This window comes from Camelus bactrianus, chromosome 18 (assembly GCF_048773025.1).
Source record: "Camelus bactrianus isolate YW-2024 breed Bactrian camel chromosome 18, ASM4877302v1, whole genome shotgun sequence".
Lineage (NCBI taxonomy): Eukaryota > Metazoa > Chordata > Mammalia > Artiodactyla > Camelidae > Camelus > Camelus bactrianus.
In genome coordinates, this window is record NC_133556.1 from 5,830,495 (window position 1) to 5,886,503 (window position 56,009).

General features: G+C 46.5%; 2 protein-coding genes across 7 annotated transcripts; one reads left to right on the forward strand and one right to left on the reverse strand.

The window, feature by feature from the left end:
- Positions 1–2,753: 2,753 nt before the first annotated feature.
- Positions 2,754–35,703, forward strand: ZKSCAN1 (zinc finger with KRAB and SCAN domains 1). Of its 6 annotated transcripts, XM_074345734.1 has the most exons (7): positions 2,754–2,912; positions 9,995–10,512; positions 10,754–10,907; positions 13,029–13,120; positions 13,391–13,517; positions 15,629–16,447; positions 34,696–35,703. In XM_074345734.1, the coding sequence occupies exons 2-7, from the start codon at positions 10,087–10,089 to the stop codon at positions 35,301–35,303; spliced, it is 2,226 nt and encodes a 741-aa protein (XP_074201835.1). In that variant the 5' UTR covers positions 2,754–2,912; positions 9,995–10,086; the 3' UTR covers positions 35,304–35,703. The 6 variants fall into 6 exon arrangements, with proteins under 6 accessions (XP_074201835.1, XP_074201832.1, XP_074201833.1 ...); XM_074345731.1 differs by lacking the exon at positions 34,696–35,703 and having other exon boundaries at positions 15,629–22,704; XM_074345733.1 differs by lacking the exons at positions 9,995–10,512; positions 34,696–35,703 and having other exon boundaries at positions 2,781–2,912; positions 15,629–22,704.
- Positions 35,704–45,577: 9,874 nt separating this feature from the next.
- Positions 45,578–54,528, reverse strand: ZNF3 (zinc finger protein 3). Its single transcript, XM_074345742.1, is given in 7 exon segments — positions 45,578–46,770; positions 46,773–47,768; positions 49,437–49,563; positions 49,843–49,934; positions 51,024–51,160; positions 53,148–53,276; positions 54,392–54,528. Coding segments are annotated over 5 exon segments (1,554 nt in total). The 5' UTR covers positions 51,079–51,160; positions 53,148–53,276; positions 54,392–54,528; the 3' UTR covers positions 45,578–46,486.
- Between the last annotated feature and the right edge of the window lie 1,481 nt (positions 54,529–56,009).

Sequence of the window (56,009 nt, forward strand, 5' to 3'; positions counted from 1 at the left end):
CTTGAAAGAAAATGAAAATAAATGTATGTGTGTATATGCATGACTGGGGCATTTTGCTGTACACCAGAGATTGACACATTGTGAGTGACTATACTTCGATTTTAAAATTTTTTAATAAATAAATAAATTGCTTGAAGACCAGTGCTTTATCACTTTTGTATCCTCCAAAATTAATCCTTGATACATAATAGATGATAAATGGCTATGAGTAAATAAGTAAGTTCTGCCATAACTCCGATGTGACCCAAGAGGTTAAGTAAGGTTAATGGAAGGACATTTGCTACCCTTCTGGTGTAATTAACTTTGCTGCAAGATAAAGATAAGAACTGAACCTCTTTGGCGAAGAAATATGGCTATATTTTTTTTATTGAAGTATTGTTGATGTACAATATTATATAATTTACAAGTGTACAGTAGAGTGATTCACAATTTTTGAAGGTTATACTCCATGTATAGTTAATATAAAATATTGGTTCTAGTCCCTCTGCTGTACAGTATATCCTTGAGGCTTATTTTATTTATAGTAGTTTGTACCTCTTAACCTCCACACCTAACATTGTCCCTCCCCCTTCCTTCTCACCGTTGGTAAGTTTTCTGTATCTATAAAGTCCCCACTAGTTTATTCTCTTTATCTGTGAGTCTGTGTCTTTTTTGTTATATTCACTAGTTAACTTGTTGTATTTTTTAGATTTCACATGTAAGTGATATCATATGGTATTTGTCTTTCTCTGTCCGACTTATTTCACTAAGCATAATACCCTCCAAGTCCATCCATGATGTTGCAAATGGCAAAATTTAATTCTTTTTTATGGCTGAGTGGTATTCCATTGTATGTATGTATGTGTGTGTGTGTGTATACATACATATATATATGTTATCACATCTTCTTAATGCATTCATCTGTTAATGGACACTTAGATTGCTTCCATATCTTGGCAATTTGTAAATAATGGTAGTATATATGTTTTTAAAGCTCATACTATTAAATTAGTAAACCCACTTGTCAGAATCTGTCCTAATTAAATAATCCAAAAGACATTTGCACAAAAATCTTCATTTAAATATTTCTTAACGTCGCAGAACTTTGGAAATATTCGACGTGTCTGGAAACAGAGGAAGTGTAGGAAAATTTTGAATGTCAATGGCCTGATATTAAGCATTTTGAAGTAGTACACGTGATTTCACATCAGTCACATCGGGCTTTCCCAGGTGGCAAGGAACAAAGTGAGACTTTTGCTGGTGAAGGATTTATTGTAAGGACACACGCGGAAGTCAGGAGACAGGGTAAAATGGCAGCTGCAGCCAAGTCAAGTGATGCAGAGAATAAAACCTTGTTTGGGGCCTGGAGGTTATTCAGGCTGTCATCTCATTAGGCTGTGGGCCGTCAGTTCAAGGTGGCTGGGCTCCCTTCTGTGACCTCTGCCATGGGATGCGCCAGCCTCTTTGTTTCTCTAGCTCGGTTGGTTTTTCTCTCTACTCAAACCTCAGCTTACTCATGACCTCCGTGGCTTCTATCACCTAATGACTTCTGCTTACTGATTTCTGCTTCACCCCAGTTTTCTGTGTGTCTCACATTTAAATGTCCCAAGAAAAGAGATCTGATTGCTTAAGTTCCCTACTGTTCCATTAGTCAGAGCTCTCAGACCAGACCATGTCCATTATCCACTGGCCAGCATATGTATATTTTATAAGCTGTGCTCCCATCAGGTGCCCAAACCTGAGCCCATTGGCCTGGGTCCAAATAGTGGTCACACAACATGAATGTGGCAGGTTCTTCAAGCATACAACCATAGTTTTGAACCATGTCTAAAATAATAAATAAAAACATATACATACGAAAACAGGAAAGGGATAAATTGAAGCCATCATAGTCGAGTTAGGGTGGAGGGATTACAGGGGATTCTTTTTCTCCATTTTGCAATTGTCATTTAATGATACTGTAATTGCCTTTCAGTTTTCAAGATTATTTTTTTTTAAGTAATCTCTTCCAAGCAATAGGAGTCCTGCAACCAAGCTACTAAGTTCAGTCCCTGCCATGAATGTGCCTTGGAACACAGAGCAAAGTCACAACCATAAAGCCCGTGGTGACCCTGGCACAGAAGGTGGAGTGTTGGTTCCGCTGTATCAGGCCAGTTAAAAGGGAAGGCCATAATTGTAGGTAAGGCAAAAGCGTCTGCTGTTACTCTGAAAACTTTTAAACTGCTATAATAGCATATGTCACATGAGCAAAACACAGAACCTTAGAACTAGCTTGGTTGTGGAAAGACGTCCTTTGTCCACAGGCCAAGTATTTGAAAATACCACCCACTCAATTGGCAGACATCGCCAGGGCCCGAGAGAAACTACACGGCAGGGTTATGAAACCAGCCACCCCTGGCTTCACTCTGATCTTCCTCTGTCTACACCCTTCTTTCAGCTCCTCTCCCACAGACATATAATTACTAAGTATTATTATTGCTGGATAATAACTGTAATTACTACAAGGGCTGCCCGAGGTGGAAGAGACAGGAGAAATCGAATTATTAGATGGACTGGTGCCTGTGCTGGACAGTCTGTCTGTATCCCGGAAAGTCTGAATCCCCTCCTCCTTCCTTCCCAGCCTTAATTCGGGGCGCACAGGCTGAGGGAGGGAACCCCAAAGGGGGAGGCTTGACCACTGCAGGGGATGGGCCGGGGCCGGCGTTCTGCAACCGAGACGCCGAATCCTCCCGCGCTCCTAGAGAGGACGCGGAAGTGTGGCGCAGTCCCGGAAGGCGAGGTGTTGACACACTTCCGGCCTTTGTGACTCATTGTGTCTGTGTCGAGGCGTCGGGAGGGCCCAGGTCCGTGTGCGGCGCCCTTCGGCCGGCCTGAGCCCCAGAGTCAGCTCCCCTTGCTCGCCCAGCGCCCCCAGGCCGCTCCCGGGGCTCACGGTGAGACTTGGGGCCGGCCTCTGGGGGGACGGGTGGGGCCGCAGGGGCGTGTGCGTGGGGTGGGCTCTGCAGCTGCGGCCCCGGGGTCCCCTCCGGGCGGCCCGGGCACAGCGTGAAGCGAGTCCGTGCCCCCGACCCCTTCGCAGTCCCGGCCGTAGGCAGCGCCGTTCCCCGGGGAGACGTTCCTACTCCTCCCCGGGTCCAGGTCGGGAGGTGGCGACGGTCCTTGGCTGGGGGTCCTGGGAGACCTGGGGAGAGGCCGTCTGCGGGCCCCTGGCCTGCGGTGTCGTCATCGTCGCTGGACGTTTCTGAGAACCCGGTCGCTAGCGAACCAAACCCCTGTCTGATTTTTCTGCCCTGCCTTCGTCGCCATTTGCTTTGATTCCAGTGAAAGAGTTTTTTCGGGGTCCTTGTAGGACCTCGAGGTGAAAAATGCGGAAGGCCGAGATATGGACACGTTTCGAGGTGTCGCATACGTGTTTCCTGATCACCTGCTTCCCCCGCACCCCACCCTCAAGCGGTGGTTAAAGAGTGAAGCCTAGTCAGAGTGGATAAAGAAGTCACTGGGATCTAGTAGAGATAACGTATGTCCCACTCTTTAAGCTTTATGGAATATTTCGAAGGCGTTTGAGAACGAGCTGTCCGGAAGATCAGGTGGATTTTTCATTTCTGGGAAGTAGTTACTGTGCTTGACTTGGAATGGGTGAAGAGTGAAGGGAATTTGTGGAAATTGCCGGGCGGTTAGGAGACTGATTAACTGAGTGACCTTGGATAATTAGACAAGACACTTCCGCCAAGTCTGTTTTGTCAAAAATAAAGTTTAACTGGGTTTTCTCAAAAAGCCCTTCCAATTTTGAGATGATTCGATTTGGTCCATGTAACTGAAGAATTCGGCTACAGTTCAGCCTGACACTGCCCCCCTCCCCTCCCTTTGCTGCAGTGCCACCAGTACACAATAAGATACTTTCATTCTAGAGAGTGGCTGTTACATGGCCTGGGACCAAAGAAAGCATTTATTGTACAGACCAATGCTAGGCGGATTGGAGGTGGTCAATTAATACTTGTTGAATTGAATTGTGGCGATTTCATCGTAACCAGTCAACAAAGCACTGTTGCTGTATTTGCTAACCAAATGTGAAGAAATAACTTTATTACATAGTGAACCAAAATGATGATTTGCCCCAGAATGTTTCTCCAAGTTTGTGTTGTCTCTGAATTACTAAGATTCTTGTTCATTATTTTAGGCAGTTTTCACCAATCTTAAAAAATAAACAGGGAAGCTGGCTACTTAATACGATATAGTCTTTTGCTCATTCTCTTCTTGATCTAAGCATTTACATCTCTGACTTTATATTGTATCTAAAGGCAGATGACCGTTATGTTAAATCTCACCTTTGCATTCTGAGATAGTATCAGTATTTCTTTGGGTAGCCAGCTGTCTTTTAAAGGTAGCTCTTTCATGTTTTAAAACGTTTTGGAGCTCTATTCAAAAATGAGAGGGAGGCAGTTTGTTTCAGCTTTTCAAGGCTACACCCTGGAAAAGAGACCAGCCTGTTTGGAAAATAGCCTTTGGAATAAACTGCACTTGTAACTCCAAGCCTTTTTTGTAAGAAAATCTTTCGTATTTGCCTTTGGTGAGAACCAGTTTCTGGGGTTAATCTTATCTAAATCAGATAGTGTGTTGAATGGTTTTTCAGCCCAGAGGGACCCTGGAAGTAGTTTTCTCCCCCTCTGTGCCCACCTCCCCATATGACAGGTAGAGATACTGGGTGTCAGAGAGATTAAATAACTCACCCAGGGATGTGTACCTTATTCGTGGGAGACAAGAATTCAGGTGTTCCAACGTGTGCTGCTTTCACTATTACAGGATTTCTCCCATCACTTAAATTTTTAAGCAGGCTGAAAATTGGAAAGTACAGTTACATTTCTTAAGTTCATTGAGAAAAATTAAAACACTTCTCTAGTGCCTACTAGATGCCAGACACTGTTTTAAGTGCTTTATATATGTTGACTCAGTAATTCTCACAGCTACTCTATGAGATAAATACTGTTTTTAACCCCATCGTACAGATAAGGAAACATCTGTACATAGATTAACCTAAGATCAGCTGGGAAGTGGTTTTGCAGTTTAATAAAACTCTTCTAAATTGCCTGTAATTTGAGGGCAACATTGAAAGTTGTATGCATGGGCAAAAAAGAGTAACACTATTAAAATTCAGTCAAGTCTTTTTAAAAAATTAATACTCGCAAGGGGTCATACTAAGTGGTCTAAGAGGTACAGAGAAGCGTACCCTTAACAATAATCCAGTTGAAGAGGATGGCATGAAAAATTAAATTACAGAGAAAGAACCAGTGTAAGAACTTCATAGCAAATGCTTGGTGGAGACCATTAGGGCTGGGAGTTTAGAGAGAAGAGAGTGTGTGCTCAGGTGATCTGAAACCTGAAATAAAACCCCACCCTTCCACTGCTGTTGTGGCTTTTCTCTTGCCCAGAGTAGGAGCAGAGAAGTGTTGGGGGATGAGGGGAGGACCTGTCACAATTGGGGGAGGAGAGGATGTCCCCGTGCCCTCTTCTCTGTCCCTTTGGGGCTCACTTTCTCCTCAGGATCTCTTCCTGTTGAATCCCACTGACCCAAGGGGTTTCCTGCTCTTTAAAGCTCTGGCCGAGGTGTGGGCACAAAATCAAGATTCCTTTCCTGTATTCTCCTTAATATACCTGAGACAGAGCAGTATCTTCATGGAGACTCCTGGTGCTAGACTGGCTCCCTGGCACTGGTCAGGTGTCCCGTTTGAAGGTCCCACCTGGTTAGAGTTTAGATGATACCCACTTGCGTCTCCTGCTCTGTCTCTTAACTCGCCCAGCTCTGCAGTGAAAGCAGTGGTTGGCAGATGAGGCCCTTTGCTGAGGGGTCATCCTTCATAGGCCTTCCTCTTAGAAAGAATCTGTGTGTTCACAGAAGCCCTCTCTTACCCACGTGTTTGGTATGGTGGTTGGAGCGTAAACTGAAGGGTCCCACAGACCTAATTCCAAATCCTGGCTCTGTCATTTAATTGCTCTGTGACCTTGGGTATGTTATTTAACATCTGTAAACCTTGGTTTTTCATAAAGTGAGATGATAGTCGTACCTAATGACAAGTACATAGAAAACACTCAGTAAACATTGGTTTGTGCTGTTATGCCTACTAGAGACTTCTTGAATTGAACCAATGAGGGGCAAATGGAATTTTAGCTTAACTCTGAAGAATAAGTAGGATTTGAAAAGGCAGAGAAGACTGGGAAGAAAATCCCAGGCATTGAGTGTGATGTGAGAAAAGGACTGATCAAAATAGAAGGCCTGTTTTGTAAATGCTGAGTAGACTCATCCAACCCAGGATGGAGAGGGTTCATGCAGGGGAGGGGGAGAAATTGATGGGAACTGAAGCTTGAGGGGACACTGGGACCAGGTGCTGGGAGTAGGTGACTGCAGGGCGATAGAGTTTTAGGAAGAATCTGAGAGTAAGGTGGGAGACGAATTGTGAGGGGGAGGGGAGGGAGAAAGTGAAGGCAGGGAACCAAAGAGAAGCAGCTGGACTTCAAGGACTAGATAGAAAAATAAGTGTGAACAAAGCATTACTTCTCTCTGGTGCTTGGAGTCAATGCGTGTGAGGAGAGAGGAGTCAGGGAAGGTGAGATTCTGAGCCTGAGTGATGGAGATGTTAGTAGACTATCTGACCACTAATTGCCACTAAATAAGAAGATGGTAGGGGGGCTGTAATAGTTTGAATAATTCTTATTCTTCTGTTCAGTGTAACACAATTAAAGTCTGTTCAGTTCTCTAGGAAATAAGTACAAAGAAGACCAGAGTCCTTGTCCTTGAGAGGCTTAAGATTTACTTGGGAGGCAGCGGTAGGAACTGCAGCTCAAGTAAAGATAACACGAGGAGAGTGTAAGTTCCCTAAGATAGGAACAGAGAAAAGACTGAGGGTGTTCAAAGGAGGAAGGTATCTTATTTAACTTGTAATGTCAGGAGACGTACATCTTGAAGGGCGAGTAGAAATTTGACCAATAGAGTTGTTAGAGGTGCGAGATTGTTCACAGCGAACGGGTGAAGATGGAAAGTCACACCCTACGCTTGGGGAACATTAATGGGCCAGACAGGCTGAAACATAGGGGCTCACGCATGAGAAAAGTAACAGGAGGTAAAAGTGGAAGAGCAGAGTCGGGTGTGGTGTTTGAAGGCTCAACTGGTGGATACCAAGGGCCCATTGAGAGTAACCGAGGGGAAGGAGGGAAGGACCAGAAGCGTACTTTGGCAGTACTGGGTTGACCTTGGCATGTTGTTCATTTTGAACAGGGAGAAATTGGAGCTAGAGAAACCATATGGGGCTATGCACTAGTCTAGGCAGGAGATGTGGAGCCTGAGTTAGGGCGGTGGGAAATAATCGTGGGCCGCGTAGCAGGGCAAGATAGTCTTTCTTTTCACTTCTCAGAATGAAATGAGGGAAACTAAGGCTCATAGGAACCATTTAGCCTCCCTTTGGGAAAACGCTAGCCGAAGGAGGGGTCTCTTGGGCTCCCTACTTGTGGCCTTTTCCTCTCGAGGTCCTTTCTGACTGTGGCTGTTCTGAGGGGGGCGAAGGGGGGTCCCAGAAGCTGCCGTTTTAGCTGTCAGTTACTTCTCAGGGCCCCTCCAGCACTCTGTGGAGGTGTTGAAACCTCCTTAGAACCGTTGGCACATCTGCTTTGTACTATAATTATTTGTGTAAAAATAGGAATCGTGCTCCTCGTCTTTCTATTCGTCAGTCGAGCGGGACCCCTTGCATGTTGTAGATCTGCAGAAGTGCTTAGGAAATTGCATAATTGTAGCTGTAAGGACTTTACAGATAAAGCTGCTCTGAAGTTGAAAAACAAAATCTATTACCCGCAGCAAGGAGGGAGAGGTGCAAAGTAAATCTGAAGGAGTCAGCAGGAAGGGCTAGAAGATAGTTTGCAACAGGACTTTTACCAGTTTAAAGTAACTGGAGAAGTGACTTAATTCCTACATTCTTTTTACATTTACGCAGAAAGCCTTTTTGAATATAATGTCCTTTATTGTTATTATAGACTGCTATATAAGGATTTTTGTTCTTTATTAAGGACCAAAAAAAGAGAAAGAAAGTATTCCTGTGATAAATCTCAGATTAAAATCATGTTCTTTGTGATTAAAACAGCCATCACCAAAGTTTTCTGGTTACACGTTCCTATCAATAAAATCTATTTACAAAAATTACAGACATGTACTGTTATACCAGTGTTTTGTACAATGAAAAATGCATTCAGCTGTGCTATTTGAAAATAATTTTTGTGCTTTAAATGTACATGATCCCTTTTCCACCAAAATTACTAACAATTTTTTAGTGAGAGCCATGTAATTAAAAATGCTTTGCTCGCTTAAAACTCTTGGCTTATCTCATTGTGCTACAACAGTTGGATGCACTGCCTCTGAAACATGAACTTGATGCTTAATTTTGATGGCGGTAGAGGTGAAAAAGATGCTTCACAAGGGTTTGTCAATTCAGACGGAAGAAACACATTGTTGACTCTGCTTAGTAACTCATGGCTGATCCTTCCACCAAGTATGCTAGTACATTTCCACTTTCCATGCCCTTAAATCAGCTGTTCTTACAAACTAATCAAAAGATGTTTTATCATTTTAACAGATAGGTTTAAGACCCACTAAAATTCTTCATTTGAAAGATTTTAAAACATACTAGGAAATGTTTCCAAGTTTTTTAAATGTGTAGGTAATTAGGATTTTCCAGGATACTTAATATCATTTTGGGCAGTTAAAATTATGTAATAACACACATCTGTTCTCATAATAGTTCTTTCCTCAAATTTTTTTTTTTTTTTTTAGCTGCTACTTTCTCACTGATCGGTTGACTTCTTGGTTGATATAGATCAGCATTAGTTTTTACCTGCTAATCTGGCTGAGTAAAAAATTTCTCTGGATAGAAGCGTCAGCTGTGCCATTTTCTTGTTTGTGTGTTTCCATCATTAGTATTTCCCCTAAACCTAGTTTCTCCGCAAGAATCTTTAAAACTACTTGTCTCTCTTTTTCTTTTTTTTTTTTTTAAGATAGAATTGACAGAACATTATATTAGTTTCAGGTGTACAACATAATGATTCAATATTTGTATATATTGTAAAGAGATCATCACAAATCTAGTTAACATCTGTAACCAGAGTTATGAAACTTTTTTTCCTTCAATGAGAATTTTTAAGAACTATTCTCTTAGCAACTTTCAAATAAGCAATACAGAATTATTCACTGTAGTCACCATGCTGTACGTTACATCCTCAGGACTTATTTTATAGCTAGAAGTTTGTATCACTTGACCCATTTTGCTAGTTCCCCTCCATTGCTTGTCTCCTGTGTGATGTGCGACAGTTGAGCATTTGAACCAAATGAGCTCATTAGTGTCACTTTGCACATTAAATATGGTTTATTTTCTCTCAATTTTAAAATACAAATAGACATTCTGACTCTTTCTTTCTGTATCCAAAGTGGATCATTTTGTACTGACCAAGGCACCCATAAAGATAATAAAAATAGCTAGATGGTTGACAAGCAAGCCCGGGGCTTCAAATTTGCCTCCACTGTTGACTCCGCTAGGTGGGTAGCCCCCTGCTCCTGAGCACGTCGCTGTCCGTTGTCTAAGCCTCGGCTGTGTCCTCTGTGAGAAGGTGCTGGCCTGGATTGTGGTAGTCCTGGGAGGACAGGAGATGGGTGCCGGTGCTGCGTGAAACCTAGTCCCTGGCAGCCTGCTGACCTTCAGCTCACTGGGCTAAGCTTGTAAACACATGATGTCATCACCTGCCCCCCACCTGGAGGGAAGGCGCTTCAACTCAGGCAGACACCCTGAGGGTGGAACCCACCAGTTGGAGGTTTGTTTGCAAACCTTAGTGTGTGAAGTGACAGTGAAAAGAGTGCGGCTTGGAGGCTTTTTTCCTTTCCTTTCCTCTTCAGAAGCATTCTTAGTGCCTTGATGCCTCTCGTATGAAGTGTTAACAGCGCGGGTCACTTCATAAAGGCACTCATAACTGTTTCTTACTACTTCAGGAAGAGCGTGGAAACAGGTATCAGAAGACATCTCCTGGGACAGAAAGGAGAGCGCACGTCCTGTTCAGATCAGGTCAGGTCCCTGAGCCTGAATGATGACAGCTGAGTCGAGGGAAGCCACTGGTCTGTCCCCCCAGGCTGCCCAGGAGAAGGACGGGATCGTGATAGTGAAGGTAGAGGAGGAGGATGAGGAAGAGCACATGTGGGGGCAGGACGCCAGCCTGCAGGAGTCTCCTCCTCCCGACCCAGAGATATTCCGCCAGCGTTTTAGGCACTTCTGTTACCAGAACACTTTTGGGCCTCGAGAGGCTCTGAGTCGACTGAAGGAACTTTGTCACCAGTGGCTCCGACCAGAGATAAACACCAAGGAGCAGATCCTGGAGCTGCTGGTGCTGGAGCAGTTCCTTTCCATTCTGCCCAAGGAGCTCCAAGTCTGGCTGCAGGAGTACCGTCCTGATAGTGGGGAGGAGGCTGTGACCCTTCTGGAAGATTTGGAGCTTGATCTGTCAGGGCAGCAGGTAAGGAGGGGTGAAACCTGTTATGTGTGAGCATCGCGTGGACTTTGAGACCGGAGCAAAGAGGTTACTGATTTAAAGCAGGTTCTGATGGTTTCTGTGGTGCTTTTATCCTGCTCTGCTTCGATATTGAAAAGTGTTCCGCCCTCTCCCTTCGGCACCCACTGGTACACTTATCCCTTCATTTGCTTAAATTCCTGTTTAAAAAGTAATTTACCCACAAGCCTAACCTGTTTGTCCTCAGGTCCCAGGTCAAGTTCATGGACCTGAGATGCTCGCGAGGGGGATGGTGCCTCTGGATCCAGTACAGGAGTCCTCCAGCTTTGACCTTCATCATGAGGCTACCCAGTCCCATTTCAGACATTCGTCTCGGAAACCCCGCCTCCTACAACCACGGGGTAAGAAGCAAGGTTTCACACGGGGCAGAGGGGCGGGCGGAGCAGACTATATGGGATGGGGGTGACCTCTCTGTGTTGCGAAGTGCCTGTAATAAAGAAGCATGTTGGTTTCTATTGTCATTATTACTAAATATCAGAGGAAATATAACTTACAGACCAATTTCAGGAGTTAAGTAATGTTACTGAGGAAGTAGATGAAATGTGCATAATGAACTTGGGTGAACATTGTATTATTTATTGAATTATTAGCATTCTGGATGTCTAGCAGATTTTTTTCCACAGGAAAGTGCTGGGAAGAGATGATATATATATACAATACTCTAGTGTGTCATAAATTATCTCTAAAAGGGTCATTTTATTTTTTTTATACATTCTTCATTTGTTTGTTGTTTTGTTTTGTTGCAGGGGGACATAATTAGGTTTGTTTATTTGATAGGGGTACTGGGGATTGAACCTACGACCTCATGCATGCAAGGCATGCACTCTACCACTGAGCTATACCCTCCCCTCCTAAAAGGGTCATTTTAAAATTCATTTTATGTAAAACGTATAAAATACTGTATAACATCACTCTTTGCCTAGATTACTTTCAGAAATTCCAGGAGTGGGGAAAGGATGGGGGGGAAAAAAACTGTTTTTGGTTGAAGAACATGAGACCAAAACAATCATTTCAGGATCATATAAATAAAAATCAGTTTAACTTTTTTTTCCTTTGAGTGAGATACTCACAATATCTTTACCCAATTTTTAAAAGTAGGTACATGGAGTATGAGTTTAAAAAAATAACATGCTAAAAGTATGGTTGTTCAACAAGAGTTGGTAAAGGCACATTCCTCAGCCAATGTGTATTTGTGATATGATGATATTTAGGGTAGGAATATTAGAGCTTAAGGAAGCATTCTCTTCCGTGAATTCTGGGAGGATAACCAGCATTCATATGCTGGAGAAATCTGTGTAAACCAGTGTGCTATGATGTTTAATCCACTGCTGTCAGCCCAGTCCCGTTATGTCCTCCGAGGGCTTGTGAGCTCTCTGCACCCTCCGCAGGGTGAAATCAGGAAATCTAAAAGGTTTTAAATTGCCAGGATTAGGGCTTCAGGTTCCCGGAGTAACAGTTTTGGAGGCCGGGACACATACAGTTGTCACTTGGTAAATAGTTCTCGGGGAATTGAGGCGTGTGCACTTACTCTCAGTGTCCCCTTTGTGCTGCTCATCTTCCAGAGTACTTCCTAACCCTCAGAAGGTTAAAGAGCTGCGTACTGATCTTTTTGCACATTGTGCTTTAGCTTACATTATCACTGTGGTCTGAAATAGCTACAAGATTTAGTGATTCCACTTCAAATTCATTTTTCTGGTATCTTTGCAGCACAGTAACATCATCACCAGTAACGTTTCCAAATCTAGCATTACTTGGCAAGGGAGGATTTTAATTTTGCAGTTTAAAAATTTTCCCGTTTTTCTTACACGTTGCAGCTAGCGTGACCCTGTAATGTAGATGTCTTTTATTAGGTGAGTGTCAGCCCATGCCTTTCCACACTTGTAAATGTCTCATCGGCACGTGAACCATGTACACATTTTATCAAAAAAACTGTGGCTAAGTGAAGGAGAAAAGTAGAGGGACAAAAAAGGGCAAAAACTTAACCCAGAAGTACTAAGACCCACTTCCTACCCTGTGTTTCAAGACAGTACTACTAAAGATTTTTAACACTTGCATTTTTCACAACTAAGCGGGATTCTGAAGTCCTGGTACACTGTTCCTTCTGCAGCTGCGGACAGGAGCGTGGGTTCCAGTTCTAACTCTGCCGTTCTTAACAGTATGACACTAGGCAAGTCATTTACCTCCTCGGGGCCTTCGTTTTCCCTTCTTTAAAATAGAGTTTCGACCAGGTGATTTTAAGGACCCTTTTATGACTCCTTATTACTCCTGCTTAAGAACAGAGGTCTCGGGAAGTCAGAGGTTTTGCTTTTTTTTTTTCTTATATTCTCTGTAGTTGTCTATTCTGTAATTAAATATTGAGCATCAAACATCCAGATGCAAGAAGGAGAGTGCCCCTGGGCCCTTCGTTGAGGGGATCCCAGGGCAGAGCTGGCTTCACTTACAGCTCCTTTCTCCTCCCCCAGCTCTCCCTGCCACCCACGTTCCTGCCCCTCATCACGAGGGGAGTCCCAGAGACCAGGCGATGGCATCTGCACTATTCACGGCAGATTCCCAGGTGAGCTGTGGGCCCCTCTGCCCTCCGGAGTCCCTGTCTGCCTCTCTTCCCAGAGCTCTTCAGCAGTCTTCACCCAGGGCACTCGCTCTTAACCCCTCTGCCCAGAGAGTAGCCCCACTCCCCGCCTGTCTGCCGGAGCCCAGCCTGGTCACCTTTTCTTCCCCAGCATCCTGTAGGTTTGCAGTCCCTCCATCCCTGACTCCAGGTTCGGGCAGTGGGATTGTCCCTGAGCTTTGGGGAACTGAGTGTGGGGGTCTCATGTTATTCCAGGCAATGGTGAAGATCGAGGACATGGCCGTGTCCCTCATCCTGGAGGAGTGGGGCTGTCAGAACCTGGCTCGGAGGAATCCCAGTAGGGACAACAGGCAGGAGAATTATGGGAACGTGATTTCCCAGGGTAAGACGGATGCAGGATTACTGTCTGATGAGATTGTGTTGCCCTTTTGTTTTGGTTAGTTGTGGGACCTCTGATGTGTTCAGTTGGGTGTTGACAAGCTTTTAGAGACAACTGAGCCCCTTTCTTCAGACCAGAGAGAGAATGAGAACATCTGTTCGTGTTTAATCCCAAAAGCCTGGTACTGGGACTGCTGGTTTCAGGTGGATTTTTTCACCTCTAGGTAGTTTTTGCTGTTTGAAAGCAGAAATACTATTGTGTTCTGAATCTCCACCTCTTCAACCACTCTGTCACCAGTGAGGATCTGCTCCTTCCCTGTGGATTACAGTTTGAGTGCTTTTGTAAGGGGTGAGGTGTCTGTATTTCCTAGTATAGAGGGCCAGGTGAGAACGGATCATTGGTCCAATACTACCCTGGGACGTGTTCCTGCAGCTACCAAGCATCCTTCCGTGGGCTTTCGGTCTTCTTGCATCCTGGGAACGCTGCTCTGAGACAGCTTTGTGTGATTCCATGAACTTGTGCCTGTACCTCCCTTCTGCTCAGGTTTCCCAGATTCTAAACCTAATGGCGATCTTCTGTGAAGAGCTCTGGCTCCTGAGTGTGTAGTATGAACAGTGACATTCTAAGAGGCTCAGCCAGACAAGACAAGGTGACACAGCTGACAAGCAGTGCACGTGTCTCCGTAAGATCTCAGCCCCCAGGAGACTAGTGGAGGAAGCTCTTAAATAAGTCCTGTCCTGGGCAAGGCCACTTCCTAAGACTTCTGCCCAGGGAGGAAGGGAAACTGTGAGGAAAGGATGTTACTACAGAAACTCTGAGTTTTGTTTTGAACCATAGATATAACTGGTGTTTGTGGTTGGTTTCCTAGTACTTGCTTTTTGGACCAGATGAAGATTAAGCCAAAAATTTGATCTGTGTTTATGAGCCAGGTAGTACTCACCCTGTACTAACTTAAAAGCAAAACAAAACATTGGGAACAGCCAGGGAACTATCCAGATCATCAAGGACTTAGGCTTGGAATTCAGAAGAAGGAGACCAGTTTCCTCTTCCTTGTGATCGGGTCAGTGTTTATGGCGATGCCATCACTGAAGTCAGGGGCTGGATGTTACTCAGCTCCTTCAGTGGCTGCCTTCAGGGACCTGTTTGGGATAACACACCCACTTGGAATGGTTTCTTAAGGCCAAGTAAATCAAGAATAGATTTGGGATAGTTGGTTTTTTCCTAGACAAACGTAAACATATATAAAATATGTTTACTGAACAGTTTTCAGTCTCTGCTGAAAAACAAAATGGTACACAGAATCCAGCAGTCCACAATAAAAATATTCCGGTGTTTTAATATGCAGGTTGCTAAAATCAGAGGATCAGCCCTGCATTTGTAAAATCCTTCATGGTCTGTCCCCGAAATTGTCTTCAGTTTATTTTCTGTTCTTAGCAATTCTCAGTTGTCCATCAGTGAAGGTTTTAATTACAATTACTAATGCCCCAGCCAGCGTCTTCGCCCTCATCCCTGTCACTTGAGCACCGTCAGCTCTGCGCTGCTCTCCCTAGTGGAGAGACGCTCTTTCCTGTGTCTCCAGGTCCCAGTAACCTGCCAGGTCCAGCGTTCCTTGTCTTACCGGTTAACTGTCGCCTTGTCAGTTAAAGTCTCACAGAATTGGCAGTGTTCGATTTTTCTTTATTAACTATATTCCTTCCTTTCTCCTAATACCATTTAACATTTTCTAGGAAAGACCCATCCATTCTCTTTTTAACTCATAAATACTTATGTTAGAACTGGAACATGATTTTTTAATGTGTATTTATTCTTTCAAATTAATCATCGGGTGACCAAATTACAGAATAGTGAATTGCGACCTCTTGTGTTCCGTAGTCCGTCATCCCTCCCTTCCCTCCGGGATGCTGTTCCCTCTGCTCAGTCCCCGGGGTGTCTGCTCATTCCCGCCCTCTGCACACTCCCTCAGTTAGCCCTGTTTTTCTACTATTTTATCTCCAGTTCATATTGTGAGACCATTTTGCAGGCATGTAGAAGCTTCTGGGAAAACAGTGTCACCTGAGTAACCCATATCTCCGAAAGAAAAAGGTGCTATTTGTGTTTTCTGTTTATTGTGTCAGGTTGTGAAAACAGGAATGAAAATGAGGAGTCCACCTCAAAGGCTGAAATTGCAGATGACCCAGCGTCACAGGGGGAGACAGCAGGAAAGTTCCAGAAAGATTTCGGAGAAAAACGTGACCAGCAGGGCAGAGGAGTAGAAAGGCCGCAAAGAAACCCTGAGGAGAAAACCGGGAAAGAAAAGAGAGACCCGGGGCCAGCTGCAGTCAAGGAGAAAAAACCCAGCCCGGAAGGTCGAGGCCCTCGGGAGAAGGGGAAGGCGCTGGGGAGGAGCTTCAGCCTGAGCTCCAACTTCAACGCGCCTGAGGAAGTTCCGACGGGAACGAAGTCCCACAGGTGTGATGAATGTGGTAAATGCTTCACAAGGAGCTCCAGCCTTATTCGCCATAAAATAATCCACACCGGAGAAAAGCCCTACGAATGTAGCGAGTGTGGGAAAGCCTTCAGTCTTAACTCCAACCTCGTCCTGCACCAGCGCATCCACACAGGGGAGAAGCCTCACGAATGTAACGAGTGTGGCAAAGCCTTCAGTCACAGCTCAAACCTCATCCTGCACCAGCGCATCCACTCTGGGGAGAAGCCTTACGAATGTAACGAGTGCGGGAAGGCCTTCAGCCAGAGCTCAGACCTGACCAAGCACCAGAGGATCCACACGGGGGAGAAACCGTACGAATGTAGCGAATGCGGAAAAGCTTTCAACCGAAACTCATACCTTATTTTGCATCGGCGAATTCACACCCGAGAGAAGCCCTACAAGTGCACGAAGTGCGGCAAGGCCTTCACCCGCAGCTCCACCCTCACCCTGCACCACAGGATCCACACCAGAGAGCGAGCCTCCGAGTACAGCCCCGCCTCCCTGGATGCCTTCGGAGCGTTCCTGAAAAGCTGTGTCTAGTGCGAGAATTTGTCAACAAGCCATTTCACCCTTTTGTTTCTAAAATTATTGCAGAGATGTGTGCCCACGGAGGGGAAAAAAACAGCCTCAACAGATTTAAAAGGACAAAAAAATCACACTTGGGATCCTTCCAGTGACATCAGCAGTGTTCTTCCTTTGTCTGGCCTGCGGGTGTGTGATTGCTCCAAGCTGACCACATGGATAACCCACATGCTGTTTCCACACCAGATAAAAGCACACAGACAGGCCAACGTCAGGCTTTTCAGAAATGAGGATACCTTTCAGGCACTCTCAGACTCTCCACAACCACACATGGGATTGAAAGGTGAAGATCGGCTCTGTGAAGATGACACCGAGGTTAAAAACCTATTTGCCGCAAACAAGCCCTACTTGGCCAACATCTTGCTGAACCTTATTTCTCAAAAAAGAGGGACAGTCCACACAAAAACCACATTGGGACATGCTGCTCGAACTAGTTCCATATACGGTAAGGTATGTACACGGGCACTGGGGGCCTACCAAAGCTATCGGGATCTAGGACCGTGCTGATCAGTGTCAAACCAAAGATTTCTGTCTCTTCCCGAAAGAGAGGCATGTGCGCCAGTCTGCGGTTCCAGAGGATGGCCACAAACGTAGACGGGTGTGTCCTCATCACTGAGATCAGCTCTACGGAAACGGCAGCAGTGACTCAGAACACTTCCCTCCCTTCATGAAATCCCCGAGCCCCTAAGCACTGTCGCTCTCCTCGGTGCGTTTCTCCACAAGTTAGCACTTGATTGTGTGCTGTCTTTGAACCCTTCATTGTTCCGTGTGTGAAAGTTTCCATCACTCCCCAGAAGAGATGCTTCTGTCATCAGGGGATGTGTTCATACCCCTGACAGCCCTGGACACAGGGCCGAGCACAGAAGCGCTCATCCTGCCTGACTTTGAGCCGGACTTGCACACTTACGGTAAAGCCCTGTGAGTCACAGGCACCTGAAATCTGCCAGCCTGGCCCGGCTGGCAGTCGGGGCGTTCAGGGCTCCAGGCCTGCCGAGGCTCAAGAGTCCGATGCTGTTCTCGTCCTAAACACAAAAGAGAGGCGCTGGTTAGCTGCCTGCACAGACTGCACCTACACATGGATCAGCGAGTAAACACTGGACTGTCAGAAATGACTTCACTGTCATCACCTTAAAGAAGAAAAATGTGAACACTTACTAAGGACATTTTTTGGTACCTGTCAATGGCAAAGATCTTAACCAGAACCTCTTCAGCCCCCTGCAGAAACAACATGACCTGGGCACTTTCTGAATCATTTGTAACTTTCAGTAATACGGTTCAGAAGATGTGATTGTTGTTGCCTTTCAGAAAGAGGAACGTTTGTAGGGAGCATTTTTTTCCCTGCACTTTACAGAAACATTTAAAAAAATTGACATCATTAGCTGGCAATTACCTAAACGTGTTTGTTGCTTTGAGAAAGTCACAAACATGTGAAGCTGTGGTTGGTTGTATCACAGTCATACTCAACGGTGTCTTTTCTGTTTCTCGTCACTAAAGACTGAGGCGAGGTTATGTAACGTTGACCTTTCCCGTCACCTGTGCAGGAGGTTGCATTGGCTTCTGTGTGGAAGCTAGTGACAGGCCGTTTTCAGGTCCACATACAGCACCGTGGGCTCCGTCAGAAAGCGTCAGGGCCTTAGGCAGAGATGAACCTGCTCACGAGAGTGTGCGGCTGATCCTGCACAGCCCTGCGGGGACTTGGAGTCTAAGAACACAACCTGAAGACCATGCCCATGACGGGAGACACCCCACCCCCTTCAGAGTTTGAGATTTTCTGTCAAGAACTGAAACTGTCATTTGTCAGCTATTCGCTAAGCAGCAACCCACACCTGTGAGACAGCGTCGCTTCACGAGGACCCAAGGAGGTGGGGGCAGCTGTGGCCTTGGCTCCAGGCTAAACTGAACTTCTGCACGACACTTGTCCTCTGGCCTCTCCTTGCGGCCTGGACCGGCTACAGCTGCCCTGTGGCTTCCTGGTGATTGCGTCGGTGCTGCCGGGGGAAGGCGGCTGGTGGCCGGAGTGCCCTCCAGTCTGAGGAGAGCAGGAGAGATGCTCCAGAGGAGCGAACCTAAGTAACTTTTTATAGTAACACGAAGGTGGAAGAAATGCTTTCAGGAATCTTCTTCAGAGAGTGAAGCATAGAAAGCTGCCGGTGCTCTTGAGCAAAGACTTTGCCGGGAAGCAGCCGCCAGCCGTGAGGTGCCTGGCTCCTCAACCCTGAGCGGAGCGCCGGCCGCACTGAGGAGGGGAGGGTCGTTGGCTACACCTTTTGAGCCACAGCTACACGCTGACATCATTCATCCCTCTTTTTTTTCTTTAATGGAAATTAAAGAAAATCTGTGCCCCCACATTTAATTCCTGTTTTACTGGGACATCGTACTGACCATGGGGGATGGCCCCTCGGGGTTGCTTCAGGTCTTCAGCAACACACTCCTTGAAGCAGCTATTTGAAGTTGTGTTTTCTGAAGAAAACAGGCTCCTGCTGTTTATTAAAACCATGTACAGTGCATTCATTTATCAACTGCTCAGTGCAGAGTGCAACTGGGCCATAGTCCTAAAGGCTTATAGCATCTAATCAGTGCTCAGGATAGTCATTCGGAAGTTCCTGACTGGCTGAAGTCTGTCAGCAGTTGAAGTGCTCTCTAGCTAACCATTAGCATGCTGGCTGACCCAGTGGAAGTTTGTGGGAGGTTTTTTAAAACTACACCTTAATCTTGCCAGGAAGAGACGTGAAATCCTTCAGGTTGTGGGGGGGTTGCGTCTTCTTCATCCTGGAAGGCAAGGCTGAAGCCTGAGACGGTCGAGGTTTGAGGCATCTTGATATGTAAGGCACTTAGGATTTTATTAAGGGCATACAAGGGAAACTGTGCTAAGTATGCACAGAGAGGTGGACACGTTTGATGTGAGACAAGTCACATCTCCCATCATAGAGTTCATTCCGAGAAGGAAACTCTTGAATGTGATGAGTGTGGCAAAGCCTTGAACCGCATCTCAGCCCTTAGCATCAGAAAGCTTACACTGTAAATAAACTGCTAATATTATGTGTGAGGAAAACTTTATTGTATAGCACTCATTGCTTTGGACAGAAAATGAATTCCGTCAGTCTGTTCCAATCATGTAATGAATTTCAGAAACACTGCAGAGGAAGCTCAATCTTAACTCCAAAGGATCCACGGAAGAAAAAAAAAATGTGGGGAAATGCTAGAGAAATAGCAAAATGTACGACTTCTGACAAGAACTGTTAATGTCAGGTACTTCTATATGTTTTGTACAACCGTGGTGTCAGTGTCTGTGTTTTGTACCTCCAGCCCCGTTGTTATTCTGTACAGCCCCTGTAAACAGATAATGTATTTTATTTTAATCTATTTGACAGAACACATCACTCCAGAAAAGCAACGTCTGGGAGTGAGTAGTGAAGAAGATTGTGATTATAGACAAAAAAGTCAGTTCCAAGAACTGAGGAGGGGGGAAAAGAGAAAACAAAAAAACAAAAAACCTTCAGAGTTTGGAGTTTATCAAGTCAAGAGAGATGAGCAGATTGGTTAGGAGAGGCAGGTTCACAAGGCTCTAAAATGGAGCAGTTCCTCCAAACATCTGCAGCTTCCTGGGACTTCCCTCGTCACAGCCAGGAGTTTGACCTCTTAGCTGCCAGATCAGCGTTTCAAGCAAAGAGAAGGGGGTCCTCTGAGCTTGTCAGGGGGAGTGAGAAGGTCTTCGTTTTGCATTGAGGTGGGGGGTGTTTAGGAAGACCAGTGGGACCCCTTAACCTTAACTGGATGCTGTTAACCATAGGCCTGCCTCTCCCACTAACTCGTAAATCCTTGCTTAGAAAATCAGAGCCAGGAAGACACCAAGACGGAGAAAACAGGCACAGATGTGTCTAGTTCCTGGCGTGGCAGGAAGGTTCTAGAAGCATTTTGCAGTGTTCCCTCTGGCTGTCTCCTGTGTAGCTTCCCTTCCCCCGACGGACTTGCCCTGGTTTCTGCTTGTTAGGAAGGAGGCCTTGTGAAGATTCATAGCCGTGAAAGAACTGTTTCTTACTTTTCATCCTGGAGTTGATCACCTTTTACTCTGGGTCTGGTCCTCCTGACGTCCTCCCCTGAAGACCAGGTTCATCCTCCCATCCTCCTGGAAGGCTCACTGTGCAAACTGGAGTAACGGTATTGAAACAGGAGTCAAGCAGGGACAGCGATTCTTGTCAGAGGGGCCCTATTTCTGTGTCCCGCTCTGTGCGACTTCTCAGAAACATTTATGAGGGGGCTGTGGTTCCCCAGTGGGAAGCCCAGTGCAGGTCTGCAGATTGCAAAGTGAAAACGTGGAGAAAAGGATACTCAATGGTATAAATAGATCTTTTCGTAGAAGTTAGAGTAGATTTTTTATTTCAGCTACTACTGGAGAATATAATAAAAAGCATTATTTGAGAAGTTTCCCTAACATTTAGGTTTCGTTTTTAGAATGGACATGCTACTGTACATTTTAAAGTAGTTACTTATTTTGCTATTCAAATTAATTTTTTATTATATCTGAGAAGGATATTATCTGTTTTACTTTTCAAAGTTTTGTAAAGCAAACTTGAAGTTCTAGGGGAGGTAAGCCATCTCCAATTCTGCAGGTCAAAGAAAAGTTTGGGAAATACTTTGGACATCTCATAATACAGAATGTCTTAACACGAGAACTTAGCTTCACAGTGTCTGGTTCTGTTTAATAGCAGATACCACAAACCTCATGTTTTTCTCTTATCCTAAAACAGTGGAAGGTATAGAAGGGGCATTCGGTTGACTTCTGGACAATGGTCTGCTGTTGTTTTAACCTTTTTTTTTTTTTCTCCCTTTTAATCTTTGAGATTCTCACCTACACTTACTAAAGAATCATGACTCACCTCACATTACACTGTAATTAGCAAAGTTAATTGGTCTTAAAGTTAAATTTTCTCCCTTCAGCAGGCATTCATTCAGCAGTCAGGCTGAGGGGTTTTAGATGCAAAGAATAAGTTCTGTGAGTGTTTGAAAGGTGGTATTGAAACTGGGATCTCTTTCCAGCTTCAGATTTGGGTTTCAGGCTTCTCGGGTCCAGGGAAGGGTCTGGGCAGCTGCAGTCGCCCCATGTCACCATCAGTTGGTCTTCTGATAAGGTCAGGTGTGTTAGCAAGGAGATGGGAGGCAGAGTGGGAAGGGCCGGGACTCCCAACTGGGCAGGGTAATGAGGCAACCTGGGGAAGGAGGGGAGAGAGACTGTTGGGTGTGATGGGCGGAGCAGTGCTCACCCGCCTTCCCCCCCACTTCAGCTGCTTCACAGTGTGAATAAGGTTTTAGTCCATCCAAGCAAGGACAACGCATGTTAGACAGAGGTGCTTCCGCCGGCCGCAGAGGTTCTAGCATGAATATGTGAGGAGGTGGGTGGGAGGAAGTAGGTTGTGATGACACAGGAGAATTTGGTCTAAAAAGATACCGGTTGGGGGGAAAGGGTGGGATATGCAAACAAAAGCAGCAGTTATTTTAAAACAAACGTATTTTTATTAACTTTTAGTTAAATATAGATTATTACAACCAGGTCAACATAAGCCTAAATCTATATATAGCGCTAACTCAGGCATCGTCTTGTTTATCTGTAGACTGGCTGAAACAAACCTTTCCTGTCTTGTCAGTTCCTGGTTTTCTTAGTTTAGAATAAATTAGACCAAAAGAAACTTACTTGTCTTTGTATCCCCGCAGAGTTAAGTTATTGCTGTTAAAACCTGGCCTTTTCATTTCTCTAGTCTTCATAGAGTCCAGATGCTTGGTAGATGTTCAATAAATGATTTTTAATTGAATTTGTTTATTTTTAATCCTCATTAACATTTCTAGAAAGGCTTTCAATAAATAATGAAATCTTAGAGAAAAATGTTTTTTTTTTAAGCTGGGAAACTCCTCCATTGAAAATAATTTGAAAACTTGATCAAGGACTAAAGTTCCAATCGTGAGAAATGGCAGCAAAATAAAATTTATATGCATTTATAGTCAGTGGTCCATTTTAGGAGGCCAGTGGTGTCTGACAAATTAGAGTAGTGAGGTCGGGGAAGGAAGTTGTGGGGATTTGTAATATTCTCTATGTTGTTTCTCTTCTGGGTCATGGTAAAACAATAAATTAATCATCTCTAGGTGGCAGTGTTTGTGGCATTTGTTTTTTGTCGTTGGTTGTGTAAAACGCGTGTTTTGGGTAAAGAGAAAAGTATAATTTCAAAGTCAAAAACTAGAACTGTGACCCAAAACAATCCTCACCAAATGTCACGTTCTAAGTAATTTCACAAGAGCTGAGAGCTCTAGGAAGCTTTTTGGAAAGACGGCCACAGAATGAAAAGCCGTGGAATAAAAGTTGCTTTTTAACGATCCCCCCAAAACATAATTTTCTCATAAGATAGAACCATTAAAATAACCTTTGACCAATTTATGAAACTTAGAAAGCTGGACGTCCTAATGGCAGGAGCAGCATGTAAAGCTGATAGTTTAGACCTTCAAACTCTGACCTCTAACCTAAAAACCTTTGTTATTTCATAACTCATAGAAACACTCCATTTGGGTTTTCTTCCCCACTTTGTCTCATATAAGTTTTTTTCACCCTATTAAGAAACCAGAGGGAGGTGCAGAGTGTTCTGTTTTCCTCTGTGCTTCAGTTTCTGGATCCTTAAGGAATACTAACCCCCTGCCCTGCTTGCTTTCCAGGCCTATGGTGGGATAAACATTTTTTAAAGTAAATAAAGGTGCACATGTGAAAAAACAGTGTATTTTTACTACAGTAACTTCATGGCCAAACCTTAGTTCCGGGGCACTTTACCCTCTCCTGTCCAACTGTCATCCTGTCCTGGACTCCAAGATAGAACTTGAGGTGAAGGCTTGTGTGAAGATGGTTTATTTTAGGAAATAATTCCAGAGAACAGAAGTTATTTATTTAATGGAGGTACTGGGGCTTGAACCCAGGACTTTGTGCATGCTTAGCACATGGTCTACCACTGAGCTAGACCCTCCCCCAAAATCTCCCTTTTGTAAGTGAAACATCCTGGCAGTGTCCCCCATCCCGTGAGTCCCTAAAAAATACAACCTTGAAATCAAGCCTTTGTGAACACAGGGGCCCCATTACAATCTCATGTGATGGACAGAATTTCACATGGCCTCTGTGATTCTCCCAAATTGCCCCAATCTCTACTCAGTCCATTCCCCTGCCCCAGTCCTCGACCTTTTGCAAATCCAGATCCTCTTGAGGAGGAACGGTATTTCCTCTGGAATGCTGGAAAGTGCCACACAGGTTTAAGAGGCCTTTCTCTTCCCAGACTACTCATGTCCCTTTGCCAGTGGTCACCGCCACTGCCTCCAGTTCTGAGATGTCTTCAGTATGACCACTGCAGATCCTTGAACCTGGAAGGTGCTAGTCTGACTCTACCCTGCCTGGGTTATCTGTCATCGTGCGCCCTGCATTTGGTTCTGGACTCCACATTTTAAAAGAGAGACAGACCAACTGCAGGATGGTAAAAACAAAACCACCTCATGTCTGCAATAAAGGGTTTTGTTTGTTGAGAAAACTCATCAGAACTTGGTCCCTGCCCTCCAGTTATCTAAAGATCTGTCATGTTAGAAGAGGGATTCAATTTAGTCTGCATGACTCCAAGAAATAGACCTGAATCCCTTTCAACAAATGTTATCAAGCCATGTGCTGGGTGTCAGGAATAATAAAAAAGAGAGACCACATGAGTAAGGCAGGTAAGTGAAACCAGCTCTGCCCAGCCGCTACCAGGACTTTGGGCAAACTGGAAAAAAAGCACCCCTTCCTCAAGGCACCTGACTGCCCTCTGCTGGCCAGTTGTGACAACTGTACAACTCCCTGTCCTTTTTGGTATAGGAAATTACAAAGCCAGTGTGAACAGAGTGATCTCATGTGATCCAAATGCTTTAACGTTGTCAGAGCAGATTATTATGATGCCCATTTTCCAGACAATTAAGTTCCATATCCAAGGTCCCCAAGGCTCATTAGCAAGAGAGCTCCAGCTCTAATCTATGGGGGTTGTCTAACGACATCACCTTTATTCTCTTCCTTTCATTGTGTTTACCCTAATGAATGTCTTTGCAGTTTCTCAACATGTTGTACAGGTGGACTTCCTCTGGGAAGAAGAAAAGGGACGTTTTCGAAGCTGTAACAGGCGAGGAGCTTGGCAAATTCGCAGAGAAATCAAGGTTTGATTGCCCTCTGCTGGCCAAACGTAGGGATGGCAGCAAAAATAAGTGATGGTGAGACTGAGAGAGGAAAATCCAGAAAGCAACCATTTTAGAGAGAACCGTGACACCTAGCTGGAAGGAGAGGGAGGGAACCAGGACCTAAGTAACCAGTGATAGCTTTTCCCCGTTTGGATTTCTGCTACAAAGGGGAGGGGGTCCCTTTCTTTTTCAAACTGAATAATCCTTCAAGACAAAAGAGAACTGAATAATGTAGAGACAGTAAAGCGGGAGAGTAGGGATGTTATTTAAATGAGGAGCCATGGACTCTCAGGGTCGTTTTACGTTTTACATTCCAAGACCCAGAAGCAACTTTCAGACAAGATCATGGAACCCCCTTGTTGGTGATCTTTGGGACAATCATACGTGAGAGTTTTCAAATATTTTCAAGGGCTGACAAGAACAACTACATGCCATTTTGTGAGAGAAAAGAAGTAATCAGGACTACAATCAAGTCAGTGAGTTGAAATTACAGGAAAGCAGGTTTTTGCTTTAATTTAAGGGACTTTTAGCAATCAGAACTCTCCAAAAGGAGGGAACTGTTCTAAAGTAGTCAGCTCCCAGCCACAGAAGCAGTTAGAAGCAGAGGGCTGTCACAGAAAGGATGTTTGCATGTCAGGAGATGTTAGGCTGTGCATCCCCAAGATGACACGTTCGCTCAGTCACCATTTAATGGTCTCCTCTCTATTACCATTGACCATGTCCATAATTATTTGTTTACATATTTGCCAAGAACTGCGTGTATTTTTCATTTTTCATTTTCTTCTTGTGCCTTCACACAGTGCCTGATAGAGTGTAGCTTCTTTAAGTTTGTTGAATGAATTCATTGGAAGAGTAGGAGGTTCTTGGAAATCAAAACCATTCTGAAGAGGAAATGCACATTACAGTGAGCCACCAGTCACACCGGCTAAATTTTCCTTTGCTCTCTTGTGGTTTTGTCATCTGGTCATGGTAATATTAATGCGAGACGATAATGGACCACCTAAGTTAACCTGTTTTACTTTACATACTTCTGTATGTCTTTGAAAAAAATTTTTTTAATTTAAATGATCCTAGAAAACATAGGGGAAAATGCTGTCTCATCTCTACAAATCTATAATGCATTTAGACGGAATTCAGTGCGCAGGCACGCTGCTGTCCCTTAACACGTGTGCCTTTTGAGGGACCAGGCAAAAGCAAACTCAGTGGGGGCCATAAGGGGTGGGGCTGAGATCGAAAACACTGAGAATGTACAGTCTGGAAACCCGCAGCTGAGCCGAGGGGTGGGGGTGGAGGTAGGCAAAGACCTTTCTACAAAGTCCTGCAGCATCAGGAGCACTTAGACGGCAGCCTCAGACATTTCTGTCCAGGAAGTTTAGAACCCGCAAAGCCCCCAAGATCACAGCTACTTCAGGTTGATGCCGCTGTGACCTGGTTCTGAGGATGGTACTTGAATCTCTGGCTTCGTGGGATAAGCGTGGGGCTCTATGTCTGTAAACGGGGACCGGGTTCATCACGTGACCGACCTGAGGGTCACAGATGAACGGGCCTCTGAAGTCCACGAAGGGGACCAAGGTCGCTGCGCCGAGCTCACGCCTCTCCTTGGCCCTGGGCGTCGGGGGCGGGCTGCGAGAACCCCCAAGCCTTCATCTGGTCGTCTCCTCCTTGGTTTAAAAAAAATGGAGAGGGGACGTGGTCCCCGCCCGTTCACATTGCGGGGGCGCCTAACTCTAGTTGCTGCTGAGCCTCAACCTCCCAGGTACCCGAGACACCGAGATGACCGAAGACCTCCCAGATTCCTAGAGGGGCCGCTGCGGACCCCTACCCTACAGCTCTCCGTGGGCGGGGCTATTACGCACTTCCGGCTGCGCCGGCCGCGGTGAGCGTCGAGGTGTTCCAGCGCGCTGAACGGCTGTGACTCGCGGTGAGCCTCCGGGTCCCCGGTTCTCGTGGCAGGCGGAAGAGGGAGTTTCCGTCGAAAGGATGCGGAGAAGGAGGGGTGTGTTAGGCAGCTGTGTCCCCTGGGGACCCCCCAGACCGGTCCTGAGAGGGCGGTGGGAGGAGCCCTCTGTCCCTGCCCAGCCCCAGACGGCGGAGGCATTTGTGCCTTGAAAGACTTTTCCACCTCCAGGGGTTTAAGAGTTGAAAGTTGGTCTCTTTCGCGTTCTAGAGCAGTTTTTCTCTCCACTCCCTGAGCCGAGGCGTCCGTCAGTCTGAACAGGGCTGCCTTCTTTTCCCTGCCTCTCAACTGGCGGCCCGAACTCGAGGCTAATAGATAAGAATGCGCCCGAGGAGATTAGGGACCGCCTGCGAGAAATAGCCTCAGAAGTTTGGGGCAGTGTCTGATCTAAGGAAGAAACAGTCCTTTGGGCTTTGTTCAGGTTCGAAAGCACATAACAGGTTTTCCTCAAGTTTGGAAACACTTATTTAAAGGGCCATTTATTTATAGTTTGTCAAGAGAAAGGTGATCTGGTGAGTGGGGTACTTGGAAATCTCCTGTTACATAAGGAACAGTTGAAAAAAACTGAAGAAAAGAGTTAAAAGGCAAGAAAATTGTTTTCAGGTATTGAAAGGCAACTATGGAAAAAAGTCAGTTTTGGTTTAAGATGGAACTAGGATCAGTAAAGAAAGAAGATGAAAAGTGACGCAGAATTTGATGCGGGTTAAAGAAAACTTTGTAACAATCAGAACTGTCCAGCAGTAGAAATCTGTGCCTCAAGAATGATCAAATTTGTGGGGAGGGTATAGCTCAGTGGTAGAGCACATGCTTAGCATGCACGACGTCCTGGGTTCAATCCCCAGTACCCCCATTAAAATAACAAACAAAACTAATTACCTCTCTCCCCCTCCAAAAAAATTTTTAATGGTCAAATTTGCCTGCATAGGAGTTTTCAGGTACAGAACGAGTATGTTAAAAGCAGTCTGGTATTAATTGTTAAGTCCCATTAAGTTGTTAGAATTTATGATAATTTGGTTTATTTATGCCTCATCTTGTTCCAGAATGGTTTTGGGGCACTTTCATAAGGGCATATAAGCTTTGGGAAATTAGCATAAAAGAGGTGGAGGGGAACTGGGAACAGAATAAAGACTGCTGCTTGTACTAGACCATGAACTTTTGCTTGATGGGCCTCTTGTGCTAAATACTCTAGATATCTTAAAGAAAGTAGTTCATTGTGGTTGAGGACAATATGAGTAATGAAGCCTCTGTTTTCTGTTCATATACTTTTTTTTAATTTTATAAATGCTTTATTAAGAAAAACTTAGAATCCAAGACTGGAAGTCATTCCTAAAGGAATCTTTAGACAACTCAGCATAACCTCATACTGGCTTTACTCGGGTTGGGGTGAGGGTGTGGGGCACAGTGGATAGAACATTATCAAAAAAAAAAAACAAAAACAAAACTTTGCCAGTCTGTTAGGTGGAAGAGAGGGACAAGATGAGGTCAGAGAGGCAACAGGGTCTGAGATCTTTGAGGCCTTGTTGGCCTTGTGATTTTGGGTATTACCCTGTTTGAGAGACGAAGCCTTGAAAGGTGTGAGCAGAGGAATGTTGTTATCTGATTTGTGTGTAACAGGCAAGATATGATGGGCTGGGACAACAGTGTTGGAGGTAGTGAGAAGTAGCTGAACTCTGAATCTCTCAGATGCAGAGCTAATAGGATTTGCTCATGAATTTTGTGTAGATGTGAAGAAGTCAGATGACTGGGTTTCTTTTGGTCCAAAAAAACAAAACAATGGAGTTGCCATTAACGGAGTTGAGCAGCTTTGGTGGAAAGATGGGAAGTGCAGTTTCAGGCATGTTAAGCTTGAAATACGTAAGACATACTGGTTGTATGAATCTGGAGTTCAGAAGAGAGGTCCAGGCTGGAGATAAATTGGCTGTTGTGAATATATAGATGGTAATTAAAGCCAGGTGACTGGATGAAACCTCCAAGGAGCGTGAGTGCAGTAAGGGTCCAAGCACCCAGTCTTCCACTTGTCTGTGGCCTCTCTGGGGTGTGAATTTGCACTGTTGGGCACTACGAAACTGGTACGTAGAATAAATCACTGAGCTGGTGAGCCAGCCCAGCTGGTTGCCAAGCAGCAGCATCTAGGGAAACTTTGTATTCTTTAATTGTGACTGTGTATGTGTTTTTGTAAAGGCCGTCATGTGGTACAGTGGCAGCTCTGAGTTGGGACTTACTAAGTTTTGGGAACAGATCCCGCATGAAGGTGATAATAGGAGACTCCCTGTTTAATGCTGCCTGCCTGCATTATAACTCCTAGTGTCTTGCTGAGTTTCCCAGGCTGGATCCCAGAAGCTGAGCTGCCCAAACAAGTTCCAAGTCTTTTTTGTTCTTGGGGTGCCCTCCTCTGGATAGAGTGGGAAAATTTGTAACCAGTTATGTAAAGTTATTCCAACACTTAGGAAGTCCCCTTGGAAGCATTTCTAAGGAATGCTCCCAGCACTACTACCTTTATATTTAGGTTATTTTAGCATTTGGTGCTAGTGCCTTTATTTTAAGAGGCTAAATGGCTGTGCCTCTCCCCTGGGTCAGTTTTCAAGTAATCCTGAACTTGGGAGCTTCAGCAGTGTATTGGACGCAGAGGACAGCATAAGGGAGTGTTTCATGCTGATTCTGGTCCACTGTGTCAGAATACCTATTGGCACATCATAGGGTGCTTCAGAATTGGTGGAGGGAAGTCCCAGCTAGCATCCCTAGAATTCTGAACTAATTAGCTGATAATTACTTTCTTGTAAAAGCAAGGCTGCATATTAAGGGTTTTTTTTTTTAATTCTTATTTTTTATTGAAGTGTAGTCAATTTACAATGTTAGTTTCACGTGGACAGCAAAGTGATTCAGTTATACATGTACATTTGTGTATTAAGCTTTTATTCCTAGAATCCCATTTTGTATGTTTTTAATTACCAAAATTGGTCACAAAAGTAAACAAAGGGGAATAGTCATAGAAAATACACATTTTTAATACAGCTGTAACATAAATGTACCTTTTTGGGGAGGTTCTGCATGGGCTGGAATTGCTGCTTTTTTGTTTTCTTGGGCTTTTCTTTGAAGGCCATGAAGTTGGGGCATTAGAAATAAAATCTGTTTTGTTTGCTAAAAATTGTTTTATGATCCCTTTAAAGATTTTATGATTTTCTGGTTACAAAAGTAATAATACCCATTATAGGAAAATTGGGAAGTCAAAAAAAAGAGTTAAAAAAATTGAAATCATCCATTATTCTGTAACCCAGAAATTTCACTTTTAGTGATTTTTCCTGTTCCTTTCAGTGTGATTGTGTAAATATTATGAGTGTGTGAGACTTGATATTTCAAGTGCTATCAAGCCAGATCCATGGAGATTGACATGCATGTTAGAAATGAGCAAGTTTTTAAACGCCTTAAATTTAGATTGTCTGCAACTCCTATTCCCTCATCTTCAGCTTTTATAAACTATTTATACATCCTTTTTATGGTCTCTACCATTGTTATCTATGTAATGTCATGTAACGAGCACCCACGTAGATTTTTATGTGTTTGGCTCTTTATTGAGACTACTGGGGCTTTCCTGATCTAGATTATTCAAATCCAGTGTGGGAACACCTATGTGGTGGGAAAGATGCTGCTTAGAGTTTGAAAACATGCTCACCAGGAAGGCCAGTCACAAGCCTGTAAGATTAACTAACTTAAGTAGTTTTCTTTCAAAATGTATGGTTAGTGAATGCCAGTAGTGACAGACTGAGTCTGTTGTCTGTCTACTCACTTTTCCCTCCCCGCTTCCCCCCAGCGCCTGACTCCAGCCTGAAAGCTCTGTGAGGGTAGGGATGTGTCTTTCTCGTGCATCCCTGCCGTCCTGGCATCCGGCCCATTGCAGCTATTCAGCAAGTGTTGAGTGGATAGATCTCACTTTTTTGGCAAATGAAGAAACAGGAAGTAATTATATTTACTACAGATGTTTTCAGTATTCTAATGTGTCAACTGACTGAAATACCTAGAATATTTAAAATTTAAAAGAAATAATACTTTTGAACATTTTTTGGTTTGTATCGTCAATTGTGATTTAATTTTTCCCTTCAGTTTCTTCTCAGCAGTATCTCATCAAAAGAAATACCTCTGACAGAACACAGGTTACTTTTAGTCTAATCTGTCATTCCACTTGCCCTTCTGTGAAAGCTAAACGTAAAGGGCATTTAAAAACATGAGTGTGCTCCTCTTAAAATGGGTCAAGTGCAGCTCAAGTTACATCCCTGATTATGCTCAATTGTTTACAAATACGCTAGTTAGTCTAGCCTTCTAACATGACTTCTGGTTATGCTGACTAGTCCAGTCACTTGACTAGTAAATTTTTAATGCTGAAGCTAAAAGTTGTAGGTTTAGACAGATTGCATTTGGCCAGTAGATGGCCTGTTGAGATCTCGGGAGTTCTAAGATTCTGAAACAAGTTTTGGAGCAAGGTTAATTTAAATTTAATTTTAAAATTATGCCATGGTGCATTTTTTAAATTGAGGTATATTTGATTTATAATATTATGTAAGTTACAGGTGTACAACATAGTGATTCACAACTATTAAAGATTATACTCCATTTATAGTTATTATAAAATATTGTCTGTATTCCCTCTGCTGTACAATAATAATCCTTGTAGCTTATTTCTTTTATACATAGTAGTTTGTACCTCTTAATTTTCTACCGCCATCTTGCTCCTTCTTTTTACCTCTTTCCCACTGGTAACCACTAGTTTCTTTTCTGTATCTGTGAGTCTGTTTCTTTTTTGTTATTCACTAGTTTGTTTTGTTTTTTAGATTTCACATGTACGTGATAACATACAATATCTGTCTTTCTCTGACTTATTTCACTAAGCACAGTACCCTGCAAGTCCATCCATGTTGTTGCAGATAGCAAAGTTTCCTTCTTTTTATTGCTGAGTAGTATTCCTCTGTGTGTGTGTGTGTGTGTGTGTGTGTGTGTGTACACGTGTACACATCTTCTTTATCCAGTCATCTGTTGATGGACACAGGTTGCTTCCATATCTTGGCTATTGTAAATAATGCTGCTGTGAACATTGGGGTTTATGTGTATTTTTGTTTGTTTTGTTTGTTTGTGTTTTAATTGAAGTACCATCAATTACAATGTGTTAATCTCTGGTGTACAGTACAATGTCCCAGTCATGCATATACATACATATATTCATTTTCATATTTTTTTCAATTAAGGGTTATTACAAGATACTGAACATAGTTCCCTGTGCTATACAAAAAAATTTTTTTTAACCTATTTTTATGTATAGTGGCTAGCATGTGTATTTTGTGTATTTTTGAATTAGCATTTTCATTTCCTGTGAATATATACACAAGATTGGAATTGAGCCACAGTGCACTTTTTTGGAGAGTGGAGACAAAGTCAGATCAAAGCAGGATATCCTGAGCTGACTCCAGAAAGATTCTGACTGTCATTGTTATATGGTAGTTTTATGGTGGCCATAATTTCCACAATTTCTTGTGCTAAAGGTGTGGCTGTAAACACCAAAAAGCATACCTTTTTTTTTGCTAATGTTATGGTAACCGTATTTTCATAGGTTTAACGTGTAGCCCTAAAGAACCAGAAACCCGAAGGAACCAGTACTCCTGCTACACAGAACCCCAGCTTCAGTCTCTGGAGTGCCTGTGTGATGACCAAGGTGCTGAGCATGGCCACCGTCCTGGGCCCTAGGCCTCCACGGGAGCAGGGGCCTGTGATTGTGAAGGTTGAGGAGGAGGAGAGAGGGAAGTGCCTTCCCAGCCTGGAGCTGTTCCGCCAGCGCTTCAGGCAGTTTGGGTACCATGACACGCCAGGCCCCCGGGAGGCCCTTAGCCAACTCCGGGTGCTCTGCTGTGAGTGGCTGAGGCCTGAGATCCACACCAAGGAGCAGATCCTGGAGCTGCTGGTGCTGGAGCAGTTCCTGACCATCCTGCCCCAGGAGCTCCAGGCCTGGGTGCAGGAGCACTGCCCGGAGAGTGCTGAAGAGGCCGTCACTCTGCTGGAAGACCTGGAGCGAGAACTGGATGAGCCAGCACAGCAGGTGGGCTGGGGGACCTTTTATTCTGTGAGATTGGGAGCTGGTTTGCCCACGGTTAGAATAGCTGAATGACCGCCTGCTGAGTCAGACCAGCTTCTTCCTATTTTTCTTCTGCTGTCCTAGGTGGAATTAGGGAATTGCCCTTGGGAATTGAGTGGGATGGATTTTTTTTTTCTTTTTCTTTTCCTAGAGGTTCTACATAGCTCTCCAGAGATTTTCTTTCATTCTGGTTTTTAAAATGAGCTGTGCACAGACCCAGCCACTCCTGATTGTCTCTAGGCCTCACCGCCTCCAAGTGAACAGAAACAGTCGTGGGAGAAGATGTCATCTTCAGGAACCATGAAGGGATCCCTGAGCAGCCCAGAGGCACAGTCTGTGGAGACCAGTCACAGATACGAGTCTTGGGGTCCCCTCTACATCCAAGAGACTGGTGAAGAACAGGATCTCACTCCAGAGCTGAGAAAGATTCAAGGTGTGGACCATCTGTTGGGCTGCTGCTCAGTGCCCCAGGCTTTTGTGGTTGAAGAAACAATAACTAATCCCTGGTTGTGGGGTGACCCCCTAGACTGACTCGACGGGTCTGGCTGACGAGGCAGAATGAGTACCTTTCCTCCCTCGGAGTGTCACAGAGTCCTGGCGTGGGAACAGATGACACCCTCATAAAGGGAGAGTTGAAGTGAGCTTTTAATAAAGGAGGTGAGGACAGGTGAATGAACCAGTAAGAGGTGGTACTGGTTCATTTGTTCATGACTTAGTGAACCTGCTATAATCATTTTTGGATTATGCAGAAATGGTCCCTGGTAAATTCTTTTCCAACTTCTGCCTCATTAGGCCATTTAAAATGTTTAACTCTTAAGAGGTTAATTGTTTCCCACACATAGTTCTTGGCAACTTGGAGGGAAACCTGTCCATGTAGCCACGTGGTTGCTCGTCATGGAGGCTGGAAGCAGTTTTAGCTGCTGCCGCTGCAGTCACGCAGGCAGTGAGGAGGGGTGGGCCTGGAAGCTCTGACAGCAGAGGAAGGAAGGTGGTCGGGTGCGGAGAGAGACAGGGACGAGGAGAAAGGGGTTCAGGGAAAGTACCTAGTTGATCAAAGCTTTTGGACTTGCGGAGGGGTGACACTTCTCAAAGGGAGCCCGTTTTTCAGTGTAAATTTCTCTTACTCCACTTTTCTGTGTATGTGGGCAGTTAGATGGACTTTTAAGAAGTACAACTGCCTGGTGAAATGTGAGTTTGCCACTAGCCTCCTCTTCCTTAATCATTCTTTTTATTTTCCTTAATCAACTTTGACCCTCTACAGTCTTTCTTGCTTGCTTCTTTCTGCCTGAGCATCACCCATCTCCTTTGCCGCTGCCCCAGCATGCTTGGTTTTTCCTGACTGCCCTCTGTGTGTGAAGTTCTCCTGGCAGAGATAGCCACGTACTCCTCAGACCATAATAGTGTCTGCTAGGGGACTTGTGCGAAAGTCTGGCATTGTAAACTAGATTTGACGATGACTTAACGTGTGTCAGTGTGATATTGTGACTTCATAGAGCGATACTTGGTTACCCTTTAGAATCCGCCAGTGTCACCTGGTGATTTTAGTTCTCATTTAACAGCTTCTTCTCAGAACAGGAAACAACTGACATGTCCTATTTCCTTATTGTTTCAGATTGTGAATTGAACACCCAGAATGAGGAATCAACAGATAAGCAGGAAGGTTCTGAAGAATCTCATGCAGAAGGATTCGTCAGGGACAGTATTCCCATGATTATTGCCAATAAGTGTGAGGCCAGGTTAGAAAGGCAGTGGGTAAGTCTTGAAAAGGAAAGAGGGACAAAATCCCCTCTCCAAGACAAAGGTTCCCCAAAAGGTAGAGAATTAATTACTAAACCTGCTCCAGGAGAGAGACGTTACATATGTGCTGAGTGTGGGAAGGCCTTTAGTAATAGCTCAAATCTCACTAAACACCGGAGAACACACACTGGGGAGAAACCATACGTGTGCACCAAATGTGGGAAAGCTTTCAGCCACAGCTCAAACCTGACCCTTCACTACAGAACACACTTGGTAGACCGGCCCTATGACTGTAAGTGTGGAAAAGCCTTCGGTCAGAGCTCGGACCTCCTTAAACATCAGCGAATGCACACTGAGGAGGCACCTTATCAGTGTAAAGATTGTGGAAAAGCTTTCAGCGGGAAAGGCAGCCTCATTCGACATTATCGAATACACACCGGGGAGAAGCCGTATCAGTGTAACGAGTGTGGGAAGAGCTTTAGTCAGCACGCAGGCCTGAGTTCTCATCAGAGGCTCCACACTGGAGAGAAGCCGTATAAATGTAAGGAGTGTGGGAAGGCCTTTAACCACAGCTCAAATTTTAATAAACACCATAGAATCCACACCGGGGAAAAGCCCTACTGGTGTAATAGTTGTGGGAAAACCTTCTGCAGTAAGTCAAATCTTTCCAAACATCAGAGAGTCCACACTGCGGAGAGTGAAGGGCCTTAACGCTCAAGTCTCTCTCGGTGGTTTTTGTTTTTTACCTTTAGAACGTGAGTCTTAGGGAGAAAGCCCAGTAATTGCAGTGTAAACTCCAGGGTAGATTTTGTTTCACTCAACATCAGGGAGGCAGAGGAGTGAGAGCTCAGGCGGGGCACAGCGGGTTCCTGACCCACCAGCCTGTGGGGGAGGGTCCCCTCCCCGCACTACAGGCCCCGAAAGCCACACTGGCTTCGCCTTTTGTAGCCTTTTGTAGAGTTAAACTGCTGTGTATCCAGTATAATCAAGGAGGAAACATTAAAATTGTTTAACTGTTTTAACATATATTCAAGACTTACGATTTGTAAAGAATTGAGCCACATGGAACACAATTTAATCGGATTTAGAATAAACTTATAACATCTTGTAATGCCTTAGGACTATTACTATAAAAAACAATGTTAGTTATTCAATACTATTCTAGAGAGAGAACTATTCCTACTGGTTTTACTTTTAGAAAATTTGGATTTGGGGTAAATAGAACTTTGAGCACTTGCAAACATGCGTGTTAGGAGGTTGCGGTACACTGGGTGGCGTAGCTGCATCCTGGCCTACGTCGTGCTTTTTTCCTGCACACTGAGCACGTTTTCCGTCACTGGGAACATTTTGTCAGCCTGTGTGCTTTTTGGTCATGTGTGCTCTGTTTCTGCCAAAGTCTGTGAAAATCTGACTCTCCCTGAGATGCTTCCTTCTGAATTCCAGGAGCCAACAACACACAATATGATTACCTTAAATCCATCCTGACTCTTCTGCCTGCAGGCTCTTAGATTTAAGAGTGGCCAGGAGCCCCTGGGACCTCCTGTTAGCTAGAAACCCAGCGACTTCGCTCTTCCCTCATGTCACTTATTTTCATATTCTCAGTTTTTTCTACCTCTTAGTAGTAGTCACTGAAATCTCTCTCTCTCTACTGCTGTAGCCATAGTGGTCAGGCAGACGACGCGCCAGGATTGGGGACAGCAAGGAAGCGTGACGTCTGGTGTAGCTCTGATCACTGCAAACTGCCTTTTGTGCCGTCCTAGGATCAGACTGCAGGTAACGAGTCTATGCACCGGCCAGGTATATCAGGGCAAGGGGTCACTAGTGGAAAAGAATCAGTAGTGCTCGGAGTCTGAAATGTCCTTCCTGTTCCGGTAGCCTGCAGACTGCCTGGGTATCCTTGCCTTACACATGTGCTGTCCTTTTGTGTCCTGACTGGCACGGGGGCCCACACACAATCTAGCGATTGGGCGGCAGCTCATGGTCTGTGGGCCACCACTGCAGCTGCTCCAGCTGACGAGGGGAGGAGAAGCCCGGAGACCTGCCTCTTGTCCTACCCGTGAGCAGGCCGCGGGCCCCAGTCTGTGCTGCCCCCGATCTTCCTGACACTGTGCAGTGGTACTTTCTGATAGGCATTAACGGAAGACACGAGATCCACATGCTTCGTTTCAGCCCCCATCGGTCCATCTGTGAGCTGAAGTCTTCCTCAGATCTCCTAGTCTCCAGACTTTTTGCCTTATTGCTTGTCTAGACAAGCCATTCACTGCAGCCCAGGAGGCCATGCTGTCTTTCCCTTGGGCCCCTTCTTCCTCCATGAGAAGCTGGTGCCAGGTAGCCTGCTCTCAGCATAGCCCCCCAGGTGCCCTCACTCTGGCCTTCAGGGCCACTCCTGAAGAAGGCCATGTGAATGGGCACATTTTGGTTACACCCCAGAATACTGAGCTGATCCCTCTCTGAAACACCCTAGTTGTTTCTTCCATCAAGTCAAAGGGAGCCTTCTGTGAACCCACAGGTGTGAGCGGAGGGGGAGGCATCAGCTCAGCAAAGGTAGGAGACACGGGGGTCTGACTTCCTGCTGACACGCCTGTGACTTCTGGGCCTGCTCAGCTCATCTGAATGACCAAACAGATACTTCTTACAAATCCCAAGATTGCAGTCTGTATGTACTGGGGAAGGTGGGGACAGATTTTGAGGAGAAGGAGCATTATCTTGAGGGACACCTGCTTCTGGTGTGACGTTTGCATGGTCTCCAGGCAGAAAGAGTCATGGTCTCCTGCGTCAAGAGAGAGGCTTTTGTTAGGCCGGAGGGTTCAGGAGAATTTAGGGGTCCAGGTACACGAGCACAGCTGCCTCAGTGTCTCGCATATCAGGGTCCTGATCTTTCCCAGTCGGCCCAGAGCTTTGGCACCAGTGCTCTGGCGAGCTCCTTTTGCCGTTCCACCGTCCTGAGACTCAGTCCTGCGCCTGGTTTCAGGCCAGCCTGCTCTCGCTGCAGGAGGGGGGCTCTGGCTTTCACGACGCCCTGAGTCGACAGTGGCCCATCATTTTCATTCTTCAAAGCGTGAGAAGCTCTGCAGCCCTAAGGATTGCCACTGTCCCAGCAGTGTTACTATCGCCTAAGCCAGCGCTTCCCTTGGACCTGAACCTCATCTCTTGCCATAACTAGTGAGAATCGTAGTCACTGCCAAGGGATAGGATGCATTTATCACCGGACTTTTTTGCCATCTGACCAGAGGGCTTGATTTCTAGGGCCACTTCCAGTACCAACTGCCGCAGTTTGGATTTCCCCTGGAGCAGGGCTGCAGGCGGAGAGCTCATAGGGAGGTGACTCAAGGAAGCAAGAGTGAAGAAGCAGGGAGAGAGAGGAGGGAGGAGGAAAAGCCAGTAATGGACGCATTACTGAGCTGGTGCTTCTGTAGACAGCCAGTGCTCACCTCTGCCGGGGACCTTCAGAGGCATCCGGTACCAAATAAGGGAAGCTGGTATATGTGAGCTCTGCTCCAGTCCTGGTGCCCACCTTCCATGGGTAGGAGGCCAGTGCTGGCTTGGCTCCAAGGGAGTGGGTGAGGCCTCCCTGGTAGTTGGGGAAGGACACTGTCCCCGGGGGACTTTGAGGCTGGCTTGGTCTGAAGAAGCTTGTGAGCATTGCCACCTATCACATCACACAGACACACATTTACACACACGCACACGCGCGCGCACACACACGTACAGTGGACCACTGGCCAGGGCTGCCAGATTAAGCAAATAAAGGCACATTTGGATTCCAGGTAAACAATATATTTGGGACATACTTCTTATACTAAAAAAAATTATTCAATGTTTATCTGAAATTCAGATGTAACTGGACATCTTATCTGGAAATCCTACCCCCAGTATGCGTGAGCAGCAATGCCACCTCTCTGTCTAATCTAATACAGATACTAAAAGCATAAGGAGCCAAAGGGAAAATAGACAAACTAGGCATCATCAAAATTAAAAACTTCTGTGCTTCAAAGGACACCATCAAGAAAGTGAAAGGACAACCCACCGAGTGGTAGCCAATCCCTGCAAAGCATGTGTACGTGCTAGGGCGCTGGGAAAACCTATTTTACAACTCGGTGATGAAAGGACAGCCAGTTAAAAGATAGGCAAAGGATCTGAACACACATTTCCCCAAAAAAGACAAATGGACAAGAAGCACATGGAAAGACGCTCAACACATCCGTGACGGAAACGCAAACCTAAACCACCGTGAGGCCACGTTGTACCCCCGAGGCTGGCTGTAGTAAGAAGGACAACATCCAGTGTTGTTGAGGCGGCAGAGGAATCCGGAGATGATACGCTGCTGGTGAGAATGTAAAGTGGGACAGCCACTGTGGAAGACAGTCTGGCATTTCCTCAAAAGCTTAGGGGAGAGGGTATAGCTCAGTGGTAGAGCGTGTGCTTAGCATGCATGAGGAACTGGGTTCAATCCCCAGTACCTCCACTGGAAAAAAAAAAAAAAGATTAAAAAGAGTGTTTGACCAAGAAGTTCCTACCCTAGGTATATACCCAAGAGAAAGGAAAACATACCACACAAAAACTTGTACACAAATGTCCAAGGCAACACTGTTCATAAAAGCCAAAAAGTGGGAAATGTTTCCATCAATGGGTGAAAGGATAAACAAGGTATTGTTCAGCTGTTAAAAAAAAAAAAAAAAGATTACAGATTCACATTGCAACATACACAGATAAAACTTGACATCATTGTACTAAGTGAAAGAAGTCGGACACAAAAGGCCACATACTATATGGTTATGACTCCACGTATGTGAAGTGTCCCGAACAGGGAAGTCCACAGACAGACAGCAGGCTGATGGGGGAGGAGGGGGGAAATGGAGAGAGACTGCTGAAGGGTATGGGGTTGTTTTAGGGTGATGAACTATTCTCAAATTGTGATGGTTGGTTATACAATTCTGGATACTAAAAACCACCGGATTGTGCACTTGAAATGGGTGAGTTGTATGGTGTGTGAATCATCAATAAAGTTTTATTTTAAAAAACACAAACTCAGTCACGCACACATACACCTTGGGGGCGTAAGACAGAGCCTTCGCGGAGGGGCCAGCCTTGGTGGAGCGGTGGAGGATTCACACTGAACAGACCCACGGGTGCCCAGGCGTGCCACTGCGTGCTGGGAGGAGCTGTACCGGGGCTCAGGCGTGGCTTGACGTGAAAGGATTCGTACTAGCAGTCACCCTTGCATGCGGTAGCTGTAGGGAAATTCTCCACCAGAGCTCCAACGGAATGAAGGATCAAGGATTCTGTGTGGAAAAGCCCCTCACATCTGATGATCTGACTTTCATGATGCAACCCTTCCTGGATCGCTGTGCTCCTCGCTGTTCCTGGAATGTGGTAAGCGCGGTCCTCTCCAAGGGCCTGTGCACCTGCTGTTCTTTGTGAGATGTTTTTTCCCTGGATGTTAATATACTAGGATTTTCAGCCAGGGAAAGGAGGGAGCGGCACCAGCAAAGGCCGGGTGGTGAGAGTCTCACTTGTGCGAGAAGATGCTGGGGGCCCTGGGGAGGCTATAAGCTGAGAGGCTTTTACTGGCAGATCATGGAGTAGGTGATGGAAATCCGTGACAAGGTGGTGCGACGGTCCTGCGTGGGTGTCAGACGTGAAGAAAATGGGGCAAGGGGCTACACCAGGGCACCCTGGGCAGCAGCTGGGGTAAGGTTTCTCTATGGTGTAATCAGAGCAGAACAATATTATGAAGAAACTATATGCTTAATTCAGGGTACAAGACAGGTGATGTAAGTGGCTTTGAAAGCATTTGAGGGGGAGTCACTTGCTACCCTATGATTCTGATGGTGAATTGGTGTCTTCCTACAGAAGGACAATCTAAACTTCGTTTGCACTGGGACTTTTCATCTGGCACCCACATTGTGATGAAGCAGACAGGGACGGGAGGTGGGGGTGGCAGTGCCATTTCATGTTTCTGGATAGTTTTGTCTTGATGAGGCCTGCCCATGGCCGTAACACACCGCACAGGATGGCACGCAGCACAGGGACTCCTGGGTGAGAAGATGGCAGTGTCTGTGTGGTGCTGAGAGAGCCTGTGGCAGTGTCTAGGGGAACCTGATGGAGCCTTGAGGGAAAGAGAAGTCAAACACTGGAGAATAAACGAGGAATGGCTGACTGTATTTTAGCTATCCCGTTCTCTTATTTAGCTTTAAGGCTGTTTCCTCAGTGAAGCCTTTTGTGACCACCTTGTGCCTCGTCCCTCCCCAAGCAGAACACAAGCTAGCTTTCTTCGAGTTCCCCCATTTCATTTATCAAGAGATAGGACAGCAGGGTCATTAAGAGCCCAAGCTCTGGAGCCAGACTGCCTAGGTTTGAACCCCGGCTCCACTACTACTAACCATGTCTCGGTTTTCTCATCTGTAAAAAGAGGGATGTTAATAGGACTGACAGCCCCTGTGATTGTGGGAGACAAGGCTGACGGTACTGGAGACAGTCCGCGCTGGCACGGGGCTCAGCTGTCAGTGAGACCAGCCATCATGACGACGAGACTGGCGCCTCCTTCCGCGGGGGAACCACGGACTGTTCATCTCTGTATCCCCTACGTGCTCCCTGAGCTGCTGGCCAAGAGCTTCAAGGACGAGGGAGTGGCGTGGGGCGTCAGAGGAGGGGCTGGGATCCCCTCTGGGGTCTGGGGAGAGGGCGATGAGGGAGGTCAAGCCCGGGCTTCGGGCTCCAAGGGCTTCGAATCTCACTGTATCAGTTACTGTGCCTGGAGAACTTCCCTCCCTCCTCTCCTTCCTTCCTTCATTCCTGAAGCAAAGGGAATAAAAATGGGGGCAATAATAGTACCTACCTCACAGAATCGTGATGGATGAACGGAGTTAACATATAAAGCGCTTAGAACAATGCCTGACACACAGTGATGGCTCCATGGATGTTACTTCTTACTACTTTTATCTCTTTTTAAAAATATTTTTTTCTGATTATGAATGCCATACTTACTTTTGGTAGAAAAGTGAAAATGTAGGAAAACCCCCACCAGAGGGAGGGAGTCAGAGGTATGAACAAGTGATAAGTAAAAGATGGACATGGGGAGACAAGCCCGGTAATAAACGTGTGTACAAGATGCAGCTCAGGGAAATGATGGACCTGGTGGGGGTGGAGGGTGGCATCCACCATGCCCGGAAAGGTGAAGCTTAGGAGGAGGTTTTGACAGATGAGTAGGAGTCTGTTAGGTGGGCGAGGAGGGGAGGGTGTTAGCACGTGCAGAGACAGAGAGACTGCACTGTCTTCGCGAGGCTGTCACCCCAGCTTTGCATCGCTCCAGCATAACCCACGTGGGAGGGGACGAGGAACGAGTCAGGAACGGCCTGGGCCAAGGCAGGAGTCACAGGAGTGAGCAAGACCGGGTGGGCGGGAGATACAGACTGGAGGGGAGAGGAAATGGGAGAATCCATGCATCCAGAACCAGGCCCAGCTTTCTGGCGTGGCTGACTGGGAAGCTGATGATGTCAGCAACCAAAGCAGGGATAACTCAAGGGACACTGCTTGTGGAGGAAGATGCTAAGAATCCTTTGTCGTTCGTGAAGAAGCCCCTCTGGTGGCCGCATTTATCCACGTAGGTAGAAAATAGTCCATGGGAATTTTGATTCATTAAAAAAACTTCAGTTCTTCATTATTGCTATATTTAAAATAATGCACCTGACTGGGCTTTCTTTTATTTTCTGAAGTGGGGGAAAAAAACTTAAACTCTATATAAAACAACTTATGGGGGGAAAATATCTTTGGGGAGCTTTTAAAAAGCAATCTTTTAATTAAAAAGGAACAATTTGTTAAGACGTTCCCCACCACCACTCCATGGTTCACATTTCTGTCGGCTGAAATGTTCAGGTAAAACCAAGCTTTCCCTTTACTTGGAAACTTAGAACATATCCTCTCTCAGAATTATCTTGAGTTCTATCTCAAAGAACAGGCATGACTCGGGATGGGCTGGAGGCACCAGGGACCAAATTGCCTTTGCTGGGACTGCTAATGTCCTTGGAAATCATTTCACAGGTGAGAAGGCAAAGCTAACAGTGGAAGGCAGAAGCTTACAAGGAGGCAGATTTCAGCCCTCCTTAACTCCCAGCCATCGGAATGCTCATCAGTGGAGTCACCTGCCTCTGCCCGGTGCCACAATCAACGAGCCGCCTCTCCCTGAAGGCGCCGCCAGAGACTGGAGAGCCGTTCGCCGCGGCTGCTGCTGGAAGCATCTGCACGGAGCGGGAGGCTGAAGGTGGCTTCCAAGGCCCTCCTGGACTCCGATTTTCACTGATGGGAGGTAAGGAGCTGGAGCAGGACATGGGGACACTGTGAGTGAACAAACTCACAGGGCACGGAGGCGGGTATGTTTTGGGGCCTTGTTACCACCGTGCTATTTGATGTGACAAAGATTTCTTTGCTTTAACAAACCTTCCTCACGCTCCCAAACCTTTTCTTAGACCCACGTGTGTGCTTCCCTGTAAATTCTAGTTTTAGCGAGAGCCGTGCTAAATCAGTTTGGCAAGAGTCCTCCGCCCTTCACATCTGACCCGCCCCAGTATCTCATCAGATACCTCATCCTGCTGCGTCGCCCCAGGGTGATGTCTGACCACCCCAGCCTGTCTTCAGCAAGACTCCTTACCCCTGATGCTTCCCCTGAGAGTCTCCACCCACTGACGCCCAGCCTGCTCCTTACTGTGCATCCCCACAGACTGCGCTGTGCTCAGAATCGAGCCCAGTTACAACAGCTGTGAATAAAATCTGTTTTTACCGCCCTAACGACTCTCCATCCCCGGGTTTTCAACATCTGGTTTTCCAATGTGAGGAGGAGCTCAAAGAGAAGGCAATACAGTTATGTAGAGACCAGCTCGAGGAAAGCCTTGACTCTATGGCTAAGGAGTTTGAATTTTATCCTTTAAGGGCGAAGCCACTGAAAATTTTTTGATAAAAGAGTGACAAGATGGGTGTAGTGCTTTGGAGAGGTAAGCTTGAGAAAAAATAAAGATACTAATGCATTAGGAGACTGTGTCATCCAGGGAGAAGTCATGAGGACTCGAACTCTGGGACTTGCAGCAAAGGAAGTTTGAGGAACTAGGAAGGAGACTGGAGAATCCTCTGACAGGACGAGGCAGTTGCCTGGATGAGGTTTACTCTTCACACGTGCCTGCTCCCCTCACATCAGAGGCACGGAGGCCACGTGGTCCAGCCTCCCAGCAAGCAGAGCAACCCAGGCGAGGCCTTCTGTGCGCTGACCACAGGGCAAGTTCAACCGTTTCTCATCTGTAAGGCGCAGTTATCACTAACGCCTGCCTCACACACAGGTTGTTGTAAAGATTAAGTGATTTCATATATGAAAACTACTTGGAAAAGGGCCAGGAAGGCCCTTTTAGGCCACGTGTCAGCTATTATTACCTTCACCTGGAAACCCCACCGCCTCCACGACCTCAACCACAACACCCTCCCCCCGCAGCAGTCCATCTTTCCACCCCCTGCTCAGGAAACGTGCCCAGGACTTGACCCTGGTTCGATGCAGGAGGATGAGCATCAACAAACTTGAAAGTTTTGACCCTGAGAGGTTTACAGAGATTTTGAGAAGGGGTACTTATGGGGAAAAAAATGTATCTGGTTTGAAAGAAGTAATTTGAAACTTTTAGAGGCCCAAGTGTCAATGCCCTGCAGTCTGCTAGAGACCTGAAACCAGAGCTTGGAAGAGGTCAGTACCACACTGTGTAGATTTAAAATGTATTTAAATAGAGGTTAATAGTTGAGGCCATGAGAGTAAATGGGTTCGAAGAATAACCCTTGGCATAGAAACCACCAATACCATGACTGGACATTAAGGAATGCTCAGGTGGGCACTTGAGAAGAGGAATCACTATGAGAAACGGGAACGAGTAATCAGGAGAGTCAGGTGAACCAAACGTTCCAGAGGTTGTTTCAAAGACACCTGGAAAACAATTTTCCACACAATGGCCTGATCGGCCTCAGGTTTGTTTGCGATGCTCTGAAGAGTGAGTCATGAAGGCTTTTCCAGGTGCGGAGCCAGCACCCGGCAGAGAGGGGGCTGAGGCTTCATGCGCACTGACAGCCCATTGCTGGCAGTCTGCCTGTTCAGGGGTCTTCCCCAGAGCTTCATGATGGAACCTCCACATGAGTAGCCATGCTCCGGCCCACCCCAAACTCTCTGCCTGGAACCTCCTCTCTGTTACCACACGGAATCTGTCTTGTGAGACCTAGCTTGTTTATCCCCTCCTAGAAATGTTCTCTATTTCATTACTGTTTCTTCCTTCTCAATACGAACATTTAGGCTCTACTCTCAGAAATCACTTTATAGGTCTGATCTGGGGCAGACACCCGCACTAACAACAAGACCCTACCATGGGTGACAGCTCTTGGTCTACACTTGCAGAGTGTCGATCTGTAAGTCTGCGGTGGGTGTCAAAGAAGAGCCAGATGGATGAGATTCATTAGTTTTATGAAATTAAAAACTTTACGTGGTCAAAATACACGATCCAAAATTTTTCAGAGGCCAGAGTTCCAGACACGTCCTCATCTTCTCTTTCATCTCCGCCTTCTCCATGACCGTAACCTCCCCACAGCCAAACCAAGACATCTCAACAGGCCCATCGGTACCTGACACCCAAGTACACTCTTATCAAGGACCCCATACTTAGCAACACCTTCCTAGTTTTGGCAGCTGGTGTTAAGTATCGTATCACACAAAACAATACGCATCAATAAAATCCTAATGGACGGGGGAGCGACTGGAAATGCCTGAGAGTCAGAGGCAACGCAGAGGAAATGATGGAGTCTTGAGGGAGTGAGTCTTGAGAGAGTGAGGTCACATGTTTGAGCCTAAAGGGGAAATGGTTGTCTGTACAAAGTTTTAATTTTTTAAAGATTCCATTTACAGTCACTAATGTTTCTTGTTTAAACTGAAATAAATTTGGCCCCTGCCCAAAAACACACTCAGTCTGTCCTTCTGAAAACTATTGTTTAATAGTGCACTTCATGTATGCTACAGGAGGAGCACGATGGGCAAGTGTAACCACAGGTCATCCCTTCAGTTGGGAAGCCCCGGGAGCTCCTCTAACCCAGCGAGGGGCCCCGCGGCCAGGCTCCGGCCTAGTTGTCCTCCTCTGGTCTCTGTGCTTTGCATTCATTCTTGGCTGCCGAAGTCAGAGGTGGCATCAGGAGGGGTCCAGCTGCCAGGGCCAGAGGTCACAGGTTATAGGTGACAGAGGGCACAGGAAGCTGGCTAAGCGAGCTCCTTAAAAACATCCTTAGTAACTAGGGGTTTAGATTAAATCACTTTCTGTCACAGAAGTGGCAGGAGAGAGGAGGAAAGGAACAGGTCGATGCTAAAAGCTTTTGCTCCTTTCCCTCATGTTAGACCCACTGATTAGCTGGATTCCCAGTTAGTCCTATCACAGCAGGGAAGAGCGAGTTCTCCCACAAAACTGCCAGGCTGCTCCTGGAAACTGGCTTATGCTGCTCCAGGAGCCCTAAAGGATACAGTCACTGCAGAAAACCTTAGGGTCCTTCCCCCGCCCGACAAAATAACATCCCTCAGCACCCAGTTTCCCTAATAAACGAAGTCATAGAACAAAACAGCACATTCTTCATCAGACCTGAAAGCTGGATTAGAAGCAGTGGCTTTGAAATACAGCCTCCATCTCCCCTGCTAGCCAGTAACACGACCCAGAACATTCTTTCCACGTTCTTCTCTGCTGACTATACTGACTCCCAACTAGAGGACTCCTTGGAATTTTATTCCTACGTGCTTCCAACCCCACCTTGGAAAGAAAGGCTCCTCTGGTGTGAGAAACATGGTCTAGTGCAAACTGCCTTCCAAAACGGAAGAAGACTGGTCCCAGAGCTTCCCTCTACTAGTGGCCCAATCTTTCAGGGCTGGGGTCATTCCTGGGGACACTGACTTGGTTGTTAACCACCGTGCCAGGATGGCCTGCCCAGTCTGCCCCATTCTCTAAGGTGAAAGGCGAGTCAGAAGGGACGCGTCCCAAGCTGTTCGTACTTGTAGAGCAAGGCAGGCGCTCTTGAGACTCAGAGGAAGCGAGGAGGCCAGGTGAGCGGCTCTCTTTCACGTCGACTCCCTGATATTTAACGCAGCAGTGACCCGGAGAGAACTTTTGCTCACTCCCATTACATTCAAAGGCTTCTCCCCAGTGTGAATTCTCTGATGGCGAACAAGAGCTGAGCTGTACCTAAAGGCTTTCCCACACTCACTACATTCATAGGGGTTCTCCCCTGTGTGGATTCTTTGATGCTGAATAAGGCCTGAGCTGTAAGTAAACTTCCCTCCACATTCCATACATTCATAGGGCTTCTCTCCAGTGTGGATCCTCTGGTGCTGATAGAGGTGTGAGCTCTGGCTGAAGGCCTTCCCACACTCGTTACATTCATAGGGCTTCTCTCCAGTGTGGATTCTCTGGTGATGAATAAGGGTGGAGCTCCTGCTGAAGGCCTTGCCGCATTCATTACAGGCGTACGGCTTCTCTCCAGTGTGGATTCTCTGGTGATGAGTAAGGGTGGAGCTCCAGCTGAAGGTTTTCCCACACTCGTTACATTCATAGGGCTTCTCCCCGGTGTGGATCCGCCGATGGAGAATGAGAGCAGAGCTGCAGCTGAAGGTCTTCCCACAGTCACTGCATTCGTAGGGCTTCTCCCCCGTGTGGATCCTCTGATGCTGGATAAGATGTGAGCTCTGGCTGAAGGCCTTCCCGCACTCACTACATTCATAGGGCTTCTCTCCGGTGTGGATCCTCTGATGCTGAATAAGGTCTGAAGTTCGATTAAAGCTCTTGCTACATTCATCACACTTATGGGGTCTGTCACCCACAGGAAGTCTCTGATGGGACAGAAGGCTGGGACTCACAGCGAAGCTGTTCCCCAGGTCACGGTATTTCTCACTTCTCTCTCCCATGGGGGTTCGTTTTTCCTCAGCTGTCACTTGACCCAAATCCTGTATCTTCCTCTTCAGTCTCTCTCCAGAGGAGTTCCCCAGCTGCCTCTTCAGACCGACTTCTTGTTCATAGGCTTCTTCAAACTTAAGACCCTGAGAAATATCCTTTTGGAATCTTCCCAATAGCACCCCGTGTGATCCTGTATCTTCAGAAATGTGTCGATCACGCTCAGTTCTGGTCTCACCATCTGGCACAATACAAAACACAAACGTCACTTGTTCCCTGTGGAAGACAGAATCAAAACCAGACACAGTATAACCACATAATGTTTACAGGCTAAAAGCACACGCCTCTCATCTGCGTGCAAAGAGGCCTGTCCAGGCTGCACGCAGCTACGCAGAGTAAGAACCTGGCCAAGGAAACAGGGAAGGTGAAAGGTGGGAAGGAAAAATTGAGAAAAGAGCTGGAAGTGCAGAGAAAACTGGATTTGTAAGGAGAGAAGGACAGATCAGGCAGAGGCAGGGAATCAAAAACAGAAGAGGCAGGACATGCTGTGTAATGGAGTGACGCAGTCCTCGGAGGTCAGAGACGGTGACTACTGAACAGTCAGAGAAAGATGCAAGTACAAGAAGCGAAATGTAGCCGGGGGCTGAGAAAAGTGGGAAGGGGGTGGGCAGCAGGGCAGGAAGGATGAAGCCCTACAGCCCCAGGTGAAAAGAACAACCATGTCTGCAGCCGCAACACATACGCCAAATCCCCGGAAACAGGCAAGAGACAGAGGCCAGTGCACGCCAGGGCCCCAGGCCGGGGAGGCTACGCTAAGATGCGAGGACACACCGACAACTTCCATGTTCAACTTCGCTATCTTCACTGCGCTGGGGTTTCTAAAGGGAGCTTCAGGCAGAGAGAACCAGTACAGAGATCTGGGTGTTAGCATTTTTAGTTTGTCAATAGTTTAAAAAGTAAAGACAGGGCAATGAGTGTTAGGGACAGAAAGAGCTGTTTCTCCCTCACCTGAACAGGTACCTCTCAGGACATCTCTGTTCTCAGTCCCCTTCAGACCCAGGACCCTCGGCTCTTCCTCTCACTCCAGCCCAGAGATCATGTCAAAATTCAGAAAGGGGAATCCTGCTCGTGGGGAAAGACTCGGGAAAAGGTTCATCCTTCATACCAAATGGGCCCACGGCTCAATCCGAGACCCAGGATCTGCAGGCGACGGAGAGGAAATGTACAGGGAGGTCTCAGACGGGATTCAGGGAGACCCCCGGCGTTGCTCGGGAAGTGTTCTCGCCGAGAGTGGGTGAAAGATGAGGAATTAACAGTCCACACACTAAAGGTTAAGCAACTAACTGCTCTCTAAACAAGCTGAAATTTCTACAAGAGGAGCAGTTACGCCAGGTCCATCCACAGAGCAACAGGTCCCTAGAGGTAGTGCAACAGAGGAGGAGACGGACTTCCAGAATGTTCACCTGGGCACAGAGCAGTACCTCACGTTTAGGGAGCCCCATATGCTAATCTTCTGGAAAAGTCTCTGGATTATATGTTAATGTTAAGTCCTAAGAATCACATGGGAGAAAGTACCAGATTTAGTTAAAAGACCAGGGCTCGAGTTCTGCCAGTCACTAGCAACGTGACACTCGGCGAAGCACTGAAGACGCCTGACCTCTCTTTCATCACCTGTAAAATGAGGGTACTTCCAGCCACCTCAACTGCTGCGTTACTGCGAGGGTTAAGTGAGAGCAGATCTATGAACGCTAGTTATGAACTGCAAATTACTGTTCAAATGAGAGTTACTATCACTGTCTGAGATTAAGTCAATCCTTAGCTAATGATTTTCAGTGACTCAACTGTTCCTAGCAAGCAAGGAAGCACAGAAACGCCCAGGGAGCTGTACTGAGACAGCACCCCTCCTTACCCAGTGAGAACACGTTCCCGTAGTTCTCCAGCATCACATCCCTGTAGAGGTCCCTCTGAGCAGGCTCCAGACGCTTCCACTCCTTCCGAATGAAGTACACAGCCACGTCCTCAAAGGTCACCAACTCCTGAAATGACACGTTCTCGCATGCAATTCCACGGTGTGTGATGGGACTGGCAGAGCCAAAACCTGATTCGGGATGGAGCTGAATACTGCATATTTGGGAAGTGGGGAAAGGAGGTTACGGTGGAGGAAGAGTGAAGAGAGACTGAGACAGAAAGGTTCATTATTCAACAGGAAAGGACCACAGCCCTGACGGACGGTTTAGGGCACTGGATGGGATGCTGCTACACAAAACTTTCCACAGGACGGGCAGGAGAGAAGGATAAAGAAAAGTACAGCTCACCTGGGCCTTGGCCTTCAGCAGTGCAGCTGCCAACATCTCATCCCCCAGACTGTCCTTGTCGGAAAATGCAGGAACTTTGGAGGAAGGAAGAGCTGAGGACGATGAAAGGGTCTGTAAGTCAATATGCACTCTGGCCCCGTGACCCACAGAGGGCTCCTGGGGTACCGGAACAACCCAGGACCCCTCCCTCTGACTGTCTAAGTCCGCACTCTCTGATGCTAAGAAGGTGCTTCCAGCAGGGACCTTCAGGGTGGGCCTTCCTGCTAGGGAGAGATGTCCAAGCCCCGTTCATCCAGGCTCTCCAGTCACTCTCCTCTCAATGACATTTGCCCAGAACGACTGTCAGTGACTGGTATAGTCTTGTCCATTCTCCTGGGCCTGGCCAGAAACACGGGCTCTCCTGTCCATGTTGCTTCCGTCACTCTCCAATCTCAACTCAAACTCTTGCACAAACTTCTAGACCAGAGGAAAACCAGGAGCTTCACCCTGACCGTGACTGAAGGCATTGTGTCCACACCTCTCCTTTCTCTCTACCCCTAGATCAAACCTCCACACTACAAACGTCCTGTGTCTGTGCTGGATCATATGTCCTTTCCTGTAATTCTTAAGTTACCCTCTTTGTCCCTTAGAGACTCTAAACCCCTAGAGAAACTAGATTCTGTACAATCACATGGACAAAAATGTCATTAAATGCTTTTTCCTGAGAAGTATGGGAGTAACAATCCTTAGGACCAAAACCGGCTCAAAATCAGGGGCACAGCCTCCGAAAGCAAAACGCAAGTGCTTTTTATGGCTTCCCAGCCCTCCTGTCCTTTCGCCTGTGACCTACAGAACAATTCCTGAGGGCTCCCCTAAAGCACGTGCTCCCCAAGAGCACAAACCAGGGCAACGACGCCGCTGCGACAAAGTACCTGGGAAGTGGAACGTGGTGATCGTCACTGTTTCCTTAATCCTGCACGAGGAGCCCACAGCCCTTACAAATGCCCCAGCCGTAAAGCCTATCAGGCTGTATTTAAGTAATGGCTTCAGCCAGCGCTCCCCACGAGGCTGGGAGCAACTGAAGGACAGGGACTACGTCCTAACTGGCCTCCAGCAGTTAGCCTAGTACCTGGTAAGCAAGGGATTTCAACAGCTGGTTGCTGAATGACTGAATGAGAGGATGCGTGACCCCTATCCCTTACCACTCTCAAGCAGTGCCTGAGGTTCCTGAGATGCATGGTCAGCCTGAGTTTCCATGGGTAGGGCTAGAAGCTCGTATCTCTGGTCTCCTGTTTGCAAAGTCAGCAGGAAGCAGGGTTTGAGTGACAATGAGGAAGCACTGCAGAAGCAAAAGGTCAGGGTGCAAAGACAATTTTAAAAAACTCTCCTGAATACAGAAAGAGGGGAACTAGCATTTCAGTTACTACCAGAATAGCAAGAGGAAATGCAGCAACAGTGATCGGTCTTTTAGATCCTGGTGAATAAATGCACCCGGTCCCTGTGATGAGACCACACGAGGATCACAAAAAAGGGCCCAAGTTCCTGGACAACATCCCACCTTAGGCGCCCTCCCCACACCGAGCACTATTTCTAACAACAAAAAATGGAGAACATGGGTGCCAAACGATGCCATTAACAGAATGAAATACTAAGTGACTACTGAAATGAGAAATACCAGAGTAAAGCGAAAAAAGAGTATTACACATAGACTGCAAAATGTTTAAGTATCATGTTAATTTTTAGGAACCCTGGGAATAATAGATAAAGCTAATGTATACAGATCAAGAAAAGACCTTCAGAAATGTTAGAATTAGTACGAGGGGAAAAAAACCCAACTTACTTTGGTCGGTTTCTAGCTGTTGCAGTACCTGTAGGCGCTACCCTCAGAGGAAGAGGGGCCGTGAAGTAGCACCCAAATAACAGAGATCAGAGAAAGTTTCCCTGAGTTCTTTGTCTCATTTTAAAAACCTGGGGGAAACAATACCTGTCTCACAGAACTAGGGCAAACAGCTCAGATCTGCTAGACTGAGATAAATTCTTCCTCCCCTTTCTTTCTAAGACAGCTTCTGCTTCCAGCCTCAGTCAAAAGCGGGCTATTACTGAGGAATCTGCGCCCTGTGCGGTCCTCGTGCGGTCTCGTTACAGAGTGTGGGTGTGTGTATTCACCAGGCTCTGAGACCCTGGTCCCAGCTGCGGTGTGTCCTCTCCCTGAGAAGGCAGCAGCGAGGCTTCTCTCATAAAAGATTTTCTCTCCCGTCTCTCATAATAGATTTCCTTGGATGTAAGTCCTTAAAGCAAGAACTAATACTTTTTAAACAAATATAAAATTATTTACTACATTTTTATTCTTGCTAAGGTCCCCACTCCCCAGTGGCTACAACAATCAAAAGAGGTCTGTTCTCTGTGGCGCCAGTGAATAAGATGTAACATTAGCACCCAGACTAAGGTTTGGATCTCAGAAGTTTCTACTCCACAACTGAACGTTGTGGCGAGGATCCACAGATGAAGTACAGGTGAGGCAGCTGCCAGAGCCTCCTTACGCTTAGGCAGGAACAGAGGGGAAACCCCTGGATTTTGGCCACCTCCCCTCTCTTTATTCATTTGCTCATAGAACAAACATTTGTTACATGCCAGTTACATTGCAAGGCACTAATGAAAGGAGTGAAAAAAATCCAGAATGCAAAAGGCATTTGCTTCATCATTACAGACTGTTGCAATCACATAAGGCATAAAATGGGGAGGGGCCCTGAGGGTCACTCAGAGTTCAGACAGTGCCAGTCTTTGGGCAGCAGGGGCATGTAGACTGCCCATCACCACACCAGGACCATTACACAGTGAAAAGCAATGAATCAGGTATGAGCCAGGCCCACTAACGATCCAGGAGACACACCCTCTTGCACAACCCTCTCCTGGTTGGGGCCCTTCGACTCTTTCTCAGAGCCAGCCATCCTCTTCTTCCTATTAACCACCTTTGCAATCTCCAGGGCTGGTTACGAGCAGACACCCCCACCAAATCAGCTCTCAGTCCAAACTCTCCTTAGAAAGGAGAGTCAGAGGCGCTGATTCCAGAGAAAAAAGCAACGCTCCCTCCTCACAACTGGGTTAAGCAAAGCTGGAACTCAAAGGCATATTGTTGAGAACAAGTCCCCAGTGTCTAGATCAGGAAACAATGTTTCTCATGGAAAGAAAAACCTCCATTGTGCCCCCACTGCTTCAGGTCCAGGCAGGGCCCTTCCCCTGCTCCACTGCCAACCCCACTCCCTGCAGTGCTCTTGGGGACTGAGAAAGATGACCTGGCAGAGAGAACAAGTCAAGGAAAGCTTTACCCGCCGGATTCTTTCCTTCCTTCTTTGTAGTTAGTCTCGAAAAGGCCAGAGTAGCAATTACTGGGAATTTGGCAGCGTCTGTTCAAGTTCCTGGGAGTTCTGACTTGAGTTGATGCCAATGCTGTATGACTAAAGAAAAACAAAGAAAAAGGAATTTAAAAGGTTCATGTAAACTTCACTTGGAATCTAGATACTTAGTGATAAGGGGGGGAAAACAGGAAGAGAGGACATATGCTGATAAATACTGATTAAGACCATAACTGGTATCTGTGCTGCGCCCTCCGAGAGCTGAAATGGAAATCAAGGTTCTCCAGGTCAACCTCCCACCCAGTGCAAGAAATACCTCAAGTTCCTAACGGTCTGTCCACTAACTTGCTAGATACTCTTACTTCAGCAGGGAGTCTGTTCCACTGCAGCACAGCTTAGCCATTAGAGAGGTCTTGGGAGTTACGCTGAGAATCTTCTCCCTCCGACCTTCACCTCTCAGAGGCCTAGTGACCTACGGAGTTTCTATGATACAATTTTCTGTTTCCAGGCAACTCTCCACCAAACACCTGAAACCCAATGATGTCCACTCTCCACAAGCTTCTCTTCGTGGGGATGAATACCTTTAGTTCCTCTAAATATCGCACAGATTTCAGGCTCATCAGCCTGCTTATCCTCTCCTGGAGTTCACATACGCCCTTCAGAACGGAAACACCGGCTTGTGTTCAATCCCACTTCAAAAGGGGGTCAAATTAGGGATTTAATACGTCTGGAAATGGGACACAGTTGTACCACTCCCCGAAAAAGACTCGATTTACTGGGCGCCAGGGGGATGATTCCGTTATGTGTGAATAGTTTTAACTGCGCACGCTTTGTAGCACTCCTCATTCTCTGATCCTCGGACCCAGCTAAGTAAAAACAGACCCTCCCTCCTGCCGAATGACGACCAAGTTAGGGTCGCTGTCATCAGCTGTTGTAAAAAGAGGGGCACCTCTCCAGCCAGACTGGAACTTTGAAGTGCTCGAGCTGGGCGCTGTGGAAGTCACAGAATCAGAACCGCAGCCCCTCCTTCCTCCTCGCACGGGGGGCCTGCAGGGGGCGGGGTCCCTGGGGAAGCGGAGTCGGGACTCGCGCCTCCCGGGAGCCTGCTCCCGGAGGGCCTGGGGACCCCGCGGGCCGCAGCAGCACGGACACCCCCCCACTTCCCTGGCGACCACTGTCCCTGCCCCACCGCGAGCCCTGGGGGCGGCCGGACTCACCCTGGGGGCAGGGACGGGAGATTTGGGGGGCCAGACACCGACCAGGCCCCGTTGGTCCCTGTCACAGACCCACACACGGTGGACAGAACAAAGAACGGAAGTTCCCTCCGTTTCGCTTCCGGGTCGGTTCTTTTCACTACTCACCGCACCCCCGAGTCCCCCACGTCCACTTGTTCTCTCTAGGAAAATGGGAAGTCTTCGCCTCTCGGTGGTTTGCTGACTGGGCGCAGGGCCCCAGCGCTGACGCAACACTCTAGGCCTGTCGCCCCCGCCCGCCGCGCCCCCTGCTGGCGGGGCCTGGTGGGGCGCTGCGCACCTGGTCCTCAGGGCGCATGCTCGGGAGCCGGCGGCCGGGGAGGGGGCGTCCTGGCGCAGGTGGCGGGGGTGGTCCGGGATGCGCTCCCACGTGGTCCTCCGCGGGGCAGCCGCGGGCCCAGCAGGGCATACAGTGTCTGAGCTACCGGAGTCCCAAGTTGACCCGCAGCAAACAGGAGGACGCTTGAAGGATTCGATATAAAAAATTCACCCATATTTGAAGTTTCCAAACAGACGAAGGTTATGCTTCCAAGCAAAGTTTTGTGTTTGTCTCATGTAAAAAAAAAAAAAAAAAAAAAAAGCCCCCTTTAAATTACTAAAATCTGAAGAAAACATTCTAGCCTATCAGAGAGTTCACGTGAGGACAAAACCTGTACAAGTGATGAAAGCAGAAGAGATTTGGGAAAGTTACAGATCCAGATCTGAAGAAAACAGGCGAAGCCCTTTGATGTTTGAGATGCCTGAGGGAATGAGGGTCCAGGTTTTCGTGGTTTACTCACATTTACTCACTTTTATGTCCTCACAGGAGGAATCCTGAAAGTTTCGGGATCAAATCCCGCAGATAATATACACAAAACGAAATCTTGTGATCTCCTGATGGCACCTTATGGCCATGCCTCCAATTTGATCCCGATTTTTATGGCGTCCAATACTTAATAGCACAGCCACTCAGGTCTGCAGATGCAACAAACCTAACTCTCCGGTGACTTCAGTCTAAGGACAGTAATTTAACCAATGTCAGTAAAATATGGTATGCGCTCAGAAAAGTGACAAAGAGCGGGGCCTGTAGGGCGGTGAGAAGACTTTCCAGAAGTGATTCAGGCTGTTGAAGGGAAGAAGGAGAGCTCTCCCCAGTGGCAGCAGCCAGTGCAAAAGGCCTGAGGCATGAAAGAACAATTTCCAGGTAACAAAACTTGAGGGTAGCCTGAGAGGTGTGAGTGTGTGACCAACACCAGTCTTTCTAGACCCAGTGAGAATTTGAGCAAATAGCTGGAATAGCCAAGCCACTAAATAAAAATTCCAACCCCCAACCCCCAAAGAAAAATGGGCATTTTTTTTCTTTCTCTCTTTTCACTTCCTTATTCTTCCACTCCTCCTCCAAGACAAGAACAAGATGAAGAAGAAGGCAGTGGCAAGGAGAGGAGGGAAGGATAGAAGCAGAGTGAACCTCCTGGAAGTGGGGTTGTGTGTTTCCTAGAAATTCACCTAATGGCAGCCCTCAGGAAACAGCTCTCAGGTGCCCAGCATCCTCAATACAATCAACTCTGTTACTCTGGGGCCTAGAGGTCAATTTGCAGCTTGC

Bases quoted from the DNA above. Each gene is read 5' to 3' on its own strand.
- ZKSCAN1 (XM_074345734.1), top strand. From the start codon at position 10,087: ATGATGACAGCTGAGTCGAGGGAAGCCACTGGTCTGTCCCCCCAGGCT. The intron at 10,513-10,753 runs GTAAGGAGGGGT...GTTTGTCCTCAG, and splicing joins TTGATCTGTCAGGGCAGCAG to GTCCCAGGTCAAGTTCATGG. The intron at 16,448-34,695 runs CCAGAGAGCGAG...CTAAACCTGCTC, and splicing joins CCTGCACCACAGGATCCACA to CAGGAGAGAGACGTTACATA.